The 54320-nt window shown below is 44.9% G+C and overlaps 2 long non-coding RNA genes across 4 annotated transcripts; both read right to left on the bottom strand.

Moving 5' to 3' along the window:
* Positions 1-6922: 6922 nt before the first annotated feature.
* Positions 6923-29168, bottom strand: LOC311421184. 3 transcript variants are annotated; one of them, XR_014684732.1, is made up of 4 exons: positions 28981-29168; positions 28421-28456; positions 8236-8327; positions 6923-8123 (listed from the first exon to the last, which is right to left on the bottom strand). It is a non-coding gene; the product is annotated as an uncharacterized lncRNA (long non-coding RNA). The 3 variants fall into 3 exon arrangements; XR_014684733.1 differs by lacking the exon at positions 28981-29168 and adding an exon at positions 28889-28949; XR_014684734.1 differs by lacking the exon at positions 28981-29168 and adding an exon at positions 28795-28921.
* A 2860-nt stretch (positions 29169-32028) lies between these two features.
* Positions 32029-49968, bottom strand: LOC311421180. The gene is made up of 2 exons (XR_014684729.1): positions 49706-49968; positions 32029-33634 (listed from the first exon to the last, which is right to left on the bottom strand). It is a non-coding gene; the product is annotated as an uncharacterized lncRNA (long non-coding RNA).
* Positions 49969-54320: the final 4352 nt, after the last annotated feature.

Consider the following 54320-nt stretch of genomic DNA (forward strand, 5'->3'; position numbering starts at 1 on the left):
GTGATGTGCAAGACGTTGGCAAGAGGTGGGCAACTCTGGGTGCACTGGTTTCTGCATGAGGCTGGGTCCCTGGGGAGCAAGGAGGCAAAGCAGACCAGGTTTTTGTGTGTTGGCACCCTCTGATTCTCTCTGGAACTGCCAGCACCTCTGCCCCCTACCCAGACCCTGCTGCACTCACAAACCCTGCCACAGAGCCTCACCGCAAGCTGTCATGGCTGCCTGTGTGTGCCCAGGGGACACAGGGACTGACAGCAGCTGCTAAGGCACAACTGAAGGCAACGAGCCTTTTTTCTTCAATATTTGTGCCAAGCTTCTCTTGTAGAGCCTTGGGCCATTTGTCTCCATTCTTCCCTCACTGTTTCCAACACGGAAATTTTTCACCTGTTTCCAAAGAGCCTGCAGCCAGGCAGCCAGAAGCACCCCAGCTATGGAGGCGACGTGCTGGGCACACTGTGCACAAACACTGGCAGCAGCGGTGCACAAAGGCAAGGGCTGCCAGGAACATTTCAATTGAACCCTTTTTCAATCAGGGTAATGGGTTTTCATCCACGACGTGCACTGGCAAGGTTTTCTGGACTCTGCCACAAGTGGGGTTCCTGGGCTCCCTCTGTGCTTGCACACTGCAGCCCTGCCTGGTGGTACTGGGGACAACTCCTTGCTTGTGTAGGAGTCCGAAGCTTCCCCTCAGACTGAAACTGTTCTGACAAGACTAGCATTTTCCATGAGGAGCTGGGCTGTGCTTAACATACAGCCTGCACCCACTGGCAGCCACTCCACAGTCCCTGAGCTGGGACCAGGTTTGACCTAGAAACCTCAAAACCCCATGTTTTCCCCTGGCAGCAGCCGGGACAGCCCCTCCTGGCTGCGGGGAACTGTGTGCACAGGAACCCCACAGCACGTGGAGTCGGAGGGCTGGAAGGATGCTCCTGTAACACTGAAGGACACCCCTTCCACCTCCAACCCCCACCTCCATCATGAAACCGGTGTTTCTCCTCACTGTGCTCTGGTTGTTGTCCCTGGCGCTGCAGCAGGACGCACACGAATCGGGACTGCGGACTACCCACAGTGTCCTCCCCAGCCAGGGCACTGTGCTCAGGCACCCCGAGCGTGGGGCAGCACGTTCCTGCCCTGTCAGCCCCTGCACCCTCTGCTCCCTGCTGCTCTGCCAGCCGAGCAAGCAGCCAGATGCACCACGCGCTGCTCTCCTCTGTGCAGCCTGGCTTCCTGCACGCAGGACGCCTTCAGAGCTGTGCTTTGTCATGTACCCCCACTTCATGTTCTCCTGTGCGCAACTTGTGCCATTAACTTGTGCATTTCTTCCCCGAACTGTACTTTTCACATTTTAAGTACAAGCCCAGAGCACTTGTTTGCATGCAGCTGAAGTCTTGTCTGGCCTTCTTCTTACTGCTTTCCCTCCTTTTCACTTTCCACTCTTCTTTCCACTTTTTCCCTTTCCACTCTGCTTTTTTTTTTTTTTTTTTTTTTGTCTTTATGTCTCATTCAGGGCCCCCTACTATACTAACAACATTTAATATTGGCACAGCATCCTCACACCGAACACTTTTCTTCTATCTAGCCATTGAAGACAGAGCTATATAGAAAATATACACACACGTGTTACGGGGAGAGGCTGTCCCTGGGCAGGGTCAGTAACTGCCAAGGTACTTTGTGATTGCTGTAAGACTACAATGCATAATCTTAGTAACATTTTAGGGGCAAGTCTGTATCTATTCCAGAGATGGAGAACACAAGGTCATTCGCATTTGATTTTTACTGAGGCATTAGCCTTCTTTATGCCTCTCTCATCAACAGAAGGGAAATTGTTTGTACATCCCATGTTCACAGCTGCTCATCTCAGTTATCCATCTGAACGAGTGCCACGGGTAAGCGGGCAGGGGCACGAGGCAGGTTTACTGACGTGGGGTGCTGGCACTTGGCGCTAGCTCCTCACGGCTCTCTGAGTCAGAGGCACTCCTGGGGACAACAGGAAATTGCACAGCAGATCTCTTCTTAGAGTGAAGATTTGCAGTCGCTAATTACCCACAGATAGTATATGGAGGCTTTGTGTCCTGATAAACAAACAGGCACTCCAGCATCTGTGAGGACAGCCTGCTGTGCTAGCAGTTAATTCAAGGATGGGGGCAGGCTTTCTGCTTGAAGAAAAATAAAAAGCATCAGCTGTCTGGTTCTGCTAAATTAAACTAGGAAATAACTAAAGACCCTGATATTTAAGCTGCTGTCATTAGGATCCAGCATTAACAAGCAATTCTGCATGAGCTAGCTTTTTGCACCTCTCTTTCCTGCAGGACTTGCTCACTGCCCACGCCACAAGTGCTGCTCACGCTTTCAGACTGCTTGCAGCGGCAGGACTCAGTCTCGCTGCTGCCTGGGATGCAGCCCCTACACAGCAGGGCCGTGTCTCCGTGTACAGAGCCACGCTCAGGGAGCGATGGGCAGGGATGACCTGAACTCACGGCCCTCCCAGTGTGGAGGTTCATGGCTTTACCTCGAAGCTGCCAGAAGTCAGCTGAGACCTCCTTTTGCCTTTAAGGCTCTAAGGACCAACCTTTCACATGCTCCACACCGGTCACTCAGGGTTACCCAAGATTTTGATAACATGGCTGAGCATTAGAGGCAGGAATGAGACTAGCCTCCAACAGGTATTTACCCAGCACTTTTGTCCTCTTGCCTGACTTTGAAGCATAATGAGCTCTGAAAGCACTTTCCTGTTCAAGATCATTGGTACCTTCTGCAGACAGAAAACAGGAGGGTGTAGAAGAGGTCTTAATTTATACCTCATTTACTGGGTCTTAGTTAATTTAACAGGTCCCTACGTTCACAAAACAAATTATCCCTTGAGAAAACTGAGCTGGTGCCAGGACATAACTGTTTCATTTAATATACCCACTGCATAATGAAAGCATATCTCCTTATATATGCTGTCTTGGGCTTTACATTAACAGAGATTCTTATGCATATCGGTGCTCTATTTCCTCTAAGTAATGTGTCATTTCAAGTAGACGGTTAAGATGTAAATACAAATGTAGCCTCGAGAAGTCTGCTTTTATCTAGGGAAACGCTTCCTCTCCTGCCTGCTCAGGGTAACGGGAACAGCCAGATTTGGCAAGGGGTCAGCTGTGCATGCCTCCCCGCGCTGAGCTGGGCCCTGCCAGCCCCGCAGCCGCTGGCAGCAGGTTGTGCAAGCACCCGCAGCTCTGCCCAGCCCTGCTCCCAGCTTCTTTGCAGCTTCCTGCAGTGGGGGCCAAAGCACCTGCAGCTGTGTGGGGCTGCACCACATGCAGCAGCAGGAGAGGCTGCGGGCTGGACACACCACGGGATGCCCAAGTATGCCCAGGCTGCCCTGCACCAGGAGCACAGGTGGTGGGGGGGGGGGGGGGGGGGGGGGGTGCAGGGATGTGTCCGAGCACTGGGAGCAGCTCCGTGCTCCTGGGAGCTCAGATGTCTGTCCATCCATATGTCTGTATACCTTTCTGCCCACCATCCCTGGCTCCTCACCTCGTCCCCGGGGCTTCTGGGCTAGCAGCTACACTGCCCGGAGCATTGGCTTTGCTGTAAAACCACTTCCATTCCATCCGCTTTCAAAAATCAGTGCAGACCACTGAGCTGTGACCAAGTAAAAAGGTCAGCCCTACATTATTTTTTCTCTTTTGCATAATGCATTTAGGAGTGTATCTATTTTTTATTGTGGAATAATATTCTTGTTTTATATACTGTCATCTTTTTGATGTACTGAGATTCTGTGCAAATTCACTATTCATCACAGGGAAAGCCAAATAAATAAATGCCGTTGTGGCTCTGCTTCACAGCCACAATTATAATCTTTTCCAGGTAGTATTTGCTTCATTATCTGAGTGAACAGTTTTATCTTACCCACAAGGCAGACACTCCAAATTCACAGTTGGGCAGATATAACCTTGGTTATTTAACTCAGTCTAAATGATACTCTAATATTCCTCTTAACTGCTGCTCTTAAACAGTTTCCCCCTATAGTTGTTAATCACATTAAAAGGTATTGGATATATAATTTCCTTTAATTATATGAAAATATTGGTTGCTTCCTTTCTTTGGAGCATTACGCACAGAGCATTAGTGATTAATACCATCAGTTTCCAAAGGCAGTCAGAGAAAGCTCATAATTGTTGATTTATGCCTTAATTGGAAGACACCTGCTTTTTTTCTTTTGATTTTTACTTTGAGTCCAAAATTATTCTGCATGTGTCATCATTACATTAATCAATACATATTTTGTCTTCACAAATCTGCCTAATTGCTTTTCTCATTTAGACAACCCTGGAGTCATTTGCTAATGAACATCGTCACACTAATATGGCATGGAGGATTTACATGTGGCACTCTAAGCAGATTTAGAAGGAGAAGGGGAAAGACACTGCGCTTGTCATCACAGGTGCTGGAGCCTTCCTGAGCCATTAGCATACAATTACTGCATGGCAGCCTAGAAATTAAAGACCAACTCCACTTCCCACCAACTCTGTGCTAATCACACCACGCAGAAGCTGCTGTTGCCTCCTAAGCAAGAGCACGGCTGTATCGAGGCAGCTTCTCGAGCCCAGCAGTGTCAGCAGTCCACCTACAAGCTCAGCCACAGCTCCAAGGTTCTGCAGCAGCAGGCTGTGGCCAGGCAGCTGGATCCTTGCAACTGTGTGGGTGTGGGAAGAAGTTCCCCTTTTGGCTCAGGGCTGTGCACACACCTGTGGCCGTCCATGGGGGTGGAACAGGCTGGGAACACATGGGTCAAGGACTGGCATTCCTATGCGATGGGATGGCTTAGGCACAGGTCGCCCCAACCCTTCCCTGCAAACAGTGGTGCCACCTCCCCCTGACACCTGCGCCCAGCCTCCTCTCAAAGCAAGGTTCAGACACCCAGCGACATCCCCAGACCTCGTCTGGGTGCTGAGCCGCTCACCCAGGGCATGCACCCCCCATCTCCTGCTTGACTGCAACCTCATTGTTTGGAGACTAATGCTTTCAGCTGGGGCTTTATGGCTGTTTATCTCAGCAAGCCGTGCTCCCACAGCAGAACGGAGTGCTGGTGGCATGCAGAGCTGGAGCACCAGATGTCCTGGCAATAGCTGCCAGCCACCAAGGCAAAGCTGGCGCTGCTCAAGTGGGGTCTGCTCACCCCCGCACAGCTGACAGCAGGAGGAAGCATGTTTTCATCGGGCTCTGACCTGCCCTTGCAGGGAGCAGATCTGCTGCTCCCCAGGGCTTCAGCAGCTCAGAGCCATGTGGCACCAGCGCCTGCAGCTGCCCGGTCACCCAGCCCTGTGGCGCCCCGCACCAGATCCAGTGCCTCCCAGCACGTGGGGCTGGGAGCAGGGGCGGCTCGAGCAGGGAAATCTCTCCTGTGACAGGCTGACGTGCTTGAGAGCAGCTCAGCGAAGACCAGGAAGGTTCTGAACGTCCCTGCACCTACCCCTCACCCAGGTAGCAGCACTGAGCACCAGCGACCTTCTCCTTGCTGAAACCCCTGCAAGGAGATATGCTTTAATCAAAGCCTCATGGGGACAGAGAAATAGGTGACTGCTGAGACACGGACCTAACGTCCCGTGGAAGTGCACAGGGAGAGAGTAACCCCAGTGAGTCCAGCAGGAAGGCGGCTTGGTACCACACTGCCTCCACCACAAGCAGCAGGGCTGCCCAGGAGGAGACACAACACGCACCAGCATGCGTCTTACCACAGGGCTGTTTTCTAAAAGAAGGCAAGTCCAGATAAAAAATCACCCACCTTAATCAAGAGAACCTCGCTGCAAGTGTTCTCTGCCAGCTGCAGCCTGGGGCTTTCATCTCGTAAGAAGCCCCTGCGCCTGGGAGAGCAGTGAGGTATCCTCCAGCCACACACCCACCAGGACAGGGGTCAAGAGGGACGAGGGGAAGCTCTACTCACTCTAAATCAGGCTTTCTGAGGGAAGATGAAAGCTGAGAATATTTAATCTCTTTCTGACTCTGGGCTTCTGTTCTCATATTGTCATAATACATCTAAAACTCTGCCAATCCTCAAGAATTTGTGAATATTCCACATCTTCCCTTCATGCCAGCAGGTCCCTTGGAGATCATTGCAACACATGTCAACCTTTACTAATATTTGGTATGAAATCCGCAGTATAAAAGATTTCAGTCCCCAAAACCACAACTTCTCTTGGAAAATGAAATGCTTTCAGACTCCAAGCAGAGCACTCATTCTGCCCAAGTTCATGTCGCTAGCTTATAGGCTAAATTCAGGAGATGGCTGCCTTATTTGTCAATGAAAATCCAAGAGGCTCCAAGCCAAGGTCTCACTCAAATTCATGCACAAGGAGGGTGACATAAGAAACTGGAGAGATGCAACACCAGCAAGTGTTAACAGCAGCTGCAGAACTTGCTGACTCGGAGAAGGGCACTCACTCCTCCTGCACAGTACATACATGGTTTTATATGTCCTGCACAAGGGGCAAGTACGTTCAGACACAGGAGAGCTGATAAAGCAATGGCAGAGTGGCACAGTGCTTGCACAGCTGGGGGGGGGGGGGAGGGGAGAAGGAAAGCACAGCCGTTCAAAACCAAATGCACTTAAATACAGCACTGAGATTTTCCACACCACATACATAAATGTGTGCTTGGGTCCAGAGACCTTACTGTTTTTGGAGGCCACAAATGATACCAAGCCTTATGTGATACTGTAATAGGAAGTGCCTGAAATGATAAATTAATGGAAAGAGCATTTGTGACAGTGATAAAAGGAAAGTTTAAAGCTTGTATTTAGATAAATTGGCTGGAAAATTTGATCCACACAGTCTTTCAAATATGATTATACAAACATCATTTGCATAAATATTATAATTAAAATTCTTCCTATGGCATAATAAAAAAGGGAAAATAGTATTAAATGATCAAGGCAGTTGAATGTTTGAAATATCGCTGTGTGATGTTTCATGCTATCCATTAAATAAGTAATTTATTGCAAAATCTATCAAAGCAAAAGGAAATTAAGTCAGATAAGGCTGGCTTTTTATTTTGCAGTTTTATTTTGCAGAGGATATCGTTACTTTCAGTGCACATTTGATTTTTTCCAAGGTACTAGCTCAGAGTAATTATACTATTGGATCTGGTTTAGCACTGTGACACTCCAGGTGCAATAACTGCAGCGCATGCTGATTAGCAGCTCATGGTAATAATTGCCAAATACCGTCATTCTCAGCTGGGAGCCGTGTCATCTCTGACCCCAAAACCAGGGGGACCTGGGGCCAGAGGCTCTGGGAAGGAGGGTCCCCTGCTGCCCCCTGCCAGGTGGTGCCTGCCAAGCCCAGGCTGAAGGCAGAGCGATGCCCAGCACATGAGGCGGTGGGAGGCAGGGGGTTTGGCGCAGGCACCGAAATGCCTTGCACGATGCTTGGCTCAGCTCCTCTAACAGCCCTGCTCCGGGAGCGAACGGAGCACAGCACTCGCACCTCCCTCCAAAATCCGTTGAGCTTGCTATGGATGATCCTCTTTGGAGGAAAGGGTTGATATCACCCCCAAAACACTCCCTCAAGACCAAAGTTGGTGAAACTGTACCAGCAGACACCATTCCTGGGTATAACCCATTTCGTATCTCCACCAGCACCACATCCTACACTTGTAAAGTCCATGAGAAGGGCTCGGGCCTTGGAGCGAGGCCTGGCTCTACTGTGTACCTGCAAAGCAGCTCAGTCATCCCTGACACTCAGAGAGCAATTTGTCACATCCCTTTCTTCACTGCCCTTTTATTTATGCTAGCCATAAGCAGCCCTTTGCTCTCCAGGTGACAACTTTCATCGAGCTGTGCAGCCCACGAAGCCCCAGCGGTGGGCCGCGAGCAGTGCTTCCCCAGCTCGGGTGAGCTGCAGCCAGCCCTGGCCCAGCGCCCACACACAGGGCACCGGGGCAGGAGGCCCTCCTGGGGGGGCTGCGGGTCTTGGGCCAGCGCAGGGATGTAGCTCCTAGACGCGCTCGCTCCTGTGTCCCACCATCTTCTGAAGCAAAGCTTCCAGCAGTGACAGTGTTTAGCCAACAACTGCTGTACCTAGGTAACAACCCTCAGCATCACACGAAGAGCTTCTGTATCGCTCCCGACTTCTCCCAGGATCCTGCAGCCATATAAGAAAACAGGCAGAAACCTGTGGTATTTTAGCAAGCTGCTTCTAAATCCAGCCAGCAAACTGATCCATGGTAATCAGTTTGCAATTTAAAATCAAATACCTGAAATAGTGTACGTGATTAGAATGGATAAAAGCAAAAAGTGAAGGTGTATTGAGAGCTGCAGAGCCAAGTTCCTTGCCAGCAGGATCAGACTGAAATCAATAGGAGAAGATGAGTTAAATTAATAGTTATAAACGTGGACAGAGATGACACTGCTCTACTCCCTGTTCAACCTGAGCTCCTCTTGATTACTGCTTTGTCTGGGGAAAATGACAAGCTACACCACAGCAGCAACTTCTCCATCACCAACAGCATGAGAAGATGCACAGGTAAGTGGTAATTACACGGTTCTCTGAGGGTTTTCTGAGAGCCTGAAGAATCTCTTGGTTGGGGAAAAGATGAAATGTAGTGTCTATATAAGCATTGGATTTGGAAGAATAGCAAAGTAACTGATACTCTGGATCTCCAGAATGAAGTCTCAGTCTTCTGACAGAGGTCAGCGACAATAAGCAGGAAAGCGGCTTTCAGAAAGGTCTCTCTGGACAGAGACAGGCAGGCTCTGGATGCTTGGCATCAGGAGGCCTACACCACGTGCGGAAAGGCCCGTTTCCATCAAAACAGGGTGGCCCGAGCCATGGGACTCTGTCTTTTGGAGCAACCCATTCTTGTCTTCCTTCTACTTGGTTAAAAAAAACAGGATAGAAAATCTCAGAGGAGGGGGCCCAGGAGCATCCCGCCTGGCCACCGCGCTGCTCGTGTGAGGCGTCAGCGCCCTGTCCCAGACATTTCTCCATGATGGAGCACAGTTATTTTCCAAGTGCCTTTTTTAGGCAGGTGCTCCTTGCCTTGCTCTAACATGTTTTTGTACAAACAACAGATTGTGTTGCTGTTAAGCTTTTCATTTGGAAGAAACAGCGATGGGATGCTGCTTCTCTCTCTTCAGTCCCATTTTCCTCTGTGCACACTGACTCCCACTGCCTCTGGCCCCCTGCAGGTCTCTCACCTCCCTGCCACAGCCCTTCCTCTGCAGAGTGCAGAGCAGTGTCCTCGTGCTGCCATGCCATATGTGCAGGCTCTGGCTATGAGGGGTTAGCAAGTGACTGCTCCTGCGTGTGATGCACGGGTACGATGTGGTCTGCGTGCCCATCTGGTCAGGCACAGAGGCATTAAAAATGCTTTCAAGCTTCCAGATCATACTGGTGAATAACTTAAGTGGCTGAACAAGCATGGATTTCTTCTTTACTGCCCATTTGTTGGTGTCAGTCCATTACAAAAGCAATTCCTCCTGCATACATAATTAAAGCCACCACTCTGCCACCCTGGGCAGGGGCCACCCCGGCACAAACATCGGCAAACGCCCCCGTACCTTGGCCAGGACTGAAGGGCAGTGATGCAGCTGCCTTGGCACTCCTGCCAGCAGAGAGCAGACATTTGCCCACGGCACAGACTGAGCTCAGAGAGGGCAAATCATACTGTTCATCTGTTCAGTCTTGTTTCAACCTCACAGAGACCTCAGGATGAAAGGGTGACTAAAAATGCACTTGGCAATGCATTGGGAAACAACCCTGCTCAACACCCACTGCTTCTGTAACACCCCTGCCTCTGTAACGATCTCTTTAAGTAAACTAAAAAGAAAAATAAGATAATAAAGCAGAGAAAACTTAAGAACGGTTTACCGAAGCGTTTAAACTAAACTGCTGGGAGGTATGTTGACCCTTTGACAAAGCAGCTCCTATAAATCCCCTGCCTTTTCCACCTCCAGGCCTACAAACAATGCAGTCTCACTCCTAATGTCGTTTCCACTGCTGAAAATTTGTGACATCAATAAAATCCTGGTTTGTCAGTACAAATGGAATTTTAAATTGAATTCTTATCAAATTAGCCTTTCATCAAGGTCATGCAATATTGTGTGAATAACCTTTTCAGAAGCTGTGTACAGGGTTGCTGCCGGAGGTGAAAACGAGACAAATTCTAATGAGATTACTCAGCTGGAGCACTCAATAACATGTGGTGGAGTAGACGGGGTGACATTAGCTTTAGCGATAATTTAAGTAAATGGATATACCGACGCTTGAAGCACAATGCTCCCCCCCTGCTCGACTGTAACCACATGCACTCCCAGCACCTGTCTCATGGTTATTCAGCAGCCAAGGAGAACTGTCACGTCTGCAGCTTGCTGGAGCCAAACAGCGTTTTCTGGAGAGAACTGAGATGAACTGTAAATGTATCCCCTCTGCTGGCTCCCTGGTGCAATAAAATTTCTCCTAATTTCAGACAAATAGTGTTTTGCAACATTAGCAGCTGGAGGGATTTTCCATCAACCTTGGGCCTAATCACCAAACTTGTGGGGAAAAAAAAAAAAAAAAAGCATTTCAGCATTATCAGTTCAGCCCTGCCAGGAGCTGAGCATTAGCCCAAATGGGTGAAAGATGTGAACATACGCTTCGATGCAAGGGAGCATCTTCTCCCACTGGTCATGGGCTCAGCTCTCAGCAGACCCCCGCAGGATGCTCGAGCCCCCCACGTGTCCCCTGGCAGCTGGCGCTCTGTGTGCAGATTCCTGCATGCCCTGGGGCTGTGCCGGGTGTGCTGCTCCATGGACACCGCTGGAGGAACCAAGGTACCTGCTCTTGCAAATGCAGCAGTCCTGCACCACTGCGAGCCACTGCCGCTATCCTCCCAGATCATGTCTTCTCACAGTCAAGTAAGTAGATCAAATTGCATGATTGAGAAACAAAATATACAGCTGTCTAAAAGAACCCTTCCCAAATAACAAAATGGACATGTATTTGACAACTCCAAAAAATATTTCAGCAAACATAATGGAGAAGATAATGATAATTAGGCTGGCATTTTATGCCATAATGCTCTTGAATGCTTACAAAAATACAATATTTTCAGCAAAAGATAATTGAAAAGATTATTTGGCTTATCTAAAATAAGTTTTTCCAAGCTTCAGCACATCTGTTACAAGAATTCATGCAGACATATGGTGTAATGTTGCAGACTCATTGAACTGCTTATCACTTTGAAAAAGAGGTGGATAAAAGCACAGATTTATTTGTTTAGGAGGGGGTCCCTTTGCAGGAAATGGACATAACAGGTTTTTATAAGACCCACAGAAGAGCAGAATGGATTGGACGTGCCCAGGAAACCAGGAGTTACAGGAACTGGCTGCTAAAGGGGTGCAGAAGATGGCCAACCCTGCCACACATGCAGGAGGGCTTGGTGCTAGCAAGGCAACATATTTGCTCGTTCAAGTATGAGCTGGTCTAAAGATCACACCGACATTTCACTGCAAACACTCACAATTTGGTCTTTGTTGCTAAGTTACATGTTTATCTGGTTCCTAACTGGATACCTTCAACACAGCATGCAAGGGGGTTTTCTGCAGTCAGATACAGACTTTTTATACTCACTTTCAGTGACTGTTCAAGCAGAGCATTTGTTTTTACTGCATGTTCTTGCCATTAAGATCTGCTGATTGCGCCTTTGCAGTTACAACAGGTCTGATTGAAAGCCACTTTCTGTGCAGGTGGTTTTAGAGAAAATCCAGGCTCAGACTCAGGGGCACAGCTGATTCTGACTGCATCTGCAGGCAGAGCTAAGGGAAGGGCAGCATTGCTGCTGAGAATATTTAGAGACTTCAAAGTTCAGCATTTCAATTCAGAACAAAATCTGAAGGTCTCCAGACTCCCTGCCTTTATCCTTCCCTGCTTGTCTCCCTCCCCAGATGCTTCAGCTCCAAGAGAAGACCAAGAGGCACCTTTCCTTTTGGCCAAGTCCATCCTGCACTTAAACTGGCTGTTCTTCCAGCTGGCCAGGAAGAGGAGAAAGGTCCTCGCCTCTTGTTTTGGGGTCCCCTGCTTCGCTCTTGCTCATAGGTGCACTCTGCCACCCAGGGGCACCCCTGCTCTCCTGGGGCCACAGTCTCCTCCTGGTGAACATCTTTGGCTTTCAGGGATCTGGCATGCTCTATTTAAAACTGCTTGGTGATACAGGGTATTCCTTACGTCTTGGCATTTCTAAAAATATTTACCCCCATTAAACCAGCAATCGAGGCTGACAGAGCAGAACCTTGAAAAGGAAAGGGTTTTATGTTGGCCCTCAGTAGGGTTCACCATCAGTGTTACTGTATGGTGCAGCTGCTTACAAACCAGAAAGGCTGTTAATATTGGCTTTATAAGACAGCTGAGCATGCACCTGAAGAAAAGTCAAAATTCCAGTCTTGCAGGCCTTCTTGACATGCAAAGTGCAATCTTATTATTCAAATGCAGGAGCCTAGAGCTGGTCCTCAGCAGATGTTCACCCAGACGTTGCTCTGCTGGTAGTAACTGGACTTCTGGCATGCATCAGGCTTATCCAGGGTGCTAAAGGGCCAATCATTTGTGTTCAATAATCAAAATACACTAAGCACAACATTTGTGAAAAGTGTCAAATGCAATAATATATTATTGTGTTTAACTTCAGGCTACCCCTGCACCAACCATGTTGAAAAGTGTAGGAACTGGACAAGATTTCCCAGGAGTAAAAGAAATCCATGCGTGTATGCTTATAAAGGCTGACGGGTGAACAAACTCTTCCACAGGGCAACTGCAGATGCTCTAAGTGACATTTTAAATTTTTAACATTTTTCCATTTGCAAATAAAAGTTGCCTTCCAAAACGACAAGCAAGCAAAGATGACTGCCCAGAAAATAGCAATTTCTGTTGTCTTTTCTCATATAGAAAATAAAGAAGAGAATGATCAGTGGTCAGAGGGAAAAAAAAAAAAAAAAGAAAGCCCTCTCAGAAATAGATTTTTGCATCTATCCCCTTTTAATCATTTATCGGAGATGAGTAATAGGCCAGATATGGCACTAATTTTTACTGTAAACTACTCTAGGAATGTACTTTGCTCAGAGACATTAACAGAGAAAGCAGATTAACTGGAAAAGCTAACGCTATAGCGAAGTATAAATATTTACATAAATGTTTGACTAAATCCTTTATTAACAGGTCAAATTTTCTCCACATTTTCCACCTCTTGTTACAAGACTTTTAATGGATTTATACCTTTCCAGGCTTTTCAATTCATTTAGGGGAGGAAGAGACAGCCTCCCAAGAACCCTGACCCTTGATGCCGTGCTGCTGCTGTCATGCTGGCACTTACAGGGCAGATGCGTGTCTCAGCTCCCAGGCTGCTGGGTGGGAAGCAAAGCCTTCGAGAGGAAAGGGAGAGGCAAAAGGGACTCCGCATGGCCCCCTTGGCCTTCCCAGCCACATCCCCACTGTGTGCAGCACCGCTACCTCCGTCACGGGTCCACTCCTGCGGGACCCTCGGCCACCACTGGCACTTGACCTGAGGCTGGATCGGGGCAGGGGCTGCCCCTTGTCTGCACCCAGTTCTCCTCTCTAGCAGCACAATTTCTGCCTCCCTCCCTCTCCCTCCTCTCTTTTACTTCCTGTTTTTTCCCTATATAATGCTAAAGTTAATAATGAACATTAAACATGCCAAAGATGAATATTTTCCAAAAATCGTTGAAAATGTGTGTTTTAGGTCAAGAAACTGGAGGTTGCCCTGGGGTCCTGTTATAGTTTTAGACTTGAATATATTGGAGAGGATTTCAAGTCAAACTGCACTCAGATATTAGAGAATGAAGGTCTGGGCAAACTCTACACGTGAGCTGTATTGTCAAGTGAATATAGCATTCTGTCCAGACTCAGGCTTGAAAATGTGGTTTAGATGCATCAATTTTATCCACCTAGTAAAAGAAAGGTTACAGTAAATTGTAACCTAGGGTCATTCATGAATTTCCATTTAATAGGGCTTAGATTAACATCCCCAACCCTCCTGGTACCCTGACTAGCCCAGCCAAACCTGTCAGCCACCCTGTACACAACCCTGAGGGCACAAGGACTGTGTGCGTGCACCAATCTCCTGGTTTTCTCCGATGCTGGAGCAGTGGCTGCTGCCGCCAGGGCAGGCAGCGGACACACAGCAGGGACCAGAGATAAACCCACGTGAAGGAACAGCACAGTGAAAGGAGGTGGAAGCAGCGAGAGCGCTCCAGCACCAGCCACCTGCAAGGTGAGAGCCGTGAGCAATGCACGGCTGCCCGCCTGGGAGGGCGCACGGGGGGCGAGATCCCCGGGTCTCTACTGCGCTCCCACAAGCATTTTCTGCTTCAACCAATTAAAAAGGAAATCATAAAACTATTATAACAAACCATAATAAATTCTCTGCTTCTAATCTTTGTTGTACCAATTAGCCATTCTTACATTCTGTGAAGACAAACTCCTTACATTGTTCCCTTGCTGAATAATCATTAATTCTGCCTGATGCTAAAAGATGTCTTTGATATTTCATTCATGTTGGAATGATAATAGGTTAGGGCTCCAAACTCATTTGAAGGTCAGCAAAAAGATCACTAGTGCCTGAGATCTGTTTTATCTCCATCAGGGAATTTTTCCCCTCCATAATACCAATTAAAAAAGCTAATACAATGAAGACAATCTTTCTGATTAACTGAATTACAGTTGGTCTTACTGCATACATTTTCGATGGAAACTTTAATGTCTAAAAGTCAATCAAACACATATACAAGGCTAGTAAGTCAGAGATTTAGTTCCCCAGAAGATAGGCGAGTAAGGTAAACCTCTAAGAATTGATTTTGTAAAAAGAAAAAAAAAAAAAAGGTTGAGTATGCCAGACAGCAAAAGTGTGAAGTATGGCAAAGTATATCTGCAAAAAAGACAGGCAGCTGCTTTTTGTTTTGAACAATGGGAGCAGGGTGAACAGTGCAGCCTGGAAAGGGAGAGATCTGTTGGAAAATGTCCTTATCAACATTGTTAGTGATGTTTAACCGTGGCAGCTCAGAGCTAAAGAAGATGCACAATAGCTTCTACCCTCTTCCATTGCACTAATCTGTCTTCAGATGGTAGACAGTGCTAGTTTTCAATGGACAGCAGAGGAACTCTGCTGATTTACCCCAGCTACAGCTCTTACCCTGCAAATACTGGAAGAGCCAATCTCATGGTTCTCCAGTCATGCAGATAATTTTACTCTTAATTAAACAAATGCCACAATGACATCTGGGAATCAGCAGCTGCAGTTTGACCAAATACGTGTGACACCTCCTTTAATTAAAATAAAAACCCTCAAATTTCCCTAATGAAATTTCTACTCTTATAACACAGAACAGCTATGAATTTGCAGAACAAGAAATAACTAAAAAGTACAGCAATTCAGTCAATGCACTTTTCTTGCAGGAAAATACTTAAGCTAACAAGAAAAGATAAAGCTGTAGAAGTTGCAAAAAATCAACTTTCAAATTGATTTTCGTCTTGATTTTGTAGACTGTCATTCCTAAGTAATAAGTAGGAAAACGTAGAGCATCCAAATTACATACAGGAGCATGACACCAGAGGTATTGAACCTAGATTTAACTGCGATACATTTAAGTATGTTACAAAATATATTTTATTTCATAAGGAGGAAGAGACTCTCAAAAGAGGATATTAAACAACCAGAGACTTAAATCTCTGGCTTTTTTAAATATCTTTTTTTACCAGCCTTAACTTTGACGTGTTGGGTACCGCTAAGTATGTATTCTTACACTCCAGATTTTCTCTCTTGATAGATAATATATTTCACTCTATTTAAAGACTTAAAGAAAGTAAAGAAACTTTCTCTGGATACATTTCTAAATAACATCATATAAGTAAAGAGACTCCCACTGGAATAAAATTTCCTCTTACTCATTCGACTCAATGTTACCCTCCTGACCCTGCCATTAAAATGCTTTCAATGTTGGGCAAGGGAGCATTGAGGGCTCTGCACCCACCTCTGCTAAGGCAGGATCTGCCCTCCAGGGCTACGGGACAGAGAAGAATGCAAACATCACGTACCTGCCACAGCACACCACCGCGACCATACATCCACTGTACACAAGCAGAAGTGTCTCACCCCATGTTTCCCTTGCAAAATAATAATGTGATCAGACATGTCATGACTACAAGCAAGTGGTTCAGAAAAACTATAGAAGCAGAAACCATTAGGAGCTCATGTAAAGAGCAGCCAGACAAAGCAATTATTTCAGTGTGGAGGTTGCTGCCATCTGAAACAGGGATTTTTCTCAATCATTCGTAGTCTTTGCGGAAATTACAACTTGCCTCCAGACAATCATTTCAAGATAAATTTGGAGGAGAATATGCACCATCTTTGATGACTTATGGACTCAGAGCCTTGCCATAGGAAGTAAATACGCAAAAAGTGGAAACTAGGTCAGATTACTTAGCTATAAAACATAATACGAGTATACATGGGCAAAATCCCAAATGCCGAGGCATCAGGGAAAATAAAAGCAACAGAAGAAATCAAGGCTCACCACAATCTTTCCATCTGACCATTACAAAGAGAGAAACTGGGTGGCTGAATTCACACCCATAAAAAAGGGACGACAGCTCTGTCTCAAGAAGAGGCATTAGAGATAGGGTCATATGGGATTATACCATAGATACTTGAAATTATCTGGGTATGCTGAACTTCTCCCCATGCTACTGAGAAACTTGCCCAAGACCATCATGGAGCCACATTCATGGCTGCTGGGGTGAGGAGCCAAGGGAAGGAAACATCAGCCTGGCCATGGGTGTCCTCTGGGGGCTGCCTCCCAGAGGTGTGAGGAGTGGGAACATGATGTATTTGCTTAGCTTGGGCACATCGTTCTTTTCGAAAATCAGACTGAAGAAAATCATCATTACATCTTTATAGCCTTCATTTTATTTTAGATGAGCAAGGTATACAACCACCTTACACGGCTTCAGTGGAACGCAAAGCTTTACTTTACTGGGCCCTTACGTGCCCAGACAAGCAGCCGGTGGGCCAGGCACTCAGCTGGTATAAACTGATTTAGGTCCACAAAATTTGACTGGATGCTGCAGATCATTGCAAAAAGCAATGGAAATACTGGCAAACCTCCTAGCCCATGTTGGTGTGGCAGTTAATCAGACGTGATAAATACAGGATAGTGACAGTCAATGTACGTTGACCCCATAGGTGTTTCCAAGAATGGGGATTACAGACATTTCCAAAAGCAGGGACATATGGCTCTCTCTGTTTATTGCATGTAACTATATATTTTCACAATACCTGGATTTTGCAGTACCTGGGTTGTGCCAGGAAAAGAAACTTTGTTGTAATATCCTATTTCTCCCCAGTCCAGAAGGTATTTTAGTGGGTCTGTTGCGTGTACATGCTCAGTACCCCATTTTGCCATGTCTGCCTTGTGACTTTCAGCATTAATTCAGCTCCCCAAGGCTCTGCTGTAAGACGCAGCGCACGTTACTGTCCTCTTTAAAAAGCACTTGGAGATCTAGGGTAACAAAGTGCTGTTGAATAACAGAATTGCCTTTTGAACATCAAAGCTCATGTTTAAAAAAAGATCAATAGTATTTTTGCATGGCCGAAATCAGAACTCCCCAACACTCAGCATCCTTGCTCTCACATACAGTTCTCCACCCCTTTGTGTGCTCACCAGAGGAAAAGGCAGAAAAGAAGAGCCTGCAATCAAGCCTGCTCTCTGCAGAAAGGTCATCCCCCCTCGCTGCTGGGATCTGAAAGGCTTGGGGGTGCCACCCTCTGTGCCCTGCCTTTGCACCAAAAGGGGGCAAGTCCCATTAACAGGGATGGATTTTTTTCGAGAGCCGACCATTCTGGCATCAGTCTTTTCCAATAAATGACAAGGTTTGCATTGCAGTAGCAAACACTGGGGTGGAGGGCTGGGTTGCATTTGTCTGACTGCATTTTGTTGGTAGCTAAGAAATCATCTAAGCATTTTCCAGGGATGCATAGGGTTTAGCTAGGAGCATTAGAGGAGGTGACTCTCCAAAAGGCCATTTGTAGCCTGTTTTCTCCAGAATTTCCTAGCCCAACTCAATCACTCCCTGGGAAGGCAGGGGCCCCTTACCTGCTGCAGCGCTGGCCGTGCTGCCCATCATCTGCCACGGGGTTCCCAGAACCAGCAACATTGCTCAGCTGGAATTTGATAAAGCAGAATTTTTAACCTACTCCCACTCCCTTTTTATTTTCTCTGTTTATTCGTTCTTTTGTTTCAGCTGTTTGCTGTTTCAAAATGACCTACTTTTGCCCGTGGAGGAGCTGCAATTGTTCTTGCCTCTAATGTTATTTTCTTCCTTCCCTCTTGCCCAAGTTAACTAAACCTAGGACAACGGGCTGTCTCACAGCTTCGTTCTGACATTGTTTACCTGCACTGTGGTTAGTGCAACGAGCCTGTGGGACCTGATGAGACTCTCCAGATTTTACTGAGGCAAAACCAACCAACGTGGAGAACCAGAGCTGCACAGGGAAGCAGCAGCCACTTGCGGGTGCTCCCAGCTGCGGTGCCCAGCCTCCCCATGCCTGCCACAGGAAGCCCCTCGCCCCAGGTCCATGGGCTGGAGCCCCGACCCGCTGGGGCTGCACTTGGCTGAGACCTGCGCCTAGAGGGGCCACATGAGTGCATCAGTAGACGTGCCCCCTTTGAGCTGAGCTCCTGGGGTCCCTGGGCAAAGCCCTTGGCTCACTGCATTATTCTGAGCAGGTTTTTCTACCATATTTATTGCACTCTGGGTGTATTTCTGCATTGTTTTCAATGGATCGTAGAGAATCAAAATGATTGTATTATTTATGAAAAATAAATATTAATCAATTTCAATAAATATTCATGCACACATAAAAAGAGAATGGCAATAGATAATGGCCAACAAGTGACAGAGTATGACCTTGCATTTGGGGAACTTGGCAAACAGTATAAATATATCAGCCAGACGTATACAAATATACTCTCTCTCTTGGGCCCAGATATAACACCAAGTGTAAACACTCAATGCTAGAATCAGTTACATGACAATGGTTTTTCAGAACCGCAGTGAAATAAAACCTAGTGACTGAGAGGTTTGTTCAGGCAGCAGGATTTTCCACTTCCCGTGACAGCTAACAAGGGCAGGGTGGGGGAACGCTGCTGGACCAACACCAGGGACACGTCCTTCGCGGTGGGACTGCCCAAAGGTCCGGCTGTGCTCGCCTGCAGGCAGGGCTGTGGGGCACTGCGGGGTTCGGCTTTGGGGTCAGATCTCAGCCACTGTTCGTGAGAGGTCTGTGGTGCAGTTCCTCACCTGCTTTTGCCTTCTGGTGCAGCCCAGGTCTCACCCTCCTACAGAAAAATATTTACTTGTGTATAACCTCCTGGTCTTTGTTTGCTGCAAATCAAAATTATATGAGGAGCATCAGTACTCCCCGAGGATCTGCTTCTCAGGCAGAGCAGCTCTACTCATCACCTCCCAATTACCGCGGACGGCTGCGAGTTCAGGGAGGGTTAGCACAACCTCTTTGCACCCTGGTATGGGTGATGTGCGCTGGGAGCGGCCCCTCCTGAACCCAGCCACGGCCCCTGGGCTGCTGCAGCATGACCCTGGCTTCCACGCGCTGCGGAGGGAGGCCAAGTGTTTTTCCTGGTAATTACCGAAGGGTTCTGTGAAACTTGCACGGTACAGCATCCAGATAAAATGCCACAGGGAACAAAGAAAAGCAGATTACAATTTTGTCCACCTATACCAAATCAATCAGCTAAACAAGTTCAGCCCTTTTACTCTGAGTTGTCAACAATGCAATTTTCAAGCTCTTTACCAGCACGAAGGAAGTGCTTCCAAAGTCCTGCCCTAGGTTTAAGTAATCTCTGATCCCTGTAACTGCCTGCTCTGGGCAAGCACAACCAGTTGCCCCGAGCTGTCTGGTCCAGGCACCGAGCAGCAGCTCCCACTCCCCACCGCCCCGGCCCCCACACTGCTGCCCACAGCTGCCCTGGCACCGCACCTGCTGCCTGTCCCCAGGCCCTCAGGGGCCATCGCCAAAATTGCATCTGAGCAGTTTCAGGCTTGCCCTGGGTGGGCAGCATGGCATTTCCAGCACACAGAACACCCAGCCCCACACCAACAGGAGCAGAGAGGCCCAGCCCCAAGCACCGTGGCACACGAGGGGTGCACGACAGCAAGGCTGTGCCGCCTTGTGCATGGCGGCACCGCGACGCACCTGGCAGATCCCCGCAGCTCCCACAGTCCTGATGGAAACGATCGGGACGGCCAGCGCAGCCTGCGACAAACGCCTGCAGTCCAACACGAGCAGACATCTGCTTGAACATTGTCTTACACGTTCTTCCAAAGCATTGAAGTGGTCATCCACTTAAACACATGCACGTTTACTTATTCTGACTATTAATTAAAACTATACCCAAGGGTTACTTTCTGGTTTCCTTGCTTTCAATTGAATGGCCATAGCAATACTTTAGGTTTACTACAGGGCAACAGCCACCTCCACCTTCCACCAAGGTGATACCCTTGGTAGGACTTTTGCCTTTTGCACTTTCAGGTTTCCACCAGCTTTCCAAATTTAAGATTATTTTCACCATAATAAACAAACCATTTTCTCTATCATTTCTCTGTCATTGAATACCCTTCTGTTACTGGCTCCTGCAAAGCATCTGTCTATCCTGGAGAAGGCAGTAACCTAAACCTGTTCCTCACTTCTCACATCATCTCCATTCATCTGCTCATCGCCTAGAGCTATTTCCCTTGGTTCTGCATCCATCCCAGACGGCCTCAAAAAAATCTCAGCTGATCAAATATATCTGCTTTCAGAATAACATTTACACCAGAGCAGGACAAATAAGTACAGACACACACCCAAAAAAGCCATCACCACATTGCTCATGTTTCTTTTGAGTGCATCACTTTTTAGACTATTAGAATATGAAGATACCCTATTGAGTGAAAATACTGAGAAAAGGTGGATGTGAAGCAACATGCAATGGTATTTATGCAATGTTGTGTTAATTCTCTGTCACAAGAGATTTACTGAAGGATGGAAATGAGGGAATAACCAAATTGAGAATACTTAGAAAAGCTGAAAGTCAGAGAGAAATTAGGGCTCACAACCACAGTAGGAGCCATTGGTAATCAGTACGTGCCACCATATGTTTTAACAATTTCAGATTTCTCACGTCTCCAGGGAGCCTCAGAGGGTTTTTCATGCTCTTCACTCAGTTTTCAAACTTATGGCTGTTCTCATCAATAAAGTATTTGGTTTACTCACTGTGGCAACCATATAATGAAAAACAGGTGCAGCTACATAATATTTCTCTTTAATTACTATTTGCAAGGTGAAAAAATATCCTGCATTGTTAGAACAGGACGAGCCACCTACTAATTACAATCTTGATTTTAATTCAGGTCGCCCAATCTTGATTTTAATTTAATGTTGCCCAATATCCCATTAATCCTAGTAAATATTAACACTAGCTGCAATATTTTTTTTTTGTCTTCCCCCCTGCATGAAACATCCACCTCACGGGGATAGACACACAGAAGTTATAGCTTTTTCCACTGGAACAGCTAGTCCAGAGACATAAAACGCTTTTGCTCAGAATGAAAGGTTTTTTTTTTTTTTTTTTTTCCCTCCACTTAGCTATTTCTTCAGTATCAAGTTTGTTTTTATGACTTATGGGTGAATAGCACGAATCCATGGAAAACCTAGTCTTCCATTATTTATTCACACTATCCTTCAAAGTCAACCCACTTAAGAATTCATAAACATTTCTTCATTTTAAATGTATGCACATATGAATGGACATGTCTATTAAGTGCTATCCCTGCTAACAAGCTTCCTGATGGTCAATTTTTAATTCCTGGCAGGTCTGATGTCCAAATCTTACCAAAAAGAAGAAACACAGAGAAATCCCTATCCACAAAGGGGTTGTGTTAGCACTTGCTGAATACAAGTTTGTGATGAGACATGCAGAAGGCTCCAGTATTACTAAATTATGCATGGCTGTGCATTCAGCAGATCCCCTGCTTTATTTGCAAGAGATTCTCTTGCCAGAGCACTCAGGGGAAGAAGGGGGGGGGGGGGGGGGGGGGAGGCTCCTGTCAAAATGAATACAGTGAACTAAGAAGAGGCTTTCACCAATTAACCAATAAAGTTTTTTATTCCCCCCCACACCCTTCCCCTTTTAAGCAGCCTTCCAGTTAACCGTAGGCTCAGCATGCAGATAGAAAGGACTTTGCACTGGGAAAGGCAAGGCTGAGCCTCTCCTCCTCACCCACGTCCCTGCAGCACAGCTGCGAGCACCGACAGTACGCCAGTTACACCTAAATGTGCACACCCCCACTGCTGCCAAAAGCAGGGTACAAAGAGGAGACCAAGTGAGGTGCCTCTCAGGCCTTGAGGCCACAAAGTTAGCAACTGCAGCTTATCATTTAAAAAAGTGGAGTTCCTCTCGCACCGCACTAGGAAAGGCAGGGGCAGGAGGTCAGCAGCTCCAGGGCACAGGATTCACCAGGCACTGCTGCCCTACATACCCCAGAACTCGGTGGCCACGTAGGGCTATGCCTGGCTCAAGGCCACCTGCAGAGCCAAGGTGTAAGCTGTAGCTGATGCCAACAATGAAAGAAGGCAACTACAACTGATCATAATGATGACAAATTTTCTGCTGGAAAACGTCATCTTACTGGAAACAAAAATCCATTGACATTACTAACACTGATAAAAAACGTATTTTGGAGAAGACTGGAAATGAAATCCTTGAATCCAATTGTTCTGCTCCAGCTTTATTGAAGTGGAGAACTGAGGGGGCTTGGACTGGCCTTGAAGCAGTTTATTATTTCGAAGTTGATTATGCTGTTATTTATCATTTATATCATTAGAGAACACAAGATGGTACTGAGTTGTGCTGTGTTCTGGTCAGATATCAATAGTCATGCAAAATACAGCAAAATACAATGAAGCACTGATTTTATTGAACAGAATGACTTGACTGCAGCAAAGCAAAATCATTTAAAAACATTAATAGCTCTGTAAATCTGATATTTCGTTTCTTTTGTTCTAGTTTGGAACAAAATTTCATGCCTGCTAAGCCTCCACAAAGCCAGCTCTCTTTAGGTTGTTTGTTTAAACATTTTCTAAAATTCAATTGAACTCCTAGTCACATCCTGAAATTACTATCAATCAATCCCACCACTCCAGCATATTCATCAGCTATATGGGATACTAATGCAGACTATTCAAGGAAATAACTAGCTGTTAAAAATCATTTGCTACAGGACTGTGGAGAGGTTTCCAATCTTCCCAATTATTAAGAATAGAGTCATAACCTGTCTGCCTCCTTCTGACATCAGTTAGCCTTGAGCATGCAAGAAGTCTGTTCTATCAGCTCAGAACATCTTGAGGGCCTCCCAGAAGAGCTACCAGTGGATGCAGGCTGAAGGAACATGACTGCAGGCCTGTGACTTGGCACACCTGTGAAGAGCAGTTCACATGCAGTGCTCTGCTGCCAAGATTTGTGTGCAACAGGGTTAACATGGGACTGCCAGAGTCAAGGAATCTTGTGACGCCAGAAACCAAGCCTCAGTCCCCAGCTCTGCCAAATACAGGCAGAAAAACTATGCTGCCCCATTTTTCACTCCCCCACCTATTGCCATGCTAGATTCACAGCTGCTCGGCCTCTGTCCAAGCTGCAGTCACATCCAAGCAGGGGCTGCCTGCAGCAGATGTGTGATCTTAACCAGGATCTCGAGGAGCAGGGATAACCTTGCTATCCCAGGCTGATGGCCTTGCACTGGGATTTGCAGCTTTTCCCTCCCAGTCCCATTTCCCAGTCCCAGTCCAAACCCTGCAGGACTCACTGTTCAACTGCCTCCCATTGCAGCAGACGCGAGGAGTTTCTGATCAGCAGTCTGTAACACCAGCTCCAAGAAGCATGGGATGTCCCCATACTTTCCCGCCCCCCCGAACACAGCTGCTGGGACTTTAGGTCCAGGGTCCCCCCTAAGCCCAGCAGCCTATCTGCAGCCCTCAGAGTCTTTCCCCAAAGCCGCGTCCCCACCTGGCTCCCCAGACCCCCCAGCTCAGTCCCAGGGGCTGGGGGCTGCTGCCGGAGACAAAGCCCATTTGGCCCTGTAGCAGCCATCCTCCTGCCCAGCAGAGGAGTCCATTACGGCTATGATAAATGCCCGTACTTGTGGAAGTCTCCCAGGCACGCTGCCCATGGCAGTGCCAGCGAGGTAAGGTGCCTGTACAGGATGCGTTGCAGCGTGTCCCGTCAGTGCTGCCAGCCCCTTGCTGTCATCTTACGGTTCAGAAGACTGAACTATAAACAATTAAAAACATAATGGAATGTCTCTTATACCTGGGAATCGACCCAGAAAGGAGTTTAGAGTAAGGAGACAGCAAAAAGCACAAGGCAACTTACAGCTTCAGTGTTCTCCAGCTGAATGAAACGTGGGGAACAGATGCTCAGCCTCAGACTGATCCCACCCCTCCAAGTGCCAAGCCCCAGTATGCTGCCAACACCAGCAGCACAACCCCCCCAGGTACCAGAGCCAGTGCTCCACACCCCTGGTCTGTTATTTGCTCCCACCACTGAAGTTACTTTTCCAGAGGAGCCATGCCTGGCCTCAGCCCCTGCGGTTCTGGAGAGCTTGAAGTGCACAAGGGGACAGCGCGGCACCAGGGTGTCGGGCAAGTTGCTGTCTGCACTGACAACCTTCCTTCCCCTTGAGTATATCCCTGCAGGATAAACTAGACATAGAAAGCACAGATCTTACTTACCAGACAGGCACTTTGCTGCTTGGCTGTCAATAGGATATATAGTCATTTTAGGAACCCTTTACCCCTCTTTTCAGAGGGCCAGAATGATATAAAAAGTCCTTGTCATATATGGGAATTCAATCTAGTGCTTTTATGAATGCCCAGAGCTAATACTTATATCTAGGTAAGACTTCTAATATTTATATCCGGATAACATTTATCCCAAACCAAGTAACAAACACACTCATCTACACAAAGCAATACAGAAGATGGTGGGGAGGAGCGAAGGCAAGCAACTCCATCTGACAGCTCACAGGCACTGGATTACAAACGTAGACTTGCACAGAGCAATTGTTAGTTATACTGAGAAGCTAACCAACTGATGTTGGAAGGCACTTGATGACAAATCTGCGATAATCAACATGAAACTAATTATTTGTGTTGTTTGTACATTTCTTATACGAAATGTCAAAACAAAACTAACCTTTTACCCTCCTAGTAACAGTATTTTATGGTGTACTCTCCTATACATGCTTCAGATTTTTAAGAGCTCTTGACACTCATCTTTAACACCGTTCCCTGCCTCTATGGTTGGAGAAGCTGAAGCGACCTCAGATAGATCCAATGATTTCAGGTGGTCGAAGTCCAGATACCTCCTCAGAATAGGCAAGTAATGTCCCAGCGTGTTGTAACTTAACTTTGTATCATTCAGTGGGTCCTGGAAATACATTCAGGATTCCACGGACAATTACCACATTACCTCACTTAAGAAACCAGCCTTTTTCTGTATTTACTCATCATGCCATGTCAGATTTGGGGTGGGAACAACAGTGGGATAGGGAAAGAAGTGACCGAACTTTGGACTATAAATTAGCTAATACAGCATAACGTAGGGGTGTGGAAACAGACAGGAGGGGAAGTCATCAGCTATTTCTTTGCCATTATTTGTCCTTTACCTTGGTTTCTAATACAGATTTTTATGTATAAGGATCTCTAAGGAACACCAGTAAAGTGAAGGGAAAACACAACTGCTTGCTCTGGTGGTTTGAAGCACAGTATAGATTAATTGCAGCTCTCCAGTGTTGAAAACTAACCCATGAATACATAATCATCATAGATAACTGCTGAACAAAACAGCTGTTCAGGCACCCTATTACACATATTTATAGTGGTGGCAATTTAGGAAAAAAAGATACAGCTTTACAAAGAGAGTTAAAAAGTGATGCAATTTGCAACACACTCACACACACACAAAACAACCATAAAGCTCCCCTGCTGCACTGGCACAGGATTGTAATATATGTTGGCATTATGTCAGGAAAAGCAGTTTCCTAGATTCAGCCACATTAATGTTCATCCTAATGAACTCTCTGGAGGAACTGTCATAAATGACAGAATATCATAAAAGAGCTTCGCTTCCAATAAAGGCCAGAGATAGCATACACAATGATTACATTTAAGGGACAAGCTCTGATCTGTAATGTTTCGAGGCAAGGCAGTGATATTTCTGGTTTATCAGTTATTCATTGGCTTAAGCTTGTTCCTTTCATCTCTGCAGCAGCATTTGAAGTAGGAGTCATGCTAAAGAACTTTAAAGATGTCCTCTAAAGTTATTAAAGATAATAATTGGGATAGTTCTTTCAGCTGACAATATAGTCGATGGCTAAAATTTATTTAAGCTTTTAAAAATCAGATAATAAACAAAGTTTCTTCCTACTGGTAATCATCTCATTTGGTTGCTAAGATCTTCCTAAATAAAGTCAGCTTGATTAACTTCAGACTAGTTATAGAGAATGTTGCTCAGTGTTGTGCAGTTTTTTTTTTTTTTTTTTCCTTGTGAGAATATTTACTGAATGTTAAATGTGGCCTAAAACCCACGTAAAGAAAAAGACAAAAGAACACTCTTCAGTGATCTGGCTACAACCTCCCATGATGATAACCATGCCCATTGCCTCCAGATGTTATACAGAAAGGAGAACTACAGCAGCATACAGCAAACAACTGCTTCAAGTGCTAGAAAGCAAGCATACCTCCTACATCTGCTTGCAGTGACACAAAATTATCTCAGCTTTGAGTGACATACAGCTAAGGGAAGTGGGTGGTTAGGGAAGAACACTTCTGTAGTAACCACTCTGTCTTGCCAGAAATCCCAGATTTAGAGAATGTAATGGATTTCTAAGCCTTAAGAAAACTCTCAGTCAGTTCCTTAGGCTTGGCAAATACACTTTGGACCAGAACACTAGTGGCTACTTGAGCCACAATTCAGGCGAGGTAGATGAGCACAGCTCTGTGCAGCTGGACGACAGCAAACTGCCTTAATGATAGAGCTGATCCTACACAATTCGTGAGCTTCAAAGTATTGCCAGATAGCAGCAAACAAATGAATCAGCTTACCATGACCGAACGCTGTGCATAACCAGGGAGATTACCTTAACCCAGAGCAACACACCCAACAGCCAGCTGGATGCTCTCGTGCTCATACTTATGTGGCCAAACACCAAAACAGCTCTGTTGGGCAAGTTCTTCAGCTGCAGTGGCCTGGACACTCTTTGGGAAGACCAGAACTGCCCCCATGGCCCCTACCAGAGGGTCTGTTCCCCTCCAACCCCCCAATGAGGGCAGACCCATCTGGGGTACGGGTCTGGCAGAGGCAGGTAAGTACATCTGCTGCTGCTTTCACACCAGCCCCAGCACAGTGGAAGGTTCACCTCCTACCATCCCATGTGACATAGATCTTCCCCCTTCCGTTTCACTTTATTTCTTTGCTCTTTCCTTTCTTGCTTTAGCCTCGTTTGGCTCCCTTTGATGTTTTCTGCCTCCTTCCCTCTGTCTCCCCAGCTGATAACAAACAGAGCACACGTCATTCCAAGTCCTGCTGTCACCCCCAAGATATCTGAGTGACTCTGTAATTAGTCCAAACGAGTTCCATCATTCCTTTTTGAAAAGAGCAATTCTATATAAATTACAACTGCAATCTAGTTTCCAAAGAAACAGATACTCGAGTTTAGAACCCAGATTCCAGCCCCCATGCCATAGCTGCCTTCACCCTCCGTATGGGACACAAACCCACATTGCAGAGTACAGGAAAAAAAAACACAAAATAACTTCTTCATCACTTCCACGTCCAGCAAGGAACAAGCTGCTGGATGTGCTGTGCTTCACACACACTATAACAGTCTTTTGAAACCAGCATATGTTGGGATAAATTAAATGTATCTTCTAACTCCTCTCTGACCAGCACTGTGACAACAGTGCAGCAAAAGCAAGGCTGTCATTCCCACCTTGCTTCCTGGACTGCAATGCAGCTTTTCAGGAAATCAGACTCCCCCTGCCCCAGTCTCCACGTCTCCATCCCTGCTCTATCTTTCTTTGTTGTTCTTATTTATTTATTTATTTTTTGTCCCCCCCCCCCCCCAACACCTACAAAGGAACAGGCAAAATGAGCTAATATAGTCTCCTATGAGTTCAAAGCAATTTAGCAAGTAGAAGATGTCCCCATTTAATAATCCTACCACCTCCATCATCCTGACAGCATGTCTTCAGCAAGCCACTGAAGTCTAAAATTTAGTGTGGGATATGAGATGGGAAGGCCTGTCCCAGCCACCAGTGAGCCAGTTTCACAGCTTACCTGTCAGCTGCAATCAGGCATCCAAAAATTCTCCTGCTGCAGATCAAAAAAAAAAAAAAATCAATCACCATCATTCTGATGTGAGAAAATCCCCAGTGTTCCAGATATGCCAGGTAATTTATCACTTCCTCATAACATATATCAGTCCCCTGCTTCTAATCAAAAACATAACCACCAAGAATCAAACATATAGAAGGCAATGCTGTCTCTGTGGAGCCCTCCAACCCCCACCCTGAAAAAACTAACAATAATTATTATAAAGAACCCCCTCCTGAAGGCATTAAGTACACATCAATACAAAGAAGTTTTAAAAGAAGGAATTTTTCCTCTAAAATTAAGAGCAAGAATGCTCAGGAGGCAGCCCAAGGCTGAACCTGTTAGGAGTCTTCAGAAGATCTCTAAATGGTATCAGACAGCCCCCACCACAGCAAAGCAGAACCAGGTCAACAGCCAGAAGCTAGTTCTCACTTGTAGCTACTGAGCTCTATGAAGCCAGCTACGGGAACCCAGAAGGTGCTAGGGCAAGGACACCTCCTTCATTTTATCTCCTTCACACTCACCTTCATTTTATCCACCCGCTCAATCCATCATGCCCCCACATCTCCTCACCCCAAGTACCCTGCTGACCCTGGCAGTTCTAGAGGGCAACGGAGCCCACCTGAGCTCAGACTTGTCCCTGAGAGGTGCCTCACAGTTTCACTGCTACACAAGGAGCAACAGCACCAGCACCTGCCTCTGGGGGGCTGAAGTTACGTGGGAAGAACTCCCCTAAAGGCTGTTATGGGCTCAGCTGTGCAACAGGAGACACGTTAGCTCCCAGACCCATCAGTTGCACATGTGTTGTGCTGCAGGTTAATTAAATCATTCCATTGGCATCTGTGATTGAAAAGCAAAGCTGGGATTGGAGTCATCCTTTGTAAAAAGCAGACTTTATTTTTTAGGCTGCCTAAGCAGCAGGAGATACAAATTCTGGAGAAGAAAATGTAAATGCAGCCTTTCCTTCCTCGTGGCCTGTTCATGAAAAATAAATCTGAGATTCCTTAAAAAATGGTCCAGGCTCTTGTATTTCTAGCTTTTTACTCGCTGCTTGAACAAATGACGTGCTCCCAGAACACCCTCCATCTGCTAAACGCTTACAGAAATTTTGGTTTGCTCTTCACTTATCATATTAATGAACTGCCCTGAAGCGTACCTTTCACTTCTCACCTCTCACTTGTTTAGAGACTCTGTCTTGTCATGTTTGCTAATTATTGCAGACATTTTTGTTTAAGGAAGATTTGCTCCTTTCCTGCCAACCTTCTTTTTCTACTTGACCCTTCTGTAAAGTTGCTCATCAAAGTAACCACAATCTGCCTAGTTTGTGTGTGTAAGCACAAAGACAGCTAAGTGGGAAACAAATGGGCAATATTACCATGCGTAGTGTTCTTGCCTTGCAAGTTCTCCACCTTGACCTTGCTAGGAGTGTTTAGTTACAGGAGTTAGTTAAAGGCCAGCCACCCCTTCCCCAGCTGCTCTGTGTTGCACTGAACACAGTCATTGGTACGGGGGAGCCCGTTACATGAAGCAGCAGAGGTGGAGTATGAGCACTGTTTATATAAAGTAGCAGATGGTGGAATTACATAATCTTAAATGTTATATATGCATATGTATATTTATATATCAACTTCAGTAAGGATATAGGAAATCAGATTGCAGGGACAATGCCTATTGCTAGTTACGGTGTGAGTCTATGAACTGTGCATCAAGTTAGATGTATTTCTGGATGCTCTCTCTCAAAAAGAAAAAAACTTAGGTGCAGATTTCATTCTCAAACCTTATCTCAGTGGAAACTAAAGGGAAATAATTTGTGCTAAAGCTCATCAGAAGCAAAGCAAAGAAATTATCACTGCATTTCACAAAGTTTTACAAGAGCAGCTGCAGGCCCCCACGTACCGCTGCACAGCGGTTTTCCCAGTACCTGTAGCCCTGGCTGGTGCCAGCCCTGCGGGAAGGGGCCCGGCCCCACCGCTGCAGCCAGTCCTGTGGCGCAGCTCCACGTGCCGCAGCGCCAGGCCTGCAGCCGTGCCCGTGGGGCTGACCGCTGCCCACCCCTCCCTGGGACACAGTACCCACACCGCAGCCACGTCCCCACCGCCAGAGGAGACGATGGCACGCGGCAGGAGGCGTCCCCGGAGAACATCCAGCAACTGTCTTAGGCGGCTCTGCGGCTCTCAAACGGTCTGCGTAGTGCAAGAGCTACAAACCAGGCGAGACACAAACTTTCCAGTGTGGCCTCTGCTATGCTAATAAAAGTCTTTAACACAGTCGGTTAGGTCTAAATGCCACTCTAAGGAATTAACATGAAGAAAAGCTTTGTTTGACCTTCCCTTTGGAGCACGTCAGGCTTTCAAGAAACCAAGCACTTGCCTTCCTTGCCTTTTATCCCTGCCACTGAGATGAAGAGAAGAAATTCTACAGGGCCTGGACACAAGCAGTTCTTTAGAACAGATAAAGGAAGCTTACTCAGGAAACAATCTTGAAAGCCTTTAGGACAATCCTAGTGATGCACTGAATGTTTAGCAGACTGGGCTATAAAACAGCATTTGCTTAATTTGTAAGTGTATAGCACACTTCAATGAGTAAACGTCTGGGGTCAGATGTAAGGCATCACTGCAGAGTTGAGCTCTCTTGAAAGCAGCAATACATACAGCCAAATCTGTAAGAATACAAAATACCAGGTATCCACTGCATGCAGAATTCCTTGGAAAATGTGGCCAAATCTGGCAGATGTTGATAATGCTCTGAAAACCTAACTGAAGACCTGCAGCTGCAGTTCTGGGTAAGCTGTTTGGTACCACCCGAGATGAGAGGTGGGCACTGTTTGGAACCTGCTGTTGCGTGCGGCCAGGAGCAGAACCTGGATGCTGCTCCTGGCGTCTTTTGTCATATACTGCCAGGAAGAACAATAGGACTGTGGATCTTAGGTGTTCATGCTGAAACCAACTTGGTACCTGGGGTACCTGGAAGCAACTGTCTTAATTCATACAGGAAAACAACAACATTGACCTATGCTTTCAGAAAAAATGTCATACTCCAGTGCTGATGTTTGACCTGTTACCCAAAACAGAGCGAGCTGAGCACGCTGGCCAAAGCCACATATGTTATAATGCATAGCAGTAGTTGAAGATTTGCCCAATGGCTGCATCACATCACTCAAAAGCCACAGACCCAGAAGCTCCATGTTTCGAGGCAGCAGTGAGCCTGTCGTGGCTTATTGGCCACCCCCCAACACGACTTGTTTGTTCACAAGGAGACACGAGCGTGCCGGGAGGCTGGCGGCTCCCTGTGCCCCACAGGGCAGCACGTCAGGCACCACCAAGCTGTCTCTCTGTTTCAGCATGTGAATAGTTACTAGCACGTACCTTTTGAAGATAACTAGCCATTTTGGAAGAGGCTAATATGGATATCATCTCTGGAAGCTGATATTATGCTTGAAAACGGCTGTTGGCCTTTAAATGCAGAAAGAAACAAGAGAAGGCTTTGAGCGCACATTAATTTAAAATGTAATTTTCATCCTTTGCCTAGGACTCACGTGGGATTTATGCTATTAAATATTAAATACCAAGACCTTTATGCAATGAGGCAGCTTTATTGAATAAAATTATATCAAACAATGAAATCAGAAGCTTTGCAGACATTAACCACGTAATAGGTTTCAGAAAATATTCCAGTTTAAGGACCCAGAGGAAAAACATCTTTCAGCCAGTGACGTGCTTGGAGAACTCCTCGTCCAGGGTAGAGGTGCTAACTGCCTGCTCAGCACACAGGCTGTGGGCAAGATGGCCCTTTCCTAGCCACACTAATTATGTTTATCACTCATTACATAGGAAAAACTATCATTGAAGACAGAGGTTTTTACTTCTCTGATACCTCTAAAACTGAGATAAATGTTTTGTTCTTGTTATTCAGTAAAGAATTCACATAAAATAAGGTGTTTCTGAAATTCAGCTCATTTTCCAATTTGTGTAAAACCCAAGAGCAAATTACAACTTTTTTTTTCTTACATTGTACTCTTGGGAATTGTTCTGAATATTCCGCATGAGAACAGTTATTACCTTGTTGAAACTGGCTGTCGAAGTGACATGGTGCTGCTTTCACTCCACGTCTGGATGGGAATACAAGCACTTCTTGAGTGATTACCAAAACTGACTTCTAATTAACATTGGTGCCATTAAATCTCAATTCTCCAAGGCTTTCAAATAAACAAGAACAGTAGAGCTCCAAACACAGACAAGACAAATGTGCTATACTACATGAATTTTCACCAATTTCACTTTTGTCTTTGGGTGGGAAGGGGAAATACATTCCGGAGCTGAACAGCTGAACTTCAAGGGATTCTGTTTCCCTTCTTTGTATTAGCCCCAGCTCTCAGCTTCTCAACACCTCAGCATTTCCAAATGCAGACTGAAGATGACTATATAGCAGAACACCACCAGCCTAAAAAAACAGGAGGGGGGAGCAGATACCCCCCACAGGTAATAATTCTTTCCATCCATTTATGATACCATTTCACATTTGATTTTGACATATTCAGGAATAATTTAAAAACAGATGTAAATTATAATTTCGAAACATTTTAAATATTCCATATGCTTTTTGAAGAAAGCAATTTTTCGTATGTAATTTCTATTTCAGTAAAAACTTCCAATTTTGATAGATGTCAAAAGCTGCTTTTGAAAGCGCTCTTACTGTAAATAAAATTGTAACTATTTTATGTAATTAAGACTGAAAAGTAAGCAACTGAAATTCCTTTCCACACCACTACCATCGATAGAAAGATGTTAACTTTGATGAAAGCCCTTGAAAATCACAAGCATTTTGGCTGCTGCTCCAAAAAAAATAATAGTATTGACATTTCATTTCATGCAAAGCAACATTCAATCGCTCCTGTCAGCCACGTGTCAGTTTGCCTTGCAAGTGATGCCAGAACAACTTGGATGCACTTAGCACAGTTCCAGGAAGCTTCACCCAGCAGGTGGGATGCAATGTTTGCTATGTCCTGGGTATGATCGCTAGTTTCTGGTGTTGCAAAAGCAGCAGCAGTGCTCTGGTGCGCCTTTCTGTCATGCTGCAAGTCTCTTTCCACTGTTGTCTCTGTCCTTCTGGAATTGTCCTGACTTCTGACTTTCTGCACATCCAGCTGGACAGGCAAGGGGACACAACCATCCTGGCAGACTGTGTGAGAAATTATTATTAATGACTGTTTTTTTGTAACAGTCTCAGAGCAATCATGCGCTGAAAATAACCTTTCAGACATTAGTTCTTTCTCTCCAGTCAACTGCAATGATGGAATCAATAAAGATAAGGTTCCTTCTTCAATCTGAATGTTCATTCTTAATATTGCAATGCACTTTTTCACTTGAGCTTTCCCAAATATAATGAATATTTAGTAATGCTTTTTTCCCTTAGCTTCTCTTAGGACTTAAAGCAATGTGATATAATGGTTATTATCCTACTTCACAGCCTGACGGGCTGTAATATCTGGATGTAATAACAGTTAATTCACCTCTACAGTTGTGGACAATCCAGGGACTAGTAATACTGATGAAAAGAACATCATTGATTTAAATTGACCATACCAGGTATTAGCCCTGATTTTGGGAAATGTGCTTAAATGTAGCCTGGAATACAGTTCAGCTTAAACACAGATTAAGTACCAATGTGATGTGACTTAAAATGGCACTTGTCTTTAGATCTGGAGCTCACGTGTTTAAATATTTTCATAAAACAAAATGTTTAAGTTTCCTGTTATAAGGGTGCCATTTACTAGCACGTTTCCAAGGCACAGACAGGCAGTAGGTAAAAGCTCCTTGATATCAGAGCAGAAGAGACTGTTCCTATTGTTGACCAACCCATCTATATTCTAATTTTAACTGAACTGTATTATGCTTCAACATATTTCGTGTAAATGTGTGGTTTGTATGAAAGAACTGAGCACTTCCAGGTCCGCTGCCTGATTGTTAACGCGGGGTACTGCAGAGAGGGTATGTAAAATAACTGTTTCCTTCATGCACTTTTTCCTTACGCCTGCATGTGTGTTCCTTGGGTCCCCAGGCAACTATGCTCACTCCTTCCCCATGCTTGTACACAGTAAGCACATAAGGTCTTCCTACCCTCAAATCCCAGTGCTTTATTCTACATCCACCTGATTAAATCGCAGCCCCAAGAGCCTTGAAGAGACAGAAATTGCTCTTTCCGCTTACAGCCATGCTGGGATTAGGACCATGTTGAAGACTCACCTCCTCTGCTCCGTCAGGACCTGAAGGGAGGTTAGCAACTCGCTACTGCACTTTGCTTTAGCAAAGGATAGTTTCACTTCCCTTCGAGCTTTTGTATTACAACACCCTCTCTAGCCAAATCAAATGTTTCTGTTATTCTCAGCTTTTGCTACCTCAAACAAACAAACAGCATAATAAAAACATCCATACAGAAACAAGTGTATGAAGCATAACAGGCTTTGGCAACTGAAGCTTGTGAAAGTTGGTTCCTGAATGCAGCTTGTGAGGTGAGAGAGAGACTGTATTAGAAATGAGCAGGATTCCAGAATCCTTTCATCATCTCGGCAACGCTGGGAGCCCACCGCTCAGTCCTACCCCAAGCTGCCAGCAGCAGACGTGGAGCTCCAGGACACGGACCAGGGCTGGCATCTCCACGGCACCTGCACTGCCAGTCTCGGGAGCACCGCCGGAGCTGGGTGACCCTGGGGACACCAGTGCCATCACCACCACCTCACCTTGACAGCTTTCTCTGCTGAGACACTGAACGAAGTTGGTGGTGTGGCTCAGCTCAGAGTGGCCACAGAGGCATGCCTTCTGGTCAGTCTCTGCTTTTTAAAAAACAAGACTTTTGTCTCCACTTCTGAAAGCAGTCTTAAGTTTGCAACGTGTTGCATTAAAGAGAATGAAGAAGCAGCTGTTGCTGAATAACATTTTTTTCTGGCCACCCAGTGTGCCAATTTTCTCAGAAAAAAATGAGTAACTAACGGGCAGTGCAAAACAATAGATTGCACCAAGGTAAGTAGTTTGACAGGAAAGATTTGATTTGAATTCAAAGAGAAAAAAAAAGTGGTTGGACCTAAGTGAGATGGCTAACCATGAAGTAGGCTTGCTGTAAGAGAAGTGAAAAGGCTAATTTGAAAGGCTGTAATGAGAATCTCATTGTCATTCATCTTTTATGTGAACATTTGCAGGCAAGAGCCTGGACATCAGGGGAAAGCCCTGTAATTAATTTATCTCTGTTGTGTAAAAGGTAACAGATCTGAATGATGGGTTCTGTCCCAGCACAGCTGCCTCAGATAAAAATCAAGCAGATTAGTTATAGGGCTGATTTCTACTTCCCTTCAAAGGAGAAAAAAAAATAGCTGCAGAAAAAATGGAAGCATGAAAAATACGTACTTCAGAAAAGCAGAGAGAGAAATTTACCTCCAAGAAATCACATCAGTGAGAACTAAAACTCTCTTCAAATCAGGAGGAGGGAGGGGGGAAGCAATATTTATTTGCAGTGGGACAATTTTATTGTCTACCCCAAGGTATCAAGGTAGGATTAAGACCAAATAACGGAGGCAATGATCAAAGCAATTTACCATGGATATTTTGCCCTCAACTTCAGTCTTTGCATATTCAGAAGGCAAAGACATCTCCCTACAGCTGCAAAGCCCTGGCTTACTGTCTGGTGTGATGGCTTTAATCAAGGTCCTTTAATTAAAAAAAAAAAAAAAAAAAAAAAAAAAAGGAAAAGTGCTTGTGTTAAGGTCCAGTCAAAACACTGAAGGACCCGACTTCATACAGTTCATACAGCTCCAAGCTTTGGGACGTAAACTGACATCTACCTGCAGGCAGTTAATGAGGAGTTTCCCCTCTGCAAGGAGAGGCTCTGCTGCTGAAGCTAAGCCTTCCCACACTTCTTGGGAATCTGGGAGATACGGATGGCTGGTTTCATCCATGGCAGCAGATGTAGTTGAGGAATTCAAACACCAGTGCAGTTTTAGCTTCAACTGTCCCCTTGCACTCACCATAAAAGCTGCAGAATGGCCCTGAGCCTCCACTGCCAGCAGCAGCCCCCAGTGCGGAGCACGGAGAATGGGAGCACCCAGCATGTCCTGCAGTGAGCACCCCTCCCCAAGGAGCCGTGGGGCAGAGAAAGCTGGGAGGCGTGGGACAGCCAGACACCCTGGCCTTTCTCACAACTCCCAGGGTTTAACATGATCCTTAGATGAGTCTTTTTAAGAGTAGGATTTGCCAGCAGACTGCAGCGTATCACTCCCCCAGGGAAGTGGTCCTGCGCATTCCCAGAGCCCCACACACCGCATGCCCGCTGCTGGCTTCCTGCACTGCAGCTTGAGGCGGCTCCGGTACCACAGGGCGAGCTCTCCAGCCCACTTCATCATCATCTATCACTGTGGGACAAACACAGCGATCAGAGGATTAGCAACAATCACATTAAGCTCAGCGAGTTGAACTTCTCGCCCAGCAGGACAGGGAGCTTTCCAGTTCAGGTAACAGCAGGCTCTTCTGCGACCAAGGATGCGATATGTCTGGTGCTGCTGGGGGGGTGGTGTCTGCTTCAGCAGCGGCCTCAGCACTGAAGCAGGCACCACCCATTTCATCACCACCTATTTTAGCTGAGGTGCTCCTCTTCTGACAGGAAGAATGATCTGTCCCCCTGCCTAAACAACCGCATTTAGTACACAGTCCCTTTAAAACCCTCCAGCTGCCATGAGATAATTCCTTCCTCAGCTACCAAGCAGGATGCGCATGCTATAGTAGCCCTGCTCTGTATTCCAGCCCTGAGTAACTAAAGTTTGCCTCGAGGGTATCATTTCTCTGCAGCTGAAGTCAACAGCAAAACATTCATTGACTCCAGTGCTCCCAGACTATGCCTTGAAAAGAAACCATCCAAATGAAGTGAAACAAAAGAAATAAAAGGACACTGCCCAGAGTAAGTGGATTTAGACCCCCTGCCTCCTGCTGCAATTTCAATTTCAGAATTTTAAGATGTTAAAAAGAAATTAAAATACAAAACAAATATACTTCTGCAAGCTATCCTCACTTCTTTGGACCAGAAATTACAAACAGGATTAGGATTTGCACTCTGCTAAGATCAGGTGCCACCATAACTAACCTCCTTAGGGTGGGAGGGGGCTTGAGGCACCTACTCATACCCTCACCTCTGCTGTGCTAAAATATACATTGCATCTTTAAGGAAAAAATATAAATTAGATCTAGAAAATAGGAGCTGCTGTTGTTGAGCTCACATCTCAGCCTGGAAACATCAAATCAGATCAGAACAAGGAAGCAACTTGGGAGCTAGTGAGATAATGAAGCAAACCTATTGCTGGTTGCTCAAAGGGAGAACATCCTCAACAACCTGAGGATGGATATGAAATGAGGCAAGCCCCCTGGATTCACACTTGATGGCTGGTTTCCACATGCTGTGGGACCTTCTTTCTGACCTGCAGACAACACTGAGCACCCCAGCTAATGCCCATGCTGTGACTATGGTATGAACAGGTTTAAAAACACTAGGAAAAAAAAAACAGTCGTGTGAGATCTGTTGATGATCAGCACAAAACAGTCCTCCTGAAATTGATACCTGCCCATAAAGTTAATCAACAACACGATGGCATGTGATAGAGAAGAGTTCAACATGATTTTATTTGTTTTAGCAGCAATAAATCTGAGTGAAAATTGCAGAGAACGTGCTGATCTCTGCATTCAAGCTGGGTCAAGGTTCCCAAGAAATGACTAAATGATGATCATTTAAAAGTAATTCTGCAGGAGCATCAGAGGACTCAGAGGAATGCTGGAGAATTGCCTGAACTGTCCTTTGTACAAATAAAGGCCACAGAGACTATTCATGCCCTTAGGTAACTTTTCACCCAGAGATGTCCTTGTACTGGGTCCAGCTGAACATGTGCATTTACTAGCAAGCACATGAAGATTGCTCTGTTGTCAGAAGGCTTCCTACTCTGCAGCACCAAACCCCAGGTGGATAAATGAGCAAGTGAGAATAAAGACAATGGAGCAGGACAGTTGGGTCTGCATGAATTAGTAGTCAGAGCAGATAATGTATCAATGCATAAAGAGAAGAAAGAGCAGACTTGGTCGCCGTTTGCAGCCAATGCATTAGGTGAGCTAATTAGAGAGACAAGAAGGAAATTACAGTCAGCGGAAAATGAGGTACCTGATGTCTGGAAATGGAGAAACATCCTGTTGACTGCAACAGACTCACCAGGCTTCTCCTGCTCTGCACAGGGATCACATGAGGCCAAAAGGTAGAACTGAATTTTAGGAAGAGGAAAGCACAGCAAGACAGAAACAGAAAAGGTACAGAAACACTGACAAGCCTCCTCCCCCCCAAAAAAAACATAACACTAAAGCAACTCAAGTATGTTCCTAGCTTCCAAGAGATGATCTTGTTTTTTCTACTTCACATAATCATGCAAGATTAAAAACAAACAAACAAACAGAACGCTAGCAAATACACTGATACAATCCACAAAGTTGCAGTTCTCTAGTGAATTTATATTTTCTTTTCCATTTGCTGGTGTGTTTGGAAGTCAGCCTGCAAAGATGTTCTTGCCAGCTGGGAAATCCCAGAGGACATGTTCCTTCCTCTGCTTTGCTGGCAACCATGAGAAAAAAATATAATGAATGACCTCTTTTCTTTTTCCCTTCTGCACCAGCTGGCTCCAATACCCTTTCCCAACCTCTGCTAAAACGGAATCTTATTTCCTAGATAAACAGACTTATTTGGTTTCTCAAGATAATGCTTAATTAAAAAAAGTATAAAGGAAATATTTTGCATGGCCTTTCCTCTTTTAAATGCACTTAGTCCTTTGTTTTAAAAGCTATTGAAATAAACCGTTTTCCTCTCTTCTGTTAATCCCATCTCTCTGCACATCTTTCTACACTGGCCACACTGAATTCCATTAGATAACCTTCAAATGGGGGAAGTGGGGCTCTGTGGGATTTCTCTGATGAAAATTTGATTCAGTGTATTTATTCTGGTAAAAAGTCTTCCAAAAAACATACAGGGAAAAACAAAAACAAAAAACACACACACACCTGATTTAACTGTTTTTTCTTGATTCTCTATGTCAACTGAAATTTGACAGTTGAATTCAGCTTCTTCTGGACAGTGACCCATTTCTTTCACCTTGGCCCTCCAGGACAAGACACCCCTTGGGGAGCGTTCCCCCCGCAGCCCCCAGGGCACCACGCCACACCGCAGGCAGCGCCCCTGCCCACTCCCCCCAGGGCTCCAAGCAGAGCCGGTAGCACAGCAGAGGGGAACTGAGAGTTAAACGCTTCTGAAAGGAAAGCTGCCTGGACTGAGAAGTGTTTGACCTTTCAAGATTCACATTCTTATCGGCTCACATCTCAAGCAGAAAAACCTTACAGACACAGAAGAATGAACTTCATGGGTTATACTTATTTTTCTTAACAATGATTACCTTCACAACGCCAAGCAGTAGGACATCTAAATAGCCACAAAACCAAGAAAGAAGCTTTGGTGGAAACCTTGGCTACAAGTCCTCCATGCCAGCACTGCCATGGCTGGCATGTAGCAAGGAGAGAATGTGGCTCATGGTTCTGTAGAGACATGGCTAAAAGACAAGAAAAACTTCAGAAGGAAGAACTCAGCGTTTAGAACAGGTGAGAGGATGACGGTTCTGCAAGAAATGGTACCGGTGGAAGATCTCCCCCCTTTCCTTCTTCATGAGGTTTTCCCTCCCCCAGTTTTCAAGTGTTTTGGTTCAAGCCCAGTTTGCTCTCTCGGGATGACAGGTTACTTAGCCACTGAAATTAAAGTTCGATTATTGTATTAATATTGATGCTATGACTGTGTGAATCATGGTTCTAGTAGAAGGAATAATTTCACTTTCTTTAAAATATTGATTTTGGAAAGATACCGAGGTGTTGGCATATGGGGCTCAATTCCTACTGTCAGAGCAGCTCAGGAGAGCATCACTGGATATGCCAGGGCACAATGGAGATCAGAAAGAGCAGACAAATTCTAGGCTAGTGTTTCAATGCACCCACCCTCAGCTGAGTGCACAAATTCAGAATGGCACAAAAACGTTATTACATTTGAATGAGTTGATGCTCTCCTCCTGTGCACAGGAGTATTTGATGACAGAGCCCTATCAAGTTGTCACTTGCACTCATTGCTGTAACCCACTGGATAAATCAGCTCGCCTTTCAAGTTTTTGAATGTTGAAAGCATTTAGGAAATTAAGGCCCAATTTTCTTTTCCTACTTCTTTTTCTTCCTTTGCTAAACCCTGTCACATTTCAGTTAAAATGTTTCAAATTTTCTTCTCCACTTTCACAACCCATTCCTGAACTAGTTCATTTAAGAAAGAAAGAAAGAAAAGAAAGAAGTCAAACACTTTTTGCATCAGCATTTCATTGTCACTAAATGCGTTTCTCTTGGAGCCCTCTTGGTTTCATTGAGGCTAACTGAGGAGACACAAGCTCCCAGCACAACGAAAATACAATTTTGCTGGTTTGCAGAACTTCAGCTTAGGCCAACAGGCTTACGCTGCCAGCTGTGCAGGAAAGGTTTGTAGTTAAGTCTCTGTTGGAACGATGCATCTCCCCCTCCCTGTATCTGCGCCCACGGACAGCAGCTGGTGATGGGTACTAAACAAGTAGAAGTTACCCAACTCTCCCATGTTTACAGCTGGCAGTAGCACCTTCTTATTTACCTAGTTTTAAATGACACAGTGGAATATACAATTTTTCTCTTGGCAGAAGAATTCTGCATATCCTCATCTGAAAACTGTCCCCTGATGCTTACTCCTCACAGGAGTGTAGCTGTTGGGAGGAGTGCACCTGATCTGGAGGTCAACTCCCTTACACTGCAGAGCCGAGGGAGACTTCCAAGGCTACAAACATGGGTGTCACAAACCTTGTCAGGAACTGTCAAGAATAAGGTCAGAAATGGAAAGGAGTCATGAACATAGAGCTCTCTTCAAACAAAGACTGACTCAGAATACTTGCCACATAAAATGCAAAAAACAGGTTATATAAGTAACTTTCTGTGAAAATTTCTTTAATGGTTGTGCTTTGACACATCTTTAAGATCATAAACTTCATTCTTTTTAATGTTTTTGGTAAGACTTGTAATGAAAAAAGACAATTCTGAAGTCCTGACATTAATAAGTCTATTGTAAAAAGGTCACCTTCCCCTAAGAAGGTTTTATTATCAGTGGAGCAGAATAGCTCTGAATATGTAATGACTTTTATCTGATGATTGCCCTGTATTCTTTTCTAAAGAAAGAAGACTTTAGATGTCGATAATTTACATATAAGCACTGAAGTGCTTGGCAGCAGAAAAACAAACTGGCTCAGAGAAATTAATTATGGAGCAGCTATAGAAGATGCATGAAAATTAACTTCTGATCTTTGTATGTCTCTAAAAGGTACTAAAAATCACCACAGGACCAACTGACCTCCAGGACTTAGTTAAGTAAGACACGTGCAGTAGAGATTCAGTTTCAGTATAAATAATCAACGTGCAAATGAGACACAGTTTTTGTGTTTTTCCACTGTGGTGCAGAAACTCCACCATTCACATTTAGCAGTATATAAAGGATCAGGAGGTGCACAGAGAAAATATATTAATTTTAATGATGCCAAGAACTCAGGCTAACTACTAAGACCAAAAACTATACATGAAACCAGAACAAACTGAAGGCTGCTGCCCCACTGACCTTACAGGCTGTGAACCACATGGACAGAAGCAAAGCAAGGACACAGAGGGCACATGAAAGCATCAAGCCAGCTGTGAGCACAGCACTGAAGGGTTTACACATCATGGACAGCACCAGTCCTGCCTGGGAGCTTGTGTTGGGTCTGTCTGGGATGGAGTCACCTTTCCCTGCAGCAGCCCACGCAGTGCTGTGCTCTGCACTTGATGCTCCTCCTGTCTCTGTCATGAAGGAGTGGCAGCTCCCCTGAAAACGATGCACGTTTTGCCACTCATTTCAAATTAGGTTTCCCCAGGAGAACTGTGTGTTCCTAAACAGCTATGCCAAAGCTTGTTTGTTGTTTTGAGTCATTAAATTACATTGCACCTAATTACTCCTAATCTACCACCAATGAAGATCTTTTCCAACAAACACTGCCTCTGTTTAGAAACCGTTTTTATATACTAATGGTTTTTATCTCAAGAAAGCTTTACAAAGACCATTTAAACAACATCATGCTCCATTTGGCAGGGACACACATGATGTAAGTATATTTTTAATTCATTTTTTCAAGAAAAAAATGTTTTTGTAAGAATGCTATCTAGGACAACAGCACAAAAGCTTCACCTTGTGCAAAGGCCACTTTTCTGGGGGCCATTTAAATTAATTTCATCAGTGAGACTTAGCCATGTCAATGCATCAGTATTTCAAAGCAAACTGTATAGACAGATTAACAAAGGTACAGATAGATTAACAAAGGCTGCTACCTACTGCAAACCAGTAGCACCTGACTCCACCCTAAAAACCACTTCCCCATTCTACAGGTGGGAAGGAATGCAGCTATGGGTGAACTGGGGGGTTATTCCATTTCATCTCAGTGCTTGGAAGTGACCAGGCTACCATTAGTGGCACCAGCTTAAGAAATTATCCTCTGTACATTTGTTTATCCCAGGCACATGCAATTTCAAGCAGGTTCAAAGACTGAGAGCCAAGTGATGGAATTCACTGCCCAGAGAGGTTATGGCATCTCCAAAAATCAGGGTCTTCAGGAAAGTGAATGCAAACATGCAGAAACACCTCAGTTTAACCAGCCCCGTGTAGGGAGAAGGGTACATGTTAGACTACCGATATCCCTCAGCAGTATGCTATCTCCCACCAAGGTGTCCAGCTCTTTTCACATGACAAGGCATCAGAGAACAAACAGGAACAGTTCTGAGGCATACGTTAGAACCTGAGAAATAGGGGTGGAAAATAATCAAAACCATGAGGGCAGGACTGGCAGATCATCTGCTTTATCAAAAAGTTGGTAGGATTTAAACTGCATGGAGAAGCAAAACTGAACAAGGAGAAGCGAAGACAAAGGCAATTCAGCCTGCAGTAAAAGCCTGAGAATATGCAACTCTCCTGCAGATCTTTATCAATCATATTAGCTGAAGTCAGGATCTTAAGGTGCTTCCAAGCATGCCCTATGTCATTTGCACCAATTACAGGACTGTCGTCCAGTCTGCCTTCCAGTTCGGGGCTTAATGGGAAACAGGAGGAGCCTTAACATCTTTGGATGAGGAAATGAGTATTTAACCTAATTTTTCCAAATCCTAATTGCATCCTTATTTTTCCTAATACTGAGCTAATAAATGGGGCATTTCAGATTTCACTGTGGAACTTCATCACACCGTTAAAAAAAAAAAAAAAAAAAATCTCACCACCACAACAGATGAAGCAGCTATTAGGTATATACTGCTCATTCTCAGCCAATGCAACTCAAAAGCCACGTTTCACAGATGGGTTTAGCAACGGATGTTCTGCGTGGGCAGGAGCAGCAGGGTGGGCTGATTAAAACAGAGTAACAACATCATTTGGGGCTGCTTCTTCCATTTCATTGTAATAAGTTTGAGACAGTTTGCGCTTTCTCCTTTCTGTCACCAGTGCATCTTTTCAGATGGAAAAAAAATCCTGCTACAGTGACTGCATCCCCAGAATACAGTTAACTCATGAATGAAGCAATGACATTTAAGGCCATGGGCACTGGGGTGTGTGTGTGTTAAACTGTGCTCCCTCATGTCTCCATTAAAGAATGAACCACTGACAGGTTTAAACATTTTTAGTTTCTATGAAACTTGCTTCGCTTTTCATCCTGCCATGGATGAAACACTTTCTTAATGCCTTTTACATCAAAGAAATCATTTCTTTATATGGTATCATCCCATCTGCTTTCCATTCCCAATCTCTGCTCCCTTAGAAGGCTGAGCATCAATTGGTATTCAGTGAAGAAACTGTCATTACTTTTATTAATTATATCACATTGTTCAACACCCAAGATAAGGGAATTACTGTCCTCAGTACCAAACACAAATAGATACAGTTCTCATCAGAAGAGAGAGACCGAGAGGAGTAGATAAACAAGACCAGAGGCTTTACCAGTAAAAGATGCCTTTTTAATCAGCACTTCTATGCTCTGAACTCTGCTTAGAGCCCTGACAATAAAATAACACATTGCTACCAGCGGAAGCGAACCATTTCCCCAGGCACTACTCCTACCCTGGCATTGCCATGTTGCATGTACACGTGCAAATATTCACTCACACCCATTTCTCACTGCAATATACAGCCATTGCTTTCCTGTCTCTAAAAATCTCCACTGAGTTTCAAAAATTCACAGATATGCACTTGCAAAGCTAATTTGTATGTTGTTGTCTGAATTTAGTCAAACCACTGTAAGAATAGACAAAATGCCACGCTCAGAGGCTGCTAAGGAGATACAGAAACCTGAACGTCTGAGGAGATTGTCAAGCAGGCAGGTAGGACCCGCAGCATGTCTGGAGGAGATAGCGGTGTCTTTGAGCCCCAATGCTGCTGCTGCACTACCCAGAACACCCAAGGCAGAGGCAGCTGTTCACCCGCCGCCTTCAGCAGGGGCCCTGGCAGCAAACAGCAACTGCCACACATACACACAGGAGGGTGTAACCTTTTACTGTGGTGACTTAGAGAAGAGCAGCAAGGGAGTAAGGCTTAAGCAGCTTTTCTAAAGCATGCAGCAGAGCTCAGAGCGTAACATGAGCACCTCAAATTCAAGTATTTTTTCATGTGTTGGACAGTTTTTTTTTTTTTTTTTTTTTTTTAATAGTACCAGCCAGCAACAGCACAAATTTCAGCTCTTCAGTATTTAAAAAATAAGTTAGTACATCTTTTAGTATCTGTTGACCGCTAGAACAAAATCCCTCTAACCAATGATTTTGGGCTGCAGCAGTAGAAGACTCCTGCTCAGCTTACTGAGGCTGTAATCTTCAGAATACAGCTAGCATAGCAAAAGCAACAAGACTTGGATGATAATTTGTTCTGTAAGTACTGTGATATCAGAGCTTCTCCCTGCAAATCTGCAAACTCCAGCAGCTGCAGTGGAGTGTGAGAAACCCCAGAATGCATCAGAGCAAAATAAAAATTGAAGAAAGTAAGACTATCCTTCTGACACTGCAGCTAGTCACATTTCAATTCCCACTATGTATTTCTAAAGAACCAGAAAAAAAAAAAAAAAGCCTATTCAATGAAATTTGATTTACTTCTACTCATTCAGTCCCCATATATCAAGCGCAGTACAATCTATGTAATTGACAACTGGTCTGGGACCTTCTCTACAGCTTTGGGAAAGAAACAAGACAGATAACTACACCCTCTCTTCACCTGGAGCTAGAAGTTTGCAAATCACAAGCACTGAATTTGGGAAGGATGACTAACAGTGATACAGCCTTTAGACTGAGAAAACTGTACACAGAGAGAAAACTTGGGGGTGCTGCTGCTTTTTTTTGTCTCCTTTTTTTTTTTTTGTGATGGTGTTTTTTTGTTGTTGATTTTATTTAAGAGGAATAGCCCTGGAAAAGGACATACCTGTACAGCCCAATTCCCAATTGCACATTTCAGTTTTGAGCCCAGAGATGAACGGGCTGCAGCAAAGTGAATTGTTATAACAACATTGAAAATTCAAAAGAACTCATTATCCTAAATTTAATTGTTCCTTCCAAAAACCCCGTCAGGCTCATTATGTTGGTTCCTTTTTTGACAAGGTTTAAGCTCCTCCAGAGAGCAGCTGTACAATAGCAATAATAATGATAAAGTTGCTGTTTAAAGCTCCACTGGACATCAGAAATAAGTAGACTAAATTCACACTTACAGCTACTTTTTAAAGAAAATTATCATTGTGCCATAATGGTAGAGCTTATGATATGTCCTTACGGAGTTAACTAAACACAAGCTTACTGTAAATGGAATGCTAGCCTTTCAAGCATAGGCCTCTGAAGGGTCTGAATCAGTGTTGATGAGAAAACAGGCTACAAAGCTGAAAAAAAATTATTTTGATAGATATAAACTATCTGAAAAAGAGCTACAAGAAAAAACGAAGTATTCACAAATTAACACTGAAGAGAAGAAATATATTTAGCCAAAAACATCAAGATGGGAGTATTTTTTTGATAGTCATACAGCATAGCAACATACAGAAGCTCTCAGAACCATGGCCCACAATGTTTTCAGCACCTGCAGCATCCCAAATGCTGAATTCCATTAAATAAGAATTTATGTAGTGTCTAGGAATTGGCTGACTCCTCTCTCACCGTGAACTTCTTCCATGGGACCAGAGAGCCTGGAACCACTATAATTACCTTTGTGTCATGGCATTTCTCAGTCCTGGGAGGCAGAAAACTGCAGAAGCTGATGCGCACGGGGCAGACTATTCCCACAGTGGGCCTCGTCTGGACTGTTAGACAACATATGGTTTAGCAAAGAAAATAAAAATCTTCAGGATACTCCACGTTTCTTACCAGAGGGCTTGTTTAGATAATAGTCCAATCACCATGAAAAACATGGTTACCTTCCTGTGAAGTCTCAGTTCATCCACCTCAAACACAAATCCACTGAAACTGTAGTCACAGGCTGCTTTATGAAGTATACGGGTTATACAGTACTGTTTTATGCTTCATTTACCTGCTTGCCACTGTGTGACATGAACAAATGAACCATGAGGACTCTTTCATCAGGTAATGGCAGGGGGGAGGGAAATATATATATTATTATATACATAAACACACACTGGATAAAGCATATCTATGTGTGTGCATATATAATACACATGACACACACCTATCTGACCTGCACAGAAATTTTAAGGGCACGTAGGACAAGCAAGAAAGGAAATCCTAATCTACTGCTTTTCCTTTCTCACGCTGATGAAATAGTCATAACTGAGCATACAAGAACAGTATTTTGTTTGTGTTCAAAATTTAATAGGCAGGGGTGTTGGCAAATTCCCAAATTTTCTTCTGGAACATAAAAAGCTGAAATTTTACCCCAAAGTGTTACAGTCTGTAGATTTGGAAACAGTTGGTTTCCTGTCCATCACACTGCTCCTGCCCAATGGTGCAACGTGCCAGCCAGGCACACTCAGCCTACACCACCCCACACAACCATCAAGGTCCAGAACACAGCCCTGCAATACTGATAGACCACACAGAGCTGATTCATAGGTTCTCTGGAGGACAGACCTTTTATGCACAGAGTCTTTTCAAGCCATTGCAGGTTTCAGATAAGAGATAGAGGAATTTATTCACGCTTTTTGCAAGTCATATTTGACTGAGATTCTTGTATTTCTCAGAGGATTGTACTGTCAGGTGATGCACAAATGTTATGCATTTAAACAGTCTGTTTTGCAATATCGTACCCATTTAAGTTGGCTTTATTACACTTCAATGTGTTGCATATACTCAGCTTGCCTTTCTTCTCACTGAATTTCAGAGATATAGAACCCAGTTATTGCAGATCTTAATTCTATTGCCTGAACGCTAGGCTGGAGTGGCCATCGTAGCAAGAACTCCTCCAATACAGAGATTCCTCCTACAGAGAAATATTATTATTCCTTCACAAAAGCATGGGAAGCAAGGAGTTGGACTCAAAGATCCTCATGGGTCCCTTCTAACTCTGGATATTCTGAAATTCTGCAATCTGCAAAAACTAGGCATCTAAATCTCAGGCCTAACACGTGAAGGTACAACTCCCGCTGCACAGCTGACTTCTCAGTCAGGTCAAGCTCATCAGCACCCCCAGCTTCACCAGTAAAGGCCCTTGCTGCCCCCGTGCACACATGGGTCTGTCTGTGCTTTTCAGCACGTCACTATAGCTCAGACCCATGCAGCTCTCCTTGCCTATGTCCCATGGATGGAACCCTAACCCTGTGAGATGGGTGCCTACAGCTCTGCCCATGCTCTCCAGAAGGGTTCAGAGGCTCCAGGGTCTGGGGACAGCAGCGCTCACCGCCACGCTTCAGGTCCCTAGGTACAAAGGGCACCTGTCGATACCCAAAGGCCCACACACCTCCACTAATGCTCTAGCCATAGCCAGAACCCAGCCTGCTCTCTCTTTTACACTACATTTTGCTTTTCTGACTTCTGAGTAGAAAACCAACAACAACAACGGCACTGCAGAAAACAAAATATCATACCCCCCCAAAGACTATAATTCTACCGCTTGCTATCGGCTTTCATTTTATCAAGCAACAATAACCCTGGATAATAAAAAAAATGGGAGGGGAGGGGTTCCAGAGAGCAGAGCTGTGCTTTGCACTGGAAGGGTGAGAGGATGATAAAGCATGGGTTCCCCCCCACCCTCTGCAGTTAGAGCAGGGCAGGTTCAGCAGTCAGCACCTTGGGGTACCACAGATGTCAGCGGCATCGGACAGGCAGGCACTATGGTTTCCCACGGCAAGGCCACCTAATGGTTTGGAAGCATCCATTTCCAGAAACACTTGGCCACGCCTCTCCTCTGCATGGCACAGCTCCCCTGCTAGGATCTGAGGCAGCCAGTGATACGGGACAGCTGCACAGGGCACCACAGGCAGACCCTGGGGCCTGAGGATCTCCAGCCTGGGCCCAGGGCCTCACCCCCCAGCCCAAGCAGCCCTGAGCAGTGCCACAGCCACAGGCCCAGGCGGCGCGCACAGCATCTGTCCCGCAAGCACAGGCGGTGCCACGCACCTCAGTGCAGGCGAGGCAGAGCCGCGAGTTACCTCAGAGCAGCCCTTACCGTGTGCCCTCTTGTTAAAATACGGCCCCTGCGACCCAGGGAGGCCTTATTAAAACCAGTATCACCAAATTCCCAGTTCCCCTAGCCTGCTGGAAGCATAAGAACACCAGGACAGCATTCACTGCCACAGATGCAGAGGAAAGGCAGGACACTGATGAGGTCAGCATTCCCAAAGGAACTAGAAAACAGCAGCAGAGCTTAGGACAGAAAACCAACTGCAGGTAAGTTATCCAGAAGGAATTAGAACCCTTGGGACTCACATGCCTACCTTAAACCACAGCAGATTTTCTCAGTTAATGCTTTTCTGGTCACAGATACCCTCCGCTGCAGGCCCCATGAGGACAGCAAGCTGCCACGGCACAGCCCTGTGGCGGATGCCCCTCAGCTGCCCACCTGGGACCCAGGCACCAGCGCCACAGCAAAGCCTCCAGAAACCCCCGGAGGCAGAGGGACAGCAGCTCCAGAGCACCCAGCTCCCAGCCATACCTGCAGGGCTGGGCACAGCGGATCTGCCATTATCCTTTCCATCCTGTCTAATCTCACATGGTTACTACAGAAATATCACCATATGCAGAGGCCCGTGTTTAGGAACACGCCTTAAAAGGTACGTCAAGGCAGTGGCTCTTCTCAGCAAAGGAACCCCCTGCTTGCTGAGACTGGCAAGACTTCACACATCAGAGTTTTCCTGAGGACAAGTAACATAAGCAGTAACAGGTGAACTTTCAGGGTGAACATAAGTAACAGGTGAACTTTCAGGGTGTGTGTTAAATAGGGCTATACGCAGGTGAATATCATCAACCAAATTTGTAATTAATTCCAGCAACTCAGCAGCTGTAGGAGTGAAATCACTGGAGCTTCACTAGTTTATAAGACCTATCTACTTAATCATGCCACAAGTTTGTTATGTAGTGTAATGACTACTGTAGAGATGCTGTTCACAAGCTGCAAAGAACCAGAACATTTTAACTGAAATTCCACTTTAGCACCCAGGAGTTAAGTGGGACATAATATATAAAATCTGTACTAATTTCTCCTAAACTTTTCAGCATTTCCACTCAGAATCAGTAAAACTGCACATCAGCTGCCTTGATAGGTCATGGTGAAAGAGCACAGAAACTTGAGTTGCATCTGGTCCGTACAATGCACTTGGTACTTTGAAGTGTGCTGGGTATGACCCAGCATGCACCACTGAATAAACCAAAACCAAAGTGAAAAGTTACTTTGAGTTATTATTAACAAGCACTGCACTATTTTAATTGGCCCCCTGATGAATTCTGGCCTAAGAGTGGGGACAATAAATTGCCTCACTGTGTGAAATTTCTGTTTTGACTTCAACGGTAAAAAAAAGCCTCCAAGAGATACAAAAAGAACCAAAGTGCCTAATATTCTCTCAGACCGCATGGGGAGAGCTGATAGTACACCGGGTCTGTTGAGTGCTCTTCAGACATCCTGTCAACTACACTGACGCAGAACTCGGGAAGCCCTCATAGCTCACACAGTGAAACAAAGTCGTTCCTCATCTTGTGTTTGAAAGGAAGATCTTGAAGAGCATGGTGTAATTAATTCAAGTATTTCTGAGAGCTCCAGTTTAGAGGAAAATGTTCAGCTTTAAATTTTATCCTCTGTGCACCCCCCCCCCCAAAAAAAAACACGCAACAAAACACAACAACAACAAAAACAACAAAAGAACAATGCTAATTAAATTCTGTGTCACCAAACCAGCAATGCTTATTTTCTAGCCAGGGTGAATGAAAATGGATTTCTGCACTCCTGTGGTGGTTCCTCTTTCTCCTCAGGTGTCCTGATGCATCCAGAGCTGAGGCCAAGCTCTGGGAAAACCCAGGCTGATCCGTGCTCTGCATGGAAACCACACGCATCAGCTGAGCTGCTCCTGCAAGCAGGGCAAAAGGCTTCTTTGCCAGGGCCACCCTAACGTGTGTCAGGGAGGAGAAGGGAAAGGGCACCCTCAAGGTGGAGTGACTTTTCTTATGCAGGTGCATTAAAATTTTCCTCTCTTACACCTTTTGTGAAGTCAAAAAAGCAGCAGTGATCAAGTATTAGAACTCAAGACTGAAACAGTCCAGTTTTCATGTAAGTAGTTTTTGGTAACGTTATTACTTTTGCTTCTACATAAACCATTTATTTGGCAGAGTGAAAGCATCCTGCAGGAAAGCACCAGGCCACTGCAAGAAGTCTGCACAAAGAACAGGGATAAGTGGCTATCATGAACCAGAATAGATCCACCCCAGGCACTGAATGGAGAGATGCTTGTTGGCACCAGCAAGGGAACTGGCTCCATAATTGTAATGAAAACTGACCCTCATTTGGTTAATTTAAAATTGCACTGGCTTGTGTAGTAGCTGTTACCCTCTCTCCCTGACAACTGGGTCAAAACTGGTGCTGCAGCTACATAAAGGAATATAACCACAAGTCATGTAAATATCTTTAGCCCAGTCAGCAGCACAAGGATGTACAATGCATTTTTAATTTTAAGGACAAAGCATATTCCCAATTAGTGCTTAAAAGGAAGCCTGAGTCCTTGATTCATCAACTGAAACAAATTGGAGGACTTCTACAGAAAAAAAACAAAATAAAAAATCACCCTAGAATAACATAATACCGAGGGTTAATAATGAAGAGAGGGGAAAGAGGATACAGGAGGATGGGGTAGATTAATACAGCACAGTGCAGTTATGGTCCCAGTGGAACTGCATCTATTCTGAAAGTTAAGCATATACATAAAGATGTTCAGGAGGGTAATGAAGACACAGGGCAGTCATATCCCAGGGGCTTACCACGTGTAAGGACAACAAGATTCACTTCTTAATAAGGGCTTCTTTTTATTTTGGATTAGGAAATTGTTCTGCATAAGTCATTTATACTTTCACATCATACTTATTTTCAGGGGGAGACTTTTCAAGTGCCTAATCACCACCTTGCTGCTCTCAGACAATCCTGTTGTGCTTTCTGTCTTTTTCTCCCTTTTAATTCTATTATTATTATTATTATTATTATTATTATTATTATTATTATTATTATTATTATTATTATTCCCTGTGTCCTTTCAGCACAGGGAATAAAATGTCCTGAGTTGCTCACCTGGTTTTGCACTAAACTGCTGCCTCAGGGACTGCAGGAGATGCCAGTGGAAACATCCCCTCCGAATCTCCCCACTTATTTTCCTCATAGTTGTAACTCATGGTCTTTTAAGCCAATACCCGTTAGGTAAAGTGACCTGACCCTACCACACGACAGGCAGAGGGTAGATGCTTTCCCTTTCAACATTTTCATCTTTTGCACAGAACTGGTCCTACAAACCACTGCACAAATTCTTCCCATTTCAAAAGTGGAAGCAAGCCTCACTCAGAGCTGAAAACTCTATCAAATTCTCACAGCTCCTCTATTGTGATCCCTTCTTTTAATTATTGGGTTGGCTGCAGCAATAATGCAGAAGTGTTTTTGTCTACAAAGGAAGTTTTTATGTGTTACTATAGCTACTCACAGGGCTATCACTGTCCACTGTACCATCGAAAATACTCAGACCACAAATTTCTTGTTGCAGTGCCAATATGTGCTATTCTATCTCTAGACACATTCAGACATGTTTTCTGTTTGTGCATTTACTTGCAGTATATGCTGGAAGATATCTTTCCAGTCAGTGTGTTCTAAAAATAAACATATTTCACTTGCTCTTCTACAGTGTAGAAGAGCTTCTAAATGTTGGGTGGCTTATAGATTGATTCTTGTCTTAGAAATGAGCTTATTTACCTCCATTATTTGATAAAAACTACCTTTACTTTCACTCCTTCCCAACAAAGACACCTATTTACACTGAGCTGTGTGCAAGCAGTGCTTCTTCCCAAATACACGGTTACAGGAGCGTACAGTCTGAGGACAGCCTTCACCAAGGACAAGCACTCACTGGGTGCATTCAGTCAGGGTTCCTCCAAGATTCTGCAGAGCTCCACTGGATGTATTGAAGCTTGTGTGCTGGATCTAGGTTTTCTGGCATTATTTGCAAGAGAAAGCATCACAGAAGAGACAAGTTCTCCTGAAGAAAACAATAACTGAGCCAAATGAACCTCCAAGTAGGTTCTACCGATGCTGTTGCCACCCAGCCCATTCATAAGGAACAATGGGTGCGGGCACTGAGATTCCATACTGGATTCATAAACAGAGTGCTGCCTTTTTAGTATGTCATATTTAGGCAAGAGAACAGATTCTGGCTGTAAAAAAGTACCCTTGGAACCTGTTTTTATAGTTCTTACTTGAAATATTTCTAAACAGTTTTCTCATCACGCACGTTAAACAACTCCAGCCTCAGGAGTATAATAACACATAGCAAATACGCTGACTTTTGCAGAGCATAAATGCAAGTCTTACATGCAGGTCACAATTTAATGAGTTCACAGACAACACAGCCCCCAAATGAAATGAGAATCAATGCTAATTATGATGAGGAATCCCAGTGTCTGTACTGCATCTGTAGTGACACTCACCTGCAACCACTGACTTCTCACATATTGATTTTAAGGTTAACATCAGGCATAGTACCTTGACATGAAATGTGTCTTTCTGCCCTCAGATTTGCACTGACAGGGATCAGACAGCCAATAATTGGTAGTGGGGAAACATCCCATACTCTTCATGCGTAACTGGCACAAAAGAAAACACAGCTTCATGAATATTTAGCAAGTTCTCACACTCTTAGTCATGCCAGATGTATTTCAGATTTAAAAGAATGTCTCTTGTGCAATTAGAAAAGTCCTTGTTCCAGGAGCAGTTAGTTTTGCAGCTGAATCCCATACCCACTTCCTGAGTGAGGATTAGTTTGAGGTTAGAAATGCTCAGAGAGCAAAATGGTTTCTATACAGACATCTTTCGTTTGTAGACTTTTCAATTACATTTAAGCTTTTGATGTTTACATGTGCTACGTATCTGCCACAAACTAAAGTATTAGACAATGCTACCATTATTTCTTTAACAATAGCAGGACAAAAGAACGATATGCAACCAAAATACCAGCTAAGGAAGAAGCAGATCAGTGTGCGTGAGTGGAAGGTTACACGCAGGGCTGCCCACTGATGTGCAGGTCAGTCAG

Source organism: Aythya ferina, assembly GCF_964211825.1.
Source record: "Aythya ferina genome assembly, chromosome: 19".
In the NCBI taxonomy this organism is placed as follows: Eukaryota; Metazoa; Chordata; class Aves; order Anseriformes; family Anatidae; genus Aythya; species Aythya ferina.